This window comes from Ostrea edulis, chromosome 3 (assembly GCF_947568905.1).
Source record: "Ostrea edulis chromosome 3, xbOstEdul1.1, whole genome shotgun sequence".
Classification (NCBI taxonomy): domain Eukaryota; kingdom Metazoa; phylum Mollusca; class Bivalvia; order Ostreida; family Ostreidae; genus Ostrea; species Ostrea edulis.
In genome coordinates this window covers 46,096,464-46,168,552 of record NC_079166.1, presented here as the reverse complement: position 1 = coordinate 46,168,552, position 72,089 = coordinate 46,096,464, and the positions used below count along the sequence as shown (strand labels likewise).

At 33.9% G+C, this 72,089-nt stretch overlaps 3 protein-coding genes and 1 pseudogene across 3 annotated transcripts in view; 3 read left to right on the top strand and 1 right to left on the bottom strand.

The window, feature by feature from the left end:
* Nucleotides 1-4,139, top strand: part of LOC130046452 (ryncolin-1-like) — a 21,312-nt gene extending 17,173 nt beyond the window's left edge. The window contains exons 6-7 of the mRNA XM_056157945.1: nucleotides 1,669-1,833; nucleotides 3,812-4,139. Of these exons, the coding sequence (XP_056013920.1) occupies nucleotides 1,669-1,833; nucleotides 3,812-4,062 (416 nt within the window). The 3' untranslated portion in view covers nucleotides 4,063-4,139. The remainder of the gene's footprint in view (nucleotides 1-1,668; nucleotides 1,834-3,811) is intronic.
* Nucleotides 4,140-24,531: 20,392 nt separating this feature from the next.
* On the top strand, nucleotides 24,532-45,870 carry LOC130052577 (ryncolin-1-like). Its single transcript, XM_056157946.1, has 7 exons — nucleotides 24,532-24,604; nucleotides 34,953-35,061; nucleotides 35,217-35,345; nucleotides 35,698-35,825; nucleotides 40,553-40,649; nucleotides 43,401-43,565; nucleotides 45,541-45,870. Exons 2-7 carry the CDS (start codon nucleotides 34,974-34,976, stop codon nucleotides 45,789-45,791), a joined length of 858 nt encoding a protein of 285 aa, XP_056013921.1. The 5' UTR covers nucleotides 24,532-24,604; nucleotides 34,953-34,973; the 3' UTR covers nucleotides 45,792-45,870.
* Nucleotides 45,871-55,668: 9,798 nt separating this feature from the next.
* LOC125676471 (alcohol dehydrogenase [acceptor]-like) lies at nucleotides 55,669-57,909 on the bottom strand (annotated as a pseudogene).
* A 7,786-nt stretch (nucleotides 57,910-65,695) lies between these two features.
* LOC125677198 (ryncolin-1-like) overlaps nucleotides 65,696-72,089 on the top strand; it is a 22,677-nt gene continuing 16,283 nt past the window's right edge. Inside the window, exon 1 of the mRNA XM_048915201.2 lies at nucleotides 65,696-65,744. The gene's annotated coding sequence lies outside the window, so the exon portion shown is untranslated. The remainder of the gene's footprint in view (nucleotides 65,745-72,089) is intronic.

The following is a 72,089-nucleotide window of genomic DNA, read 5'->3' as shown; positions in this document are numbered from 1 at the left end:
GGAATGACGTTTATTGTGGATGTGCGCAAACGCACGAACAAATATTAGGCGAAACATCATTGGAAATGAAGATTTCGTTTACAGTATGTAGTCGTACTGAATGGAGAATTCCTGTTAATCATGAAATTGAACTCCCCTTCAATTGCTCAAAGTGGTTCTCTCTACCCTATTTTTCGTCTTGCTGTCTCTTATCACTGAATGTGTCCCGCCAACAGCCTGCGGGCAGTCCACGCTTTCACGTCGCCATGCAATTGTTTACTTTCGAAATTCCGTGTGCAACGTTACGTTCACTATCCAACTCGGAGAATACACGATTAAATAGGAAATTAGCTGGATTACTTTTTAATCCGATTGAATTAAATTGCATAATTTGCATAGCTTTATATAAAATATTTGATTTTTATTCCTACGAAAATATCCAAAGAATATGGCATATATAGCTTTAAAAAGAACAGGTACCCTTTACCACAATTATAGATACATGTATCATCCCAGAGGGGTTTTGGCACCAGGGTGCGGCAAACATATTTATATTGCATTATATCTTAAAAATACTCCCTACTTCTGGATATCAAGCAGTCAAACTGTTGGCATGATAATTATTAGCATTGAACCTTGTGTCAATTCTGTGAAATTCATAATCCCTGTGTTAATGTCATGTCATACGGTGGAGTCAAGTTGGTCATATATTGAAAATGCATTAAATTTTAGAAAATATTTTTCCTTAATTCTGATCATCAAGCAGTCAAGCTGTTGGTATGATTATAACGAGCAATGAGCTCCATACCAATACTGTGTAATTCATGACCTCAGGGTCTATGTCCTTGGATGGGGCTAAGTTTGTCATTTATTGAAAATGCATATCTTATATGTATCATTGAATGAACATTGGACTCTCTACTAACACTGTGACATTCATGACCACAGTGTTCCGTTACATTTACCAGGGTGGTGCTAAATTGGTCATATACATAATGTATTGCAAATGCAGTATAAAATCTTTTGTACTGCTGAACACCAAGTAAAACAAAAAACAAACCTGTATCATTATAACGAGCAATGGGAAATTTACTATCCCTGAGTTCAGGTCCATGGATGGGTCTTACCTGATCATGTCTTAAAAGTGCAATAAATATATTTATTCGTGGACATCAAACAAGCAGTGTTTGCATGATTACCCGTATGAGCAATGAGGTCTCTAAATCAATTTGTCCTTTTAGAACGTAAATAGGAAATTGCATTTCGCTGTGACGTGATAAAACTTACTCACCCATAAAAGAATTCCAAATCATCAAATGTGTATGACAGTATATCTAGCTCAAATATAAAAATGGAGAAGTATGACAAACACACCGGTAACACAATAGAGTAAATGATGTGTATACTCAGGTGACCGTTAAGGTACATGGAACTCTTGTTATGATGAACAAGTCTATGTATTTGTGAAAAAGTAAACCATATCTTTACGTAATATAGCTGGCTTTATTTTTCTTACATTTTTTATTTTACATTATTTACAACAATACGTATTCCGAACTAACTCGTGAATGTATTATGCTGATCCTACCTGAACAAAAATTGTTTTCTCTACTTAATACCTTCAAGTAATCTCATTGTAGTTCAAATTAAATCAAACCGCTAATTAAGGACATTTCAACTTATATTTAGGTAATGAATTCATCCACTTGTTAACCAATGGTAAAACACAGCAACTCCGTATTGATCTACAGAGATTCACTGGAGAAAAGGGGTATGCCAAATATTCCAAATTTATTGTTGGCGATGAGAATAGCAAGTATAAGTTGATGACGTCGGGCTACAGTGGCACGGCAAGTAAGTTTCTTATGCAGTCACGAATATTATAATAACAGTTAGCTCTTGAGAGAAATTGTTATAAAATGGGATACCAGTCTAAAGTCCTCAAACTTCTTTGAGGTCTTTGATGGAATGAAACGGGATATCATCCAATATAGATTATAAAACAACTGAAAATAAAAGTGAAACTCACGGGTCTTTCGAAAGAAGCCTTCATTCCAATATAAGGTCCCGCGTCACGTTAGACGTTGAAATGATAAAGAACTCTCCCGACTAAATGTTTTTGTTCGTTACTTATCTTACATCTAGAGTCTTTACAGCCCAGTAGCTAAGTATTTCGTTACTAGCTTGAAAATACGGATGTATATTTAATTGCTGTTACTAAATTTAGAAATTCATTTCAAAATAAAGGATTATCTCCCTCATGCATAGCTCTTATCCTTGGACGAATTTGGCTCCACTTTTTTGGCACGCTGTTTTTGGCTATATTTAGCTCTAAAACTTCATAGTTATTTCGGATTTCAAAGATTTCGGTTGAGCATGACTGAAGTGACATTATTTGTCGAAATGCGCATCTGATGCATCAAAATTGGTACCATATAAGTTTTACATCTACGAAAGCCCAGAGCTCATTCGAGATTCGAAATTCAAAATACGAAATTCGAAATTCAAAATACAAGATTCAAAATTCAAAATACGAGATTCGAATTTCGAAATTCAACATCCAAATTAGCCAATCAAAATGTAGGTCACAATAGATTAAAAGTTAGAGGATGCATATAAACTTAAAATATGACAGAAAGCTTATTCTTCTAATATGTTTACCATACAACGAAACATTTCTTTTAAAACTAGAAATCAAGCTTGCTATGAATAAGCTTAGATAAAACATAAAAAATATATATAAAGAGACAACATAGATTGAGGAGAAATATTTATTCATGGCTCGAATTTCCTTCATTGTTTACATAAAGACGCCTATAAAATTGATTGATTGATTGAGTGGGGTTTTACGCCGCCTATAAAAGATGGAGCGGGTGGGGAAAATATTTCTATAGGCACCTGAAGTATCGACACTACTACCAACACCCCCCTTTCTGATTTTTTTGCAGCGATAATTTCTCCGAAATGTGTGGATTCCTTGTCTATCCCATCCCTATTTCGATTTATATTTAATCGTTTCACGCTTTTTGCAAGCTTTATAAATTGACCTTCTACCCGTATAAGAGAACTACTATGTTTTGAATTTCCCCCAAAATCAAACTAAAATCAATTGTTGGAGGGCTTTCATCGGTTAATAGGCTTCATATACGATTTCATTTTAGGTATATTATGAGGTGTATTCGTCATTATTTGACCTGGTTACCGCACAATACAGAGTTAAATATGTGGCAGCTGAAACAAGTTTCCTGCCCCTCCCTTCCCGCTTTCTACGGACTTGTCTGCATATTAAGCATGCATCATAACTTTCATAGTTTTAAAAGAAATGTTGGTAAACATATTAGGAGAATAAGCTTTTTCTCATATCTTAAGTTTATATGCCTCTACCATCTATTGTGACCTAAATTTTGATTGGTTAATTTGGACGTTGAATTTCGAAATTCGAATCTCGTATTTTGAATTTCGAATCTCGAATGAGCCTTCTGGGCTTTCGTATACATCCCATTCCGGAATAGTCACCTACATAAATAATTCACCAGCTGTAGATGAAGATAGACAAGTTTTAAACTATAGATGGCGCTCAAAGTTGTAGTAATAAAGGTTCATATCCTGCCAACGCCCACCGTAGTAAGGACCCCAGTATCTAAGAAACGTCGTTAACATTAACTTTTATCGCAGGGTACTTGGCAAAGAAATAGTAAATACTTATTTTGAACATTTTGAGTTTAAACTGATACTAGGTTTCAACAACCTGAGCGCTAAGCTTAATTAAGTCTTTTTTATATTTCATTGCTAGCAAGAAACAGTGAAAAGTCTCTATTTTTTCTCATACCAGGAGACGGCTTGAAATATCACAATGGGATGAAATTTACGACAAAAGACCAAGATAATGACGCACATGGTGGAAATTATAACTGCGCAAAAGCCTGGCACGGCGCATGGTGGTACAGGAAGTGTCATCAGTCAAACTTAAACGGTCTCTACACCACTTCTGCAGTTGTCAATCCTAAACATCCTACTTGGTATCCTTGGAAAAGAAGACACGAAGCCTTGAAATCAACACTAATGATGATCAGACCAAGATGAAACAGAAAGGAGCATTTATGAAAGTGATGATTCATAATATATTCATTGCTTGAAAAAAATAAATGAACTGAGAAAAACATTAATTTTGTTTCTTTCTATACACTGAAGTGAACACCGATCTGGCGATATTTCAGCTAAAGCTTTCTTTATGATATAGGGTAGTTGTAATTAGTTGCATACAGATTGTACACTAAATTGAGAATACATGTTTTGTATATTATTCTACCAAGTCATTCACTTTTTGCTTACCTGAGCTGAAAGCGTCATATGAGACTTCAAAGAAATTCTCAAACATTGAATAAAGTAAATTCTCAAATTCACTGTAAGAAAACAATAAGTAGAAAACTAAAAAAAGACTTCCACCATTTATCATGCAGAAATAGTCAAACATCATTACTGAACACATTATCAAATTATGTTTTTTGTCATCATATATATATTACATGTATAACACTGTATCTGATGATGAGCACCACTAAAATCAAAACAGAGAAATAATCAGATATTCAATACAGCTTGTTGGTATAGTTCTGCGTCTTTCTTGCTAGTTTTCTTTTTATAAAACCTAGCAAAAATATGTGCATGTGAACACCCTGCAGCATTTAAAGTATTATTGACTGGTATACAATTTTCAGATGCCCTTGAAACTGAGGCTGATCTAACAATGCGATGCAAATTTAGTAATATCAGTTCCTGATTTTAACATCACCAATTTAATTCACCTACTTATAGTGTCTCTAGATACTGTTTTATGAGGCTTGACATAGCTTATAAATAGATCTGTACCTGTGCCTCTTAAATGTTTTGTGTGTCTAAATATTCTTTCAACATCAAAACAAAACGTAACCTTCTATCAGACAGGTAAGCAAAACGTTCTAATTGTCCACACAAATAACCTGGTCTACTTTGTTTCAACAAAGATTTAAAAATAAGTATATGATTTACTACCCTTGCACATATGATTTATACTTAACAGATGCAAAGACTGCGCACTAGTTAAACCAATGAACATAACTAATTTCAAAGTTAGTTCTTTAAGAGAAATAAATTTCACAGGAGACAATTTTAGCAAAAAAGTAAGCACTTCAGACATATCCCAAGTTTCACAGCATCTTGGTTTTCCTGGTCTTAAATTGAATACGTCTTATAAAAATCATGTAACTAGAGGGTGCGATCCAATAGGCACACCAGAATACTGAATCCCATATGATGATAGAGCAGATCTACCAGTATTAATTGAACTTTCAAATAGATATGTAAAAAAAATTCAATATTTCTTTTACAGTTGGTTGAATTGAATTAATTACCCTTTCACTACAGAAATATATTCATCTTCGGATAAATGTACCATATTGTTTCTTTGTTGAATATCTCCCGGAAGCAAGTAAGATTTTGTCTTGAAAAGCCTTCGTTTTCGAAATGTCTCCTGAGATATGAGATGCTACTAAACTCAACCAACTCATTCTCTCACCAGCGGGCGCGTTACGCAAGCTTCACATACACCTCTGTCAACGCTTGGAATCACGTGACAACATAATCACATGATATAAACAATAATTCTCGGTTTCCTTTCCGTTTTAAAAGTTCTGGTAACAGGTGATGACTGTTTTCACCATTTTCGTTATCTTCACCTTGCAGCAGGCTCTTTTCATAGCCCACTGGCACTTTGATAAATACATATTTACCATTTAGCTGTTTGTCTCTTTTATCGTATTTTTACAGCCTTTTACAGCCTTTCTTACTTTTGATTCCATGTTTACATTCAAATCTTCACCATGTGGATGTCCTACATTCATACGCTTATTACGAAGTAGTTCCAAATTTAGGATCAGAAAACGGCGATTTTAAACAATTTACAGTAAGCATCAATTTAATAGCACCAAAATCATTTCATAGTATGACTAAATATTTAGTCGAAAACATAAATACTGGATATTAGAAAATTTTACAAGATTTCTGTAAAAAGCCGTTGACAGAGGTGTAGTGCGAGGAGCGCACGAAACTCTGGGTAGAGAATGCAACCAACTGTCCTTGTAAGGGATTACGTTTTGTCGTTCCTTGAATGAACAATATTTTTTGTGTGAAAGAATCAACGGAAAATTTATTAAAAGTTCTAGTAGTCCTGCATACCAGATCTATGTTGGCAATAAAGGAACAATCATCAGACAGTCTGCATGATTCTATTTTATCTTCTGTACACATCTACTGATCAAAGAAAATAGTGGAAACAAATAACACTATTTATTTGACCATGACATACTAAATGCATCAATACAAACTGCATCTGGATTAGGTTTCCATGATGTATTCATATCTAACTGCTTATTTGACACAGAAGAAAAAACTCTATATCTGGTTCTCCAAATTTACGTACTAAAAATGAAATAACATCCATTCAATATTCTCATTAAACCTTCTAGATTCAATATCTGCCACATTTTCTTTCCCAGGTACATGTACTGTAGAAATCCAAATACCTCTATCACAACAAAACTGCCATAATCTGTTTACTCAAATCATTCATTTCCTCTGGTTTTATTTCTCCCATGTTGTTTAAATATGCTATTGCCGATGTATTATCAGAGCAAATTCTTAAATGCATATTTGTCAACAATTTGCAAAATGACTTTATGGCTAAACAAATTGCCCTTAATTCTAGATAATTAATATGATGCAACTTTTCTCCATTTCTTCATTTACCACCAATCTTTACATCATTTTTTACTGCCCCCCATCCTTCGGTAGATGCATCTGTTGTGAAAGATATGTCAGGACTACCCCTATTGATGATTCTCTTTTGTGACATAATATTTAAAATTCACTAATGTAACTTTTCTCTTATTTCTTTATTTACTTTCATCTGACCGTCAAAATTTCCTTTATGCATCTTCAAAGCCTTATATTTTTCTTTTTCTAACACTCAAATCAATCGCACTAAATGATGACACAAGTGATCCAATAAAATTAGCTAAACATCTCGTTACTTAATTTTTTAACAGTTTTCTTTTATCAAAATCTTTTTCTCTGATGGTAGGGTTACTGTCATATTAATACTGTCAATGATATTTCCAAGAAACACAATGGCATGACTAGGTTCAAACACTGATTTTTTGCTATTGATTACCAACCCTAGTTTTTCCATTAAAGATACTGTCTCCTTTACATTTGCAGTACATTTTTCCTTTGAATCACCAACCAAAAGAGAATCATCAATATATGCAGTACTCTGAAACCCAAATTGATGCAAAGTCGAAAAAACAGGTTTCATAATTTTTGTAAAGATTCATGTTGTACAGGAAATCCCCATTGGTAAACAAGTGTATTCATAAACATTTCCTTTCCAAACAAACCGTACACATTTTCTATCCTTTTCTCTAATAATCAGCATACTAGTATCTCAAATCAACTGGTGCCATTAAAGAATTAGGTCTTATCAATTTTAATGCTGTCTCAAATGTTTCCATTTTAAAATGATTGCAAGTAATACATTTTATGTGTGTCCAGGGGTCCGTGTTTGCCCAACTATCTATTTTGTATTGCTTATAGGAGTTATGAGATTGATCACTGTTCGTTATCTTCACCTTGCATTCAACGCTTTTGAATTCAGAATCACCCTTTGTTCAAGAGAATCTTTTTTGGGGTTCAGTAAAAAATTGTTGAAATAAATTCACCATCGCCATATTTAACTTCTCTAATAACCTTCATTTTCAATAAATTTTCAACTTCATTTACATACTTCTCTTGAACTGTATCAAACTTTTGTTGATAAGGTAATTTTGACTGAATAAGCATTTCACTAAACTAAATTGCACATTCTGTTATAATTTGCAAACTTCTCCCGTTATGAATTCACTCGATCTACCACCAAAAAAATCTTGAGAGCCAGAATCATTCAGATGTTTCTGTAATGTAAGACATTCAGATAACCCCATCTTCTCAGATTCATTTGTGTTCTTTTTCTGACTGCTGAGGCTTGTCTTGAAGTTTTTGAAGAACAATAGGTTTGGTATGATGAGGTACGTTTCCTTCTAGGAATAAATTCAGGTCATCTACCTCTATAAGCAGTACTTTATCGTGATGTGCCTCTACCTCTCATACAACGACCCCTAGAATTCCGTCCATAAGGTCGAATAATTTGTTTATCAATTTATTGATGTCCTGAATTTCTTTACACTTTTTGGCACATCATATCCATACAAACAATCGGTGTACGGTATAGATGAAGAACTCGAATGATGATATTCAAGATTCCAATCGCGTCGATGATTTTCCTTTCGCTTCACGTGTGTTGATTTGTTGTATTCAGCCAAACGTCCGGCAGCATCCAGGCCAAACTCAATACATTTCTGAATATCATCTTTGTTCTCTTCCGTTCTTTTCATCTTGTCTAAAGTGTCTAAAATTTTTACAACACAACATACTGCCTTGATCACAGAGTTCTGATGTTGATGTAAACAACTGTCATAAAATCTAGTACTTTGGCTAAGTAGACCCCAGATCAGTTGATTTACACGAGTTTTTGTTAAAGCATTACAATTTTCAGGTCTGTTAATGTTCTTCAGTAATTCCTGACATTTTTCATCCAATATCCCCTCTCGAAAAAGAAAATTCACCATTGTAACCAAATTCTCACCAACTTTTATCATCAACCGTTCCATTGACTGTGACATTTTTCGCCGCCGTTGCAAAAACACCATCAATATCACATTTTGCCTTCTTATTTGGCGGCTCCTCGGTATTACTTAACTTTGAGGCACTGGTATTATTATTCTTACCTGTATCATTAACTTCAGTTTCCTCTAAATGATAAAGGTAATCATCAGAATAATCTTCTGTATAATTGTACAATTGATCTAAAGATGCACGAAGCGTTCTTATGTCTTCTCTCTGACTCTTTTGTTCTTGTTGAATACTAATAAAAATGTTCATTATATCATCTATGCCTGGACGATTACCGGTCTCACCGGTACCAACTTTAGGCGACGATGAATGTACAACACTAGAATTTGTAGTGGAATTTGTTATGGCCGTGCCAATAACATCGTTATCAAACTCTGTAGTGGGGTTTGTGATGGCCGTGCCAATAACATCGTTATCAAACTCTGTAGTGGGATTTGTTATGGCCGTGCCAATAACATCGTTATCAAACTTTGTAGCTGATCTCTTACTAATCCCACTAGACTTCTTACCCGTTACCTTGCGTCCATCGTCTTTATTAGTCACCTTGCCTCATTTAACCATTGCGTCCGCCATATTTGCACGGGAATTTATCGCTTATATCAATAAGCAAAAACTAATTCGCTCATATTATGTAAACAACATAAATGGGAAGAAGAAATATTCTTCAAACCTAAAATTACTGCTACCTCGTAGAAATAACTTATCGCCAAGTAAGGTAGAGATGAACCACGTCCATTGGACAACACACTCATTTGGACATGCGCAACATGTATCTCATATGATCCCGGAAGTGGTATGATGTAAGATAATTTCTTCTCAAGAACCACTGGGTCAGAAAAGTGGACATTTACTTGAAAGCTTCCTGACATAGAGTATATTTTTTGTCAAACCATTGTCCTCAGGGTATCAAAGTTTTATATATATAGGAAAAATCTATATTTTGAACAATATTGAAGCTAAGGCTTTCATATTTTGTATATACATTTTTACAGTAAGACCTTTTCAGGTGTTGCAATGGTGTGGGATTTTGTGACCTTACTCTTGAAGTTTGACCTACTTTTAATCCAAGTATGATCTATTCAACATGTCCTGAAGTATTTAAGGTATATCTTTCATATCTTATACATACATTTCTTATGGCAAGACCTTTCATTTCATATCTTTAACCTTAAACTCGGAGTATGACCTACTTATAAGAATACAAAACCTATTAAGTTTATACGGAACCATTTTAGTAAAGGCTTTCATATTTTGCATATAGATTCCCTTTGGCAGGACCTTGTTATACTTTGGTATTTGATCTTGTACCCGCAACGTTATTCTTGACATGATAAACGATAGGACACGATATACGCACGAAAGGATAGAATACACGCACAATACGATAGGATACACGATAAACCTGATAAACGTAAAACACTATAAACGATCTTCACGATAAATGCAAAATCCGATAAACGATCTTACGATAGACCTGATAAAAACCAAAACACGATAAACGATCTTCATGATAAACGGAAAACCTGATAGAAATGCTGTAAATTTAGAAGAAACTCAGATAGAATGAAATTTCGATAGCAATATTTGCACATTACATTATGTAGATAATAATGTAATAAGATGATGATTTAATCAAATTATTATTGCCATTCACGGTGAAGGTACAGTGCCATATTTTATGCTCATCAGTCTTGTCCCGTTGACTTTGTTTACATTTGTTTCAGCGAGCCATTTTCAACGTGATCATCGTTTAAATCATGACTTTGTTTATTTGATCACTTATAAGGGTTTTTATAATTACCGAGTGAATCTCATCCATCTTTCTGTGGACTCTGTATGCCGTATTTCTGCTGTAAATCATTATTTACCGCTCTCAAACTTTCTCGTGTGCTGCCTGTATTGTCTCTGACTGCCTGCATTGTGTTCCGGTGCTTGATTTTAATATATTACTACTTATTGTGTATTATTTATATGTGAATCGTTGTAAGCAGATGTTGACCAACCTTTTTGTATGAATTTTATCCCGATAAAACCGCTTATCTGTCTTATTTTTTTTTCATGTAATCCAAGTCCTAAATTTTTGTATCTCACTTTCGTTTTCTTCGATATTCCTACGCGCATTATTCACAGGGCGCTTAAATTCGAAATGTTAGAAGTCTAATAAATACTACGATAGTGAACAATTTCAAAATATGAATTTTAGTTATCAATTATGGCTTTATTTAATTAATTACATCTGGACAAGGCTTTGTATATATCTTATATGGTTTTATTGTCATTAAAATTCACATGTCCGGAATTTATGATAGTCCTGTCTGGAATGTCCGTATCCGAACAATTATTTGATTGGATAACTTTTATCCGGACAATAAGGACAAACAGTGATTGGTTGGACAAGTCTATATAAGGAAGCTCAGTCTCAGTATCCATCATCTTCTCCTAGAGAACACATCTCATTAAGCAGAAAAATCAAGGTAGATAAAAAATGAACTTGGTAGTTGATGACGCTAATTTCTATAAGGACTTTATTCATCCGGACAGTCCGTATCATTATTCAGTCATGAATTTAGATTTGACTAAGTAGGAGATTATTATAGTTCTTATTAATATTTTAGTCTATTGAAGACTTTGTGTTACGAAGTTTAACTTGGGTGATTAGTTGTCCGGAACGTTTTACAGCGTTTAAGAATCACTTGTTTGGATTCTAGTTCATAAGAGTCAAGTTGTATAGATTAGATGTCAGAGTTTATGACCGCAGGAGTAGTAATTAAGTTACTGTTATATTCACTTTAGGTTTTAGCTGGTGATGTAGGAGTTAAAGACAGGTAGTAAAACAAAGGGGGGGGGGGGGTCAAGTCTTTTATATCACAGTTAAACTTTCGACTGTCCGGATCGACACTTTTAATATTTCCTTTTGATAAACTATTTAGAGTATCTAAAGTAAATAACCAAAACATAATTTCAGTCTGCATGTTTATTAAGCTGAGAGCGTTAATCCGCGCGGAGATACACGTTTTAGGATTTCTCAGCCTAGATGTCACGAGTCATTCCCCTTTGGTCATGCATTGTTGAAGGGTCAGCATCTCGGTCTATGTGTTGTTGTTTTATCCTGACATATTGTTATTTGGAGTTGTGAGCCATCCTGAATAAATTGTTGGTTGTTTTTAACTTGTATATGGTGTTTATTTCTTTCTTTCTTTGTGACAAGGAACCGCTCGACTTGTTACAATAATATTGATCTATATATATCTAGTTCGTCAATACAACCTCGCATTGGGTCAAATGCTATCTGACGTGTTTCATACCGTTTGTTAAGCCGTTCTTGGCACACTGATTTTGACTGCGGATAACTCCGTTTACCTGATCGGGATATGGGACTCACGGCGGGTGTGACCGGTCAACAGGGGATGCTTACTCCTCCTAGGCACCTAATCCCACCTCTGGTGTGTCCAGGGGTCCGTGTCTGCCCAACTATCTATTTTATATTGCTTGCAGGAGTTATGAGATTGATCACTGTTCGTTGTCTTCACCTTGCATTGAAGGATTTCAATATTCATTATATACCTAACACGTATATCCAAAAGAAATTTCTAATTGGAAGGTAATACATGTATGTGCATAAATACTGATCATATGTTTTTCTGTAATAAAATTTGTCGGAATGGCTCAAGTCCGTGTTGAACGACTATATTTTCGTCCTGAACGTCAATGTTTTTTTTTTTAGTAGATCCACTTACGAGATCTCGCGATAACAAGCATATTCACTAATTTTATGTAAATTTAGATGTTATAATTCTAAACTACCCACTGAGTGTCGAAGATGGAATTAATACCCCTAGAAGTCGACGTGTCTGTTATTTATGTGATTAAAACAAAGTAGGAGATGAATATCATTACATTTTTGAGTGTACACAAAATGATATAACAATTGCCAGAAAATCTTCATTGTCTGAAAATTTAAGAAAGAATCCATATATTATAAAATCCCACAAACTAATTACAACAAAACTGCGTAAAAGTTCATGTAAATTTCTATATGTTGACCTTACGTAGCTTTAATAATTTCATTAGGATAAAACTTGGTCTCGTAATAATGCTCATTTGTTGAATTAATCTTTCTCCCTTTATACATTTATGTACATTACTTGATTGCTTTCTCGCACGACGGAACAGGCAAGGAATTATGCACGTTGTACATGATCTTTAATAAAAAACACATTTATTAGACATGCCCAAGCACGAACACATTTGCACCTTTTTAAAACTTTTCTAAATGTGTTAAATTCAATGTCACTGAGAATGTTTTCTGTCAAAACACGGGTGATACACAAAACTTGCTACAAAGACGCGCACATATTTATGATCAGTAGTTGGTATATAAGTAGAATATGGGTGCGAGAAACGAATTGGATTGGTAGTTATCAAGAAGTTAAAAATGTTCAATTGTTAACTGAGTTTACTCAGGTGGCCTAAAAAGTTATACCCTGGACAAAAAGTTCAATTTTATCTAAACAGTAATCAAACTTTTGACATACGAGCTTCTCAAGTGTCTTTATTGGACCGGACAACATTTGTTGTACAATACTATAATGACCTATGGGTGATGCTCAACACCTATAGTGACATGAAACCTCGGTAACTGCCATCACCTATCGCAACACGGGACATCGGTAACTGTTATCACCTATAGTGACACGGGACCTCGGTATCTGACATCACCTATCGTGATACCGGACCTCGGTAACTGTCATCACCTATCGTGACACGGGACCTCGATGATAATAAGCACTTATTATTCAAAAGTTATTAGCAAGGTTAGTTTGAAAAATCAGGTCATACTCTAAGGTCAAGGACACAGGTTAAAAAATATTGGTTCTACGGAAAGGTCTTGTCACAAGGAATACTCATGTGAAATATCAAAGTTCTAGCACTTACTGTTCAAAAGTTATCAGCAAGGTTAAAGTTTCAGACAGAATTACAGAATGACAGGAGGGACAAAAACAATATCCCCCCCTCTTCGATCTCGGGGGCATACAAATTTCCCAGTGTCTTGTCATTCTAGTACATGTATGTAACAATTGACATCCACTTAACCTCCAAAGAAATCCAGTTCCTGATGTTTGGTATAATACATAATTTCGAGGGGAAATTTTTGACAATATTCTTCGTAACGTCTTTTTTCCCGATTGTCCAGCATATTTATATTTCATATGATTGACTTATAAGCATATCTGCACTGCTTTCATAACGTATCTGTAATTTTCCGGATATGTTTTACGCTATCGTTTTCAGTTATAATATCGGCTGCTTTCTCGTTGGGGCGTTTGTATTTCCTGATGGCACATTGTGCATGACTGAAGCGTCTACTACTCGAAGATTTTCTATTCCTTTCGCTCTGTAAAATTCAAAAGAGAATTACTGTAAATCTGCTGTATGTAATCCTAAGCTTCTATGATTTGTTATTATAGCTGTGTACTAGAGTTTGATATATTACCACAAGAATTACCATGAGCTCCATTCTATTGATCATTCCCATCTACCCCCGAACAATTACATTTATTATCTACATTCTAAACTACGTTTTCCATGCATAAAATTAACATAAACTCTTATGAATAATCAAATTTAGATTTCCAAAAATGCCACAGATAAATGGTCTTTAGTACAACGTCAACATTGATCTAAGTCACGCTGCTGATCAGGATATCGTTACACTTGAAATCAACTGATATACATATGTTAACGTCGATAGCAGCTAGAGATTCCAACAGAAAGCACCCGTAGTGCGCATGTTCTGGTAATGAGTTAAAACTTGGTACCAAATATTACGCATTCCGCGCGAGTTATGTTTCGTTGTACATAAACAAGTAACGGTGAATTGCTGGTCTCCATAACGTAAGTTAACTCATAAGGAATTTACTCTAAATAACTCCTAATTATTTTTTTTAAATATGTAAATGTACCTGAGTAGTGGATCAACAACAGCTGTGGGATCGTCAGGTGCCCCCATCCTACACATGGATGTTGGATGATACACGATGTACGTGTAATGTTTGATTCGACAGATCCAGTACTCGTCTGATGGGTATGGAAGACTGTTACAAGGTGGGAAATATTCTTCATACGGATCCATAGGTGAGGCACCGACAGATCGAAATGCTGTAGTGTTAGCTACCTTCATATACAGATCTAATCCTAGATATAAACCATGGCAATATGTTTCATACTAAAACATTTAATATATCAGTATTCAAAAGAAAAGACATACCCCAAAACAAGAAAACTAAATTGAACTGTGGGAATTCAACACTTACAGCAAAATTATGTAATGTTCAAGAATTATGTCTATTCTTACTTTGTACTGAGTGTTAAGAGAACTTGAGAGAATGATCAGGGATATCCAACGCTAACTTAAAGATGATTTGATCGTGGCTAATCTATGCTTACTTTAGGGGGATACATCCATAGGTATTCTATGTTTTCTTTAAAAGAATAAACCTATGAATACCCTATGCTAACTTTAGGAGGATATGACGATGGATATTCTATGCTTACTGCAAGAGGATTTTTCAATGGATGTTCTATGCTGACTTTGAAAGGATATACCTATGATGTCAATGTGCAAGACAAACAGAAATATCAAAATGTCATCATTAATGGGGGGGGGGGGGGGGGGGGGGGATTAAACAATGCATACTCAGATATATTTCATGTTTTGAAATTAACTATTTCGAATAGCAGTAAGAGTTTATATGGATAATGTTATTCATTAATTTTTGTTAGCCTTTTATTTTGTGCGAGGGTGTTTTCTTTTATCTAGGTCTGGACACATATATGAATCTTATCTTTTTTAAACCAATAAAAAGAAAATTATAGAATGTCAACTTGTCATCGAAGACTATCAAGTCCGGTCCATTGAACATGCCTATGATGTGAACTGCAAAGTAAGAGATTCTAGAGTAGTTTGCTACGATACCTTACGCGAGTATATACGGTAATTCATGAACATACAAAACACAACACGACCGTAACATTGCAACAGTCTCGCTATATATTCATAATATTTACATTTCCAATTTTTTACTTTCGCCTCATGAATGTGAATCTTTATGAATTATATAGTATAACTACTTAAATCACTGGGTATTCTATGACAGAAATGAAAATTATGAATAACGCGCTTCATGAAGTATGTTGACATTATGAATCGTGGTTCATACCCTTATAAATATAATTTCTTTTTATAATGGCATTTATTTCTTTACCTTTGACTAAAGTCTTTATATCATCGGGGTGATCCAAATAGTTTGAATCTATTAGCGGTGAAGCAAAAGGATCACTGCTCTGAAGACGAATGGTTCCTCTACTTTTGGGTTTGAGAAGCACATTTTCTGCGAGAAATATTCCTATACCTTTATTGAAACTATTTTCAAATCTTCTTTTGATGCCCTCTTTATTCTTTAAAAAGTAATTGCTATTATTTACTTATTTTCCAAAAATGGTGCGTGAAGGGGGAAAATCATAATGATATTTACAACTCAAAACAAGCATTGCTTCTCAAGCAAGCAAATAAATCAATATTCCTAGTGTGACAGTATTGTTTTGTTTCATACATGTATGTTAAGTTTTGACAAAATATATTTTTAACTGATACATGTATAAAAGAAACAAATGCATGCAGTTAAATGGCTTGCATATACTTTGATACTATTTCAAAATTTGTTTGTGAAAAAGTAATATATAACTTAATTAATTTCAGCTCGAGTAAATCAAACCTTGACCTACATAATTAACAATGATTCTTGATATTCATATACTTTGGCCGTGACCTTTCATTTTCCGAGGCATGAGACAAAAATGTACAACTACAGTCAATATCAAAGAAAGACGGCTATAAAAATATGGAATTTTTTTCTACGAACACAAATCACTTATATAACTAAAGAGAATCTTATCACAAAGAAAGATGTAAACAGATTTGTAGTTTATCATCTGTTCATGTATATATGTATCTCCTATATTGTATCTATTCCAGTGTGTATCTATCCTGTATGTACATGTACATAATGTAAAACTTATACGGTACCAATTTTGATGCACCAGATGCACATTTCGACAAATAATGTCTCTTCAGTGATGCTCAACCGAAATGTTTGAAATCCGAAATAACAATGAAGTTTTAGAGCTATTATAGCCAAAAACAGCGTGCCAAAAAAGTGGAGTCAAATTCGTCTAAGGATAAGAGCTATGCAAGAGGGAGATAATCCTTAATTTTGAAATGAATTAATAAATTTTATAACAGCAATTAAATATACATCCGTATTTTCAAGTTAGTAACGAAGTACTTAGCTACTGGGCTGTAGAGAACCTCGGGGACTAACAGTCCACCAGCAGAGGCCTCGACCCAGGGATCATAATGTAAAACTTATATGGTACCAATTTTGATGCACCAGATGCGCATTTCGACAAATAATGTCTCTTCAGTTATACTCAACCGAAATGTGTATCTTCTTCCTGTATATATATATATATATATATATATATATATATATATATATATATATATAGTTTATATATATTATATTGTGTATCAATCTCGGTGTGTATATATTCCTAATTGTATCAATTCTTCATGTATTCTGGTAAGAATCGATTCCTGATTGTATCAATTTTACATGTATTCTAGTAAGTATCTATTCCTGATTGTATAAAGTCTTCATGTATTCTAGTAAGCATTTATTCCAGATCCCAACAATCCAGCGTTTTATATACCCCAGATTGATATTATGCTAGTAAGTATTTCTACCACTTGCTTCAAACAAACTTCTTTCAAAGATATTTCTCTATCACAATGTTTCTTTACCACAGCATTTCTCTATGACAGTGTTTCTCTATCACAGTTTTAATCAATCACAGTCTTTATCTATCTAAATATTTATATATTAAGTCTTTAACTATCTCAGTGTTTCTCTATCACAATGTTTATCTATCACAGTGTTTCCCTATCATAGTGTTTGTCTATCACAGTGTTTCCCTATCAGAGTGTTTCCCTATCACAGTGTTTGTCTATCACAGTGTTTCCCTATCACAGTGTTTCCCTATCATAGTGTTTGTCTATCACATTGTTTCCCTATCACAGTGTTTCCCTATCACAGTGTTTGTCTATCAGAGTGTTTATCTATCACAGTGTTTCCCTATCATAGTGTTTGTATATCACAGTGTTTCCCTATCACAGTGTTTGTCTATCATAGTGTTTGTCTATCACAGTGTTTATCTATCACAGTGTTTCCCTATCACAGTGTTTCCCTATCACAATGTTTGTCTATCACAGTGTTTATCTATCACAGTGTTTTCCTATCATAGTGTTTGTCTATGACAGTGTTTCCCTATCACAGTGTTTGTCTATCATAGTGTTTGTCTATCACAGTGTTTATCCATCACAGTGTATCCCTATCACAGTGTTTGTCTATCACAGTATTTCCCTATCATAGTGTTTATCTATCACAGTGTTTCCCTATCACAGTATTTGTCTATCACAGTGTTTCCCTATCACAGTATTTGTCTATCACAGTGTTTCCCTATCACAGTGTTTGTCTATCATAGTGTTTGTCTATCACAGTGTTTATCCATCACAGTGTATCCCTATCACAGTGTTTGTCTATCACAGTATTTCCCTATCATAGTGTTTATATATCACAGTGTTTCCCTATCACAGTATTTGTCTATCACAGTGTTTCCCTATCACAGTATTTGTCTATCACAGTGTTTCCCTATCACAGTGTTTCCTTAGGAGTTATGAGATTGATCACTGTTCGTCATCTTCACCTTGCATACTGGTGCTGGTGTACAAAACATGCTATGAGCAGGTGCCCCTTTTTTTGCTATGAATATCTCCCATTTGGGATAATCCACACCACCCCCACATCATCACACTACCAAAGGAGGAGATTTAGACACTGCGCACAATCAAGAACCCTGTCTGCTCTTCATAAAAATCTACCTATAGTGACACCTATATGTTGTATATCAACATTTTCATTAAGTACTCAGCTACATTTGACATGTACCATAAAGTTATTATATACATTTTTACACATGTAATATCACTTCAAATATTGGGTCCTGGGTTTGCGAAATTCACAATTTTGGTACATCCTTTTCCACTTTTCCTAAATATGCATTTTCTTTTTATACTGTATCAGCAAACTTAAAGCAGGGTCATGAAATTTACAATTTCTGTAAAGGACTTCCTACTCCATCTAAATATCTATTTAAGTTTCAATTTAGTATCAATAGTATCAAAGAAGATATTATTTACATGTTTTATACATATACACTATATATACCAAGTTTGGCCCAACTTGGAGTCAGAACCTCTACCCCCGGGATCATGAAATTTACAGATTTAGTAGAGGGCTTTCCTGCTCTACATCACTATCCATTTAGTTTTTCTCCAAGATATGCGGTTGTATTGAAGATTTTTGAAAATTGATCAATATTTTTGGCAATGTGTGGGACACAAATTGCCAAAAATATTGATCAATTTTAAGGCCCCAGGGGTACAAGAGTCCTGGAATTTACAATTTATGTCACCTTTGTTTTCATACTAAATTTGAAAAAGAATTACAATGGTACCTAATCAAAACCGAGTTAAAAATGTTCAATTGTTAACGTACGACGAACGTAGCACAACAGACAACGACGGACGCAAACCAATTGTAATAGGTCACACGAGTTTACTCGGGCGACCTAAAAACAAAATGAAACATTATTTTTGTTTCATTATAATGACAATTTGCCTCAAAAGTAAAATTTGTAAAATACACACATTAAGGTTATCATCAAATACATTAAACGTTAAATATTTACTTGCATCTTTGGAAAACAAATGTTGGCAAATGGGAAAACCTTGAATGACCAGAATACACAACCCTGAAATTTTAAAATATTTTTTCAAAGCATATAGAGCACTCATTAAGATTAAAATATTCACCTTGACCAACATCAGATAAAAAAAAATTCAAATCGACATATTCAGACAGGGATTCTTAATTGTTAACCATTGTGTTGAACATTTCTCAAAACGATACGCTGTTTGGATAGTAACATAACAACATAGTCTGGTGTTGTCACTCTATATATAGCGTAATTTTGATATCGGTGTACCCTTTATCTAAGACAGTTGTAAAGGTAAATTTATACTCTTATCAATTTGATAACAAGTTTAATAAAAAAAGATTGTGGTAGAAACTAATATTTAGATGAATAATGTGTATATTGTAATTATAATAAAAATCATCTGAAAAATGTTTGATACGTCTTAGTTTAATTGGTCAATATATTTCATTGCAATTCATTAATATTACATTTAGCATTACCCCAGGCCTGGTATATGGGATAGTAAGTAAAATACAGGTTATGAATAATAAAGAAATACATTATGATTATAACCTGATTGTCCCAAAAATGTTTCAAAAACTTATTGATCGTTGTGCGAATAACTACCACAACCTCCACTGTGGTATCATCTGCTAACGAGGAACAATACTTGACACCGGTTATCATTATTCAAATCATTAAATGCTCTGAATTATATGCCTACGGTTTGTAAACTTAGTATTTCGGTGTATGAGAACTTGAAATAAAGCGACGTTTAAAATACCGATTTTGAAAAGACACACGGAAAGCTGTTGATTAAATAAATCCTAACGTGGCGCATACAATAGAGATGGAACTGAAGACGGCTGAATTTGTACAGAGCATCACGTTTATATACATGTCCTCGTCAAAGAATCATTATGAACGCAACCAGCTTTTATTATCAGAGATATCAAACACCAAAATCTAGAATATAGAAATTTATTATCAGCAACAATGCCAAAATGACAATAAATAAATTTTTCATCGTCGAAATACGCAAAAATTGCATTAATGAAATCTTACCAGATGAACCCTGGGATCAAATGTGAATTTATTAATGGACTCCTATGTAATAGTGATTTAACCTATACAGTAGCGATAATGATAATGATTTTTGCCATTATCATGGAAAACGATATAATTATATATTTGGTTTTTATTTATTTCACTTGGGCAGATTTTACACCATCTTGTGGCTGCAGACGATGGATAAAACACGTGAGATGAAGAGGGGAATAACTAACACATAACTAAGATATAACATGTATGAAGAATTACCTACAGGGTTTGTTTTCCCTGATAAACAGATTGATGTTCAAAATCATCCATTTTCCTTCTTTGTTTAGGTCTAATGACATTCAGTATTGTCATATGAATACTGCATGGAGTTAAGGGAAACATTGAAAAACGCTACCCTTGAAAAGTATTATCCACTATGGTTGAGAATATAAACATTGAAAAAAATCTGCTGGATTGATACGTTTGTTTACCACAGAGAGGAAGATGGGGGTGTTGCCTTTACAGCCCTTTTATCTAAAGACAAATTAAAACAGTGAGCGCTCACGTTATGGGAAAGTTTGATCGAGTGTTGACGAATTGGGGCAGGGCCTATCAACAGACATCTAGTGTTTTCACCGCCCTTATAACAATCTCCTCAGCATCTCCCGTAGCTTGATGAGTCAAACAAGTAATTTTGCCCAAGTAACTATTGCTAAGAATGACAAAAAGATTTCCGTTGTGTTTTCCAATTCCAAAACTTATCCACATGCTTGGAATACTCTACCGCTGCTGTTAAACAAGGGAGATAAATCAGGAGCAAGAAAAGTAATGGTAAAAAAGCAAAATTTCTTGACCATGGCTCTTATAATATCTTTTCTGGTTTTCTAATTAACAATCTATAAATCTATTTGAGCAGTGTGAATTCAACACAAAATGCACCCATTTATGTGTTGATTCATTGTATCCGTTGATTAAATAACAAGAGGTCCATGAGCCTAGAAATGCCCACCTGATAGTTAAGACAATGCACAAGGGCACAATGTGCAAACATGGCTTTCCTGTGGGTCTTATAACAAGATGATAACCGTATATGCAGATGGTAAAAAATATACTGGAATTTTCTCTAGAACGAGCTGTCATAGGCACAATACATGGTTCACACAAATTAAAGGACTAACAAGGTTAACATGTAAGTAAGAAAAAAGTTTTCACGTTCAATATGGAAATCACGCTGACACGCAACAACTTTTAATGAATCCTAGTATCTAAAACAAAGAAAATCTACAAATTGTGCTCTGTAATGGCACTTCAGAGCATTTCGATAAATGGGTGTATGTCTCATATACTGTTCACCTTACAAGAAAACAGCATACCGAAGCTTGTTTTCATTTAAAATGACAAAGCACAGATAAAAACAATGTGAATGAAATATGCCATTTATTAAAAGAAACAAATGGCAAAAATAAAGGTTCACAAATAAAACGGGGGAAATCAGCAAATATAAAATATTTTGTCATATCATTGCACAAGACATCAACACATCTGTCCTGAGTTGTCCCATAAATGATTTACACAAATAACAATACTACTGACTAGTTCAAAAGGGGAAACCAGGATAAATAAAATTTTGTCATATAGTTTGTTTAATTACCCAAGATATCAACACATCTGTCCCGATTTCCCCATGGATAACCCCCCCCCCCCCAAAAAAAAATTCCCAATACTACTGATTAGTTCAAACAGGAGGGAAATCAGCAGATATATAAAAAAATGTATAATTACACTGCAGGATTTCAACACACATGTCCTGATTTTCCTCAAAGATAATTATACAAATAACAATACTACAGACTAGTTCAAACACAAACTTGAAAAAATTGTTCTAAAGTGTAGAAAAGCAAAAAGATGACATTTCGGTACTTCGGAATACCCGTCTATATATCAATATTAGGATGTTGTTATCAAATACATGTATATGGATAACGAATGATATATAGATATACAGTATTGCATATCATTACTCAGATTCATGCATAAGTATTTTTTTCTGAATTGTATTTTCCGTTATGTTTCTCAATTCACAAATATAACAAATGAAACTCTATCTCATTCAAAAATTCTTATTTTTGGGCACTAGATAGAATAAACAATTTCAAAATGTCTTTAATTAGCCAGCGAACTGAACTTTCATGTTCGAAATTGAAATAAAATATTAACTGTTCATGATTGAGAATGTTATAATGTGGTAGCGTTAGATACCCTTTATCGGTAGAACACTAAACTGTCGTACCAGAGGTTTCGGGTTCAATGCTCAGCAGAAGAATATACTTGATTGTTATATTTTGTCCCTAACGTGGGTTCCAGGTGATCTCTGGCGGGTGTAAGTGATTGCCCCAAAACTTCGTCCCACAGGCACTGGCTCTGACACTCTAGAAGAGTCGGGACCTCTCTCTCTCTCTCTCTCTCTCTCTCTCGATCGATCGATCGAGGGACAATGTGGTAGTGCAATATACATATAATGACGTTCCTACTGGCTCTGGCTAGTATGTTAACCGTTTAGCTCGATTGGTAGAGCCAGAGGGGTTAGATTCTCAGCAGAGACAAAACAGTACATGTTACAGTAACATATTTCATCAAGTGAATATAGCGCACAATACATCTTATACTTATATAACATGTTTGCTATATGAGAAAAAATATGTGGGTGCATTCATAATATTCTCTTTCTACTATGCTCATGAATTATGCCAATCGAGATATGTTTCCATTCTATACACTGTATCTATTTTAAGATAAGCATTTAATATATTCCATATTATAATACATTTTTTCTACTTAATCAGTAAAAGACAGTAGAAAGAAGTCTCAATTCACATAACGAGCTTGTCCTATTTTATGTACAAATTGAAAGGGATTTGAAAATGTGTCCCTCGTCAAATAAATATTTCGCATGCCAAACTTTAGAGGGTATCCATGAAAAGAAACAACGCATTTTGCTTATATAGGAAATGAGTACCAATTCATTTCCCACATGACCATAGTACGAATCTTTGGCTCTATCACTTGTTAAATGGGTTGATTTGAGACGAATATCCGCCAACATTTGAAAGTTCATTCCAAGTGCTAATAAAAACTACAAAAGTATATATACAAGTACATGTTGTCCATTGCTTTTATAGGTCATATCGCTACTTTTGTTGTACAACATACAGCGATCTACAGTGAGTTACCCCCTTCTACCACGGTAATTTTCGCAGTCATTTCTCTATTTCTTGCTATGAATTCCCATCCCGTTAGTTAATACAGACTGTTATATTATTTCTGGCAATTCTAAACAATTTTAATCTTGAATGTGAATTTGTAAGATTTATCACATTTTCTACTTTATCATTGCATTCATATAGAAATGCAGTACCTAACGTTCTAATCCAATGATCAGCACTTGACTCAGTGCGTGACTCGATAATGTTTCTGTAATTTTGCATCAGATGTGGGATGTTATTTGATATTTGGGCATTCTAATCTATAACAATAAGCAATATTTTTACAATGCAGTTAATAAATTTCAATATCTCCTTTTGCTACTAATTGTTCTTTAGATATGTAACTCATTCTGATGACGGATAAATCAATTTAGATATTGATAACATCTATGGAATTTCAAACCAGATGGCGATACGGAAGAGTTTATAATATGTGGGTTTTCTGATCCATAACATGATGCATTGTTTTTAAAATGTAGTTTTATAAATTTGAATATTTGGGTTTTGAATGTTAACAATTGTTCTTTACAAATGTAACAGATACTGAAGTCGCATAGACAAAATCAAGTATCGATATTTGTAAGTAATTCCTCGCCAGATGTGGATACGAGATGGTATATAATATGTGGGGATTCTGATCTATTCTGAACCTTACTTTGTAGTACCCTGAAGCTGTGGTGGTAAGTACAACTGTAAATACACTATAGGATTCGTAAAAACAATATATTCAATACAATATTTTATGTGCGTACATAGAAACATTTCTTCGATATGTTTCAATTATGTTGACTTCTGAGTAAGAATGTCATATGTTCTCTAGCGAATATCAAATTCTACTGTAATTCCTTTAACTAACTTATGATCATATAGATTGGCTATATTGTGACACTTCAAAGTAATAATAATATCCTTTATCTATACAGGATTGCACAATTAGTTATATAAACTAGTTTATATTGTGGTCCTGTCTATAACATATATATACATCGAGAACATATATCACAACGCATGGAAATATCACAATTTATATACATACAGATAAGAACTAAATGAAAAGAGACAATAAACACACGAGTATCATTGAGGATCAAAATAATGTTTTAGTTAGGCTGATTTAAAAGATGTGGTAGTTGTGCATTTTCTTATACAATCTGGTAATGAGTTCCATGAAATTGCTGCTGAAATGATAAAAGATCTTCTAAACTATTCTGTTTTGGCTCTTGTAACATAAATAAAATTAGTAGAGCTCTGTCTTGTATTTCTTGTGTTTACCTCATTCACAAATCTAAAAACATGCAAATACTCTGGAGTCGTATGATGTAAAATTTTAAACATAAGAATAATATTTCGATAAATAAAATATTCAATCAAAGCCATCCATCTCAAATTTGATAGCATGCAAGAATTTGATATTGAATGAGATACCTTGATATGTAAAATTAACCTTGCTGCCCTCTTTTGTAATTTAAAAAGCCTATCAATATTTGTCTTGTTCTTTGTATCCTGCCATATTGTACAATAATAATTAAAATGAGGAAAAACAATAGTATTGTAAATTTTGAGTAGTGCCTCCTTTGACATAAAAGTACTCAATTTCCTTAAAACACCTAGTTTCTGACTAAGGTTTTTACATACGCATCTGTGTGATAAGACCACGTAAGACATTCATCGATGTAAACACCTAAACGTTTGGCACATTTAACATTTTCTATAAAAAAAATCACCAACATTAATGCAAAGGTTTCTACATTTCGATAATTTCTGTGACGTTCCTATTAAAATACATTGTGTTTTCTTTAAATTTATTGTCAATTTGTTCTTATGCATCCATTCCATAGAATTTATAAGATCATCCTATAATTTGTTTCCAATCACATCTAAAGATTTATCAGAAACATCTTACGTGGGATCATCTATATATATATTGACTGTAGAGTGTTTGAGACATGTTGGGTAGTCATTTACAAACAGAATAAAAAACATAGGACCCAATATAGAACCCTGAGGGACACCGATGATAACATCTTTTTCCTTTGAGATGGTCCCTTTCCATTTGACACATTGCGATCATATAGATAAGAATGAAACCATTTAAATGTTTTTTTCACAGATACCATAAGATAAAAGTTTGTGCATCAATACATCATGATTAACTGTATCAAATGCTTTGCTTAAATCAATAAAGAGTACACTTGTGAGTTTCCCTTTATCAATGTTCTCAAGCCATTTGTCAATGTTTTGGTCTGAAACCTGATTGATGCTCTGTTAAAAGACTATTTGCGATCAAATATTCGTAAAAAGTGTGAAAAACGTGTCTTTCCATAATTTTACTTATGATAGGTAAAACAGATACATGTACCGGTCTATAATTATTAACATGAAAATTATCCCCAGATTTGAAAAGCGGGGTAACTCTAGCTTTTTTCTATTCATTTACAACGTCACCCTCCTGTATAGAGAAATTCATGATGAAACACAATATGTCAGCTACAACATCAATACTCACTTTCAGTAATTTTACAAAACTTTCATCCATACCTGTAGCTTTTGAACTTGACATGCTTTTAAATTCTTTCTTTAAAAATTCTACATTTGGAATTGTAAATGAGCCTTTCGGCATTAGTTCAATTTTCGGGAGCTAATCATAAAAATTTGTCGCAAATATATGACCTATGCCACAAAAGAAATCATTGAAGGAATTTGAAATTTTATAGGAGTCTGAAATTACTTCGCCATCAATTTCTAGGTAGGATGCTGATGCGCCTGCATATTTAGATGGTAGAAATTGCTTTATTTTACAACGCGGTTCCTTGCTGATCGATATAAGGCCCAGTCCGATTCGTGGCGGGATCTTAGAGTCTTCCGATGGAGATAATCCCTTTGACGAATTTCAGATAGAACGTCGTCGTTAATCCATTTTTCGCAATCGGTCCTGATACGGCGCTCTTTGACTGGCATATGCTTGTCAACTATTTTCATAAAAGCTTCTTAAATGTTGACCACATTTGATTTACGTTGTTAAAAGATTAATTGTTATTCCATTCAACACCCCGCAGATCCCTGAGAAAATCATTTTCGTCAAATTTCTTCTGATCTCTGCATTTCTCATATATATGATCACTTTGTGTGTCACGCTTATTTTTCTTTCGGACGACATATACCAGGTGATGATCACTCAGACCTATTGGCACTACACCACATGAGCTGTAAACTTCAAGCACGTTTACGTAGTGTGATCGATGAGTGTGCTTGAATCTTTTGTTATTCGGGTAGGTTTAGTAATAGCTTGCTCTAAGCCAAAAGTTTCCATGGATTGTTTAAAATTTCATGTTTTCAGTTGGTCAAAATTGAAGTCACCCATTATTACACGTTTGTGACAACTATTCGTTATATCTTTGATATACTCCCCAAAATGTTCTAACCATTGGGTGTTTGAATCCGGTGGTCGATACACAACCCCAGTATTTATTGTCGGAGAGTTCATGAATCTAATATCCACAGTAAGCATTTCAAACATTTCACACTTGCATACGTTTTTAATTGCCCATTTCTCTTAAATGTACATTATGATCCCTTCACCATGTCTATTGCGATCTCTGCGTACAATGTAGTATCCATTTACCTGTGTTTCAGAATCCGTGATATTTGAATCTAGTTTACTTTCAGAGATTGCCAGAATATGGTAAATTCCATCTTTCAGTAAAGTTCTGATTTAGTCCAGTTTATTCATTAAATCATATAGATTCACATGTGCAAATTTTGTACCTTTAGGGCGATTAATATAACTTTCTTCCACTTTTTCGGTGTTGTAGAAGTTTTCATCTATGTCGTTGATACACGAATCACAAATGCATTCAATATTTTCATTGCTATTAAGCTTAACATCCGACGTGGTATTATTCACACAACCTGTACATGTGTAGGTAACAGTAGGTCCAGTATTTAATTGAATATCATTCGAAAGCAAGAGGCACAAAACCGTGAATAGCTGATTTGTACTCGCTTCGCCTCGATACTTGGATGAGGTTTTTTCTGTGTTTTGTACAGTCGAAATATCTACTTAAGTTTTTTTATAGCAAAGAATTTTTGTGTTAAAACAGGCCATTGAAAACCATCTCCAAAATTAAAACCACAGTCCATTTCCTGTACAATTAAAACAATTCTGAATTGCATGCAAGGTGAAGATAACGAACAGTGATCAATCTCATAACTCCTACAAGCAATACAAAATTCCAAAATATGAGGAGAAATGTTAACGCACCTCTTATCACGACGGTCATTTTTTCTGTAAAGTGATGTTGTCCTTCGGATATCAAGAGTCATTGGCAAATTAAGATTTGAAAATATTCATTGTTACCACAACCTCGTGCAATAGCCGGGAAGCCATAGTATTGATTGATATAAAAATTGGTCATTTTAAAGGTACCTAATTTCCGGATATTATGTTTTAGTAAACTTAATTTAAAAAGTGCATAAGAGAAACTGTGGGTGTATTTCAATAAACACATATAAAATATGGCGAAAAGGACTACTAATACTATTCCGGATACTTAAGTAAAGGAGGAAGCTTCACTATAAATGGGGAAGACTGGCTGTATAGTGAAACTTTCCCGGAAGAAGGCTCGCTATATAACCAGACTTCCGGGGTAAATATCACTATATAACCAATCTTCCGGGGGAAGGGTCTCACTATATAGTCATCCTTCCGGGGGAAGTCTCACTATGGGGGAAATCTCACTATATAACACCGCCATATGAATTAAGTGGTGATCACCAATTAATTCATCCTTCGGCCGCCAGTTAAATGACTATTAATTATATACCCTGGCATTTATCGGCTTCCGTACATTATTGAACACAAATACAAACATAAGACATGGTTTACTTCAAACAGTTTATTCCAAACAACGTTATTTTTACAAATAAAAAGTGAAGATAACGAACAGTGATCAATCTCAACTTATATAGGCAATACAAAATATAGAGTTGGGCAAACACGGACCCCTGGATACACGAAAGGTGGGATCAGATGCCCATGAGGAATAATCTTCTCCTATCGACCGGCCACACCCACCGTGTATATATTCATCAGGCAAACTGATGTTATCCGTAGTCGAAACCAGTGTGATAAAAACGGCCTAACAATCTATATGACACACGTCAGACAGCATTTGACCCAATGATAGGTTGTCTCGACATTATAACGACCATAGAATTTGCGAAATGCTGACTTTAAACAAGAGTGTTGAAACCCCTCCACCATGAACTTGATTGGCAGTAGCCTGCCTTGATTTAAAAACACAATATGTAAGTGATAATGGAATATTGCTACATAAATATGGGAAGTTGACGATGGAGAAGCTGTAATCATCCCGTTTATCATAAAATTGAGTTGTTAGTTTGCCGTTAATATCTACTTTCAATGAAATATCTAAGTATGAAGTAGAAATGGACGACTCTGTGGTGTCGTTTATTTCGAGTTCACAAGGATATATCGAATCGACACATGAATGAAAATTATCATTGGTAGATAAAACGTTGTTGATATATCTAAATGTTGCATTGAAAGCCACAGCAAGAATTTTTTTCTTCTCACGTAGAAGTTTTTGAATAAACTCTGCTTCATAAGAACATAAAACAGGCCAGCTAACAAAGGAGCACAATTGGTATCCATGGGATTTCCAACAGACTGTTGGAAGACCTGATCACCAAAGACTACGAAGATACTTAACACTGATTTTGACTACGGATAACTCCGTTTACCTGATCAGGATATAGGGCTCCCCGTGGATGTGACCGGTCGACGGGGGATGCTTATTCCTCCTAGGCACCTGATCCCACCTCTGATGTGTCCAGGGGTCCGTGTTTGTCCAACTATCTATATTGTATTGCTTATGGGAGTGATGAGATTGATAACTGTTCGTTATTTTCACCTATCATACTGTCAATGAGGAACTCCAGCAGTATATTTTTATATTCAATTTCAGAGTGCTTTTTCTTGGAATCATAGTGGTGTTTAACAAAGTAATTTTTTGGATGAGTGACCACTAGATATGAATATTTCAGTTTTCCATTTTTCTTGAAGAAGCAACTGTCTATGATGTCAAAAAGTCTAATTCTTAATTTATCGTGAGGAATGGTCGTGTAAAGTTTTCAAAAGTTATACGTTTTGATGTTGTTGATTTGAGAAAAGCTTTACGATTTCAAGTTTACTGAAAGTTCTTTAAAATTGTTTAGAATCCACATTTGATTTCCACCACTTATGGTATATGTAGTGGCAAAGTACGTTTGAAGTTTTGGGATAAAAACAATTCTACCTCTAACTTTGTTCTTAGTGCCATTTTGTTTATCTATGGAAACAAACATTTTGGTATCAAAACATTAATATATCGTAATAGATATTAGAGAAAATCAGAGCCGAAAAGTAGATTTTTATTACTCGCCGAAAAATGTCAAAGTCCAAATTTTGACAGTTTTTTAGGAATAATTTTTTTAATTTATATGCTTAAAAATCCAATTGCACCATTTTTTTTGGTCTCGTCGAGAAAAAGAAAATGGTATAGGTCGTTTTTCAAAAGGTGTATGATTATAACAATTATTGCTGAAAATGTTGTTGTTTTTAATCGAAAGGGCAAAATCATGTACTGAATCTTTATTTTTGGTCATATTTCAAATACCTATGTATGAATGTGTTTGCCTTTTCGAGACGAGGAGAGAAATATATAATCAGAATTTTGTACCTTGAATAATAAATATTTTGACCAAAACACTGATTTTTGATAACAAAGACGTAAACCAAAAGTGATCTTTAAGCCTAAATAGTTGATACCATTTTATTTCTCATTGAGACAAACAATTTAGTACAACAATTAGGATTTATTGCCATAATAATAAAAATAAGACAATTGGAGTCAAGAAAGAATGTCGATTAATCGGCGACAACTCTGTCATACCAATTTTTCAGTTTGTTGGGAAGAAAATCTTCATTATACATATTAGAAAAAAAAATGATTATATATTCTTTTTTGTCTTGACGACACGAATAATTTGATATAATATTCATCGCCTTAGTGGAGAATGTCAAACTCCAGGGTTAGAAAGTGTAACTTAATCGTTAGGCACCCCTATCACTGTGTCAACATAATACTGGATATCAACATAAGTTTAATAAAGGCAATTTTACCATTTTGAATTCATGTTATATTTTACAAAACATAAAATAGTGCATACTTTTCCGCAATCATTGACCAAAACAATCCTTTGCACATGCTCCAAGTCATCAACATCGGGGAAAGTGTGTACCATTTTATGATGGACTTAAAAAAATGTGTGAAAAAATTTGATACACACTGGACACCCACACAGTTTTTATTTTCAATATCATCAATTCCAAAGGGTCTTCAATCCCACTACACAGGTGCATGTACAAAATGTAGTGGGGTTAAAAATTGTAGTGGGATATAACGTGTATATTCATATTTTTGTAGTCGGATTGAACACACACACACACACACACACACACACACACTATACACACACACACACACACACACACACACATATATATATATATATATATATATATATATATATATATATCCAAAAAAGTAGAATTTTTATATTTTGATTTTGATTTTGATATTTTGGATCATCTAGTTGGACGAATAAGGCATGTCCTAAGTCGCTCCACTTTTAACATTGATTGACAAGCCTAAAGACCAAAAAAAAAAAACCCATGTAGTCTGCGTTGTAAATACGTTTGTAGATTAGTGTAGTTATAGTGCTAGATGTATTTTTATGTAGTTTTTGTTATTATTCTCTGTTGATCTTGGCCACATTATGTAATTCTTTTCGTTTGTCCTCAAGAAGGGACGGGTCGTCCCGAAAACTTGACAATCTGGTTGTTCGTTCGTGTCGTTGGTCATTTTGGTGTTTTGTATATTTGTTTGTATTTGACGTTCTATCCATGTTGTGGATCCGACACCTTTAGGTTTCGAGTGTTGTTGGAACTTTAGTGCTTTTATATATATATGACATATCAAATTTGCATGAATTTGATACGTATGAAATATACGTATAGAAGCAAATTCATCAATATTGGCATCTTAGGTGAAGGTGTGCAATATCAACATGCATTTCTTAACTGTTCAATATTAAACCCGTCATTAATGCATGAAGCAAACTGTTGTTTTAAATGGGGACATCATAATTAAGGTACAGTAGAACATTTTGTTTAAATAAATGAATATGATATCAAATACCGGCGCTCTCAGATTCGAAGGACCGTCGTTTACCATTTTCGCTTGTTTATGTCGTTACGGTAACGTCAAAATTGAACGCTCATACTCAGAATGTTTCGGACGCACACAATTTATGCAATGCAAAGTTAGCGTTCCATAACTTCTCAGGATATTGAATGCTAATATTCTCTACATTTTACGCAGATTTTATCATAGACTATTTATTAGCTAAATTACTATATATATATATATATATATATATATATATATATATATATATATAACTGCAATATTTTCATGCGAATACTGCACTATCATTATATAAAAATCGCAGAAAGTCGTTATAAATAATATAGAATATTATACCCAAAACACACGTGGAAATTGCATAATTTTCCCATGAATATCATTGAATAAATTTGCCTGATATACGATGTTTGATTTATGGTTTGATTATTGCACGATATCGGCATGATTTTCAAATGAAAATGAACACGTATGGAAATCATGTGAGCTGCTTCTCACTTTGTATGTCTCAGCAAAGATTTAAATGGATTGTATGAAGAAAGTTGCAAATGATTTGTATCAAAGAATAAGCAGAGACTGTGGTTTTTAAAAAAAGAAAAATGAAAGGACCAGCAAACATGTTAACGAAGCTATATCTTAGGTCTGATACGTGTCCTAGGTATGTCTTAGGACACCTTTTAGTCTTAAGTCAGGTTCTCGAAACTTTCCTGAATTTAGGCCTCGCCATAAGTTCATCCTAACTTTAGGACAGCATAACCCTTGTCCTAAGATCATCCATTTTTGTTTGTATAAACATGGCGACATCCATGATATTGAGGTAAAGAGCTCTCAGACACCATGAAGATATTTACAACCCGCTAAATTATTTAATTGTAAGTAAGAATGGAATTTCGTGGTTTTCATAGCCTCCCGGCGCTATTGGACAGGGATGCCTTCTTCGTTTTGTAACTAGTATAGGAAGGCCATTTCTTCCTAATCTGTGCTCTCTCTCTCTCTCTCTCTCTCTCTCTCTCTCTCTCTCTCTCTCTCTCTCTCTCTTCCTCGTGTGTGCATATAATATAATATACACGCATATATTTCCCAACAAATACCCTACCACGCCCACTTCTCGGTTACTACTAAACAAAGTACGCTAGAGTACCTTAGAGTACGTTGGTAAAATTTCCAAATCTAATGCAATTTAAGTGTTTATTTGTATGTATAACGCTTAAATATACATGATTATAAAATAATATTGCAATATTTGTCACAAGTACTTGCTATTTAATGATGTTTTGACTAGAAAACATTAAATTTATTTACGCATCTCGATCCCGATTCTTAGTATTTTGTTTGAAAAAAGTATTTGAGCGATGTAACATATTACACCAGTATTAAACCCAAATACCAATGATTTATTTTCAAGGAATTTACTGTTCGATTGACAATAAAAAGACTTAATACTTCAAACATAAGATAAAGGCGTAATCTTGGATATTTAAATGTAATGCCCTCGTATTAAATAATGTAAATATGTAGTTAAATTTGATCGAGATCGGGATCAAACGGTAAACTGCAACTTGAAATAATCCCCAAACTAATGAAAACAAACGCAATATATTCCAGATATACATTTATTAGGTTGAAATAAAATATAAACATCTACGAACAGCGGTAAAATTGCATTAAATTGTGAAATTGTACCAGCGTACTCTAAAGTACTCTAGCATACTCTGTTTAGTAGGACCACCTCTTCTCTGCTGTATATGTAAAGGTGTTAGAAAGTACATTAATACGATGCTTTATTTTCAACTTCATCAAGTATCACTTTAATTTTTATAGTTAAAAATAATGAGTTTCTCTTCTTACTCACGATAATACACTAATCTACACAATTCACAAATTGAATTCAGACTGCTTTGACTTCTGTCGGATTGTTCAATTATGTTATCAAAAACCTTGACATGAGTACATGCAAGTCAAGGTATATCGGTTCGATTTTTCAACTATCGCACACAAGTTTTGGTTTTGCATTCACAATAAAAAGACACAGTTTATAACATAGTAATGTATTAATGTATTTTGAATTCATGTTAAAAAAAAAGAAAAGAATATTCATATAAGTAAGTAATGCCTGTCTTTTCTCTAGCTGTATGTGTCTAGATTTTAATTGTTTACTCGGAAGTATGTCACGAATATCATATGTGTAAATGCATGTAAAGGAATAAGAATGTTCCTAAGTTGTTAGGACGTCCTAACGTATGATATTCCTAAGATATCGTCCAGATACATCCTAGGACACATAAGTTGATCTTAGGATGTTCCTAACGTTTTTCCTAAGTTATATCTTAAGACATGAGACATAGCTAAAGTTATATCTTAGGAAAATTTCATAAACATGCCTGCAGGTCCTGGTTTTTCACTAACCTTTGTAAGTACTTGTACAATTGTAAGCTGACTTGTTGGTTTCTTCTGGTAACGTCCTTATTCTCCTCTGCATAAACTGCATTATGAATTAGGTGGTTTATAATATTCTACCCATAACCCCCACATTGAAAGATTCTTCATCATAATTAGATAAAAACACGAGAGAAAAATGCACTGATAATTGATTAATTAACATATATATCCCTCACAAACTATGCGCATACCACACACGCATTTTCATTGCATGTTGTTATGCATATTGTCATGCAAAGTATCTATAGATTCACTTTAGTTCATAATCTGTAAAATTACACAACGCCCTACATCAATTGTTTTGTGTTATCATTCTTTTTAGCTGTTTTTCCATCATCACACGATGAAAATGATGTTTGGCACTGTAGGGGTTTGTGTAGTTTTACTCGCTGTGTGCTGCAATGGGTATGAGATAGATTCAAATATTCGAGGTAACTACATTTAAACTTATTTTGCATCTTATGAGATTTTATAAAGCACATTATTTAGATGACTGTTTTGGTAATGGAGTATGTATAGCGTTACTAGGTTTGTCGATGAATGATAATGTTCAGACATTGAAATTTGACATGGAATCTATTTTCAGCTAGGCTAAACAATTGCAAGTTGTTGAAAAGCGATGAATCCTTGTGGAGGCTTTTAAACGTCAAGTATGTCAAACCAGTGGGTGTCCTGTTTGATGTATTGTCTACATATGAATGGAGGGGATGTGATAGTAAGTGTAAGGGGACTTAACTCGAAACAAATTTACAAACAGTAAAAGTGACGGTATAATTAAGATGGAATACCACACCAGGAACAAAGCTTAATGGAAAGTGGAGGATATGTACAATAATAGTTTGATTCATGTAGTGAAAAAGACATTTCATTAGAAAGCAATGGGTGTGAGTAGGGGAATTAAAACCCCTGTAAGATTCGCACTCACAGTCAAAATATTGGTTGTGTTATCTATCTTTTTATTTGCGATCACAGTGTAACCTACTAAACTAAAGGGTATATATATATATATATATATATATATATATATATATATATATATAATAGATTTTTGTCTGCACATAATTTAGGTTGTGCAGATATTTTGAAAGCAGATCCAAGCAGAAAGGGACATGATGGCATTTACACTATCTACTCTAAGTCAAATATGAGGAAAAATGTTTTCTGTGACATGACGACTGAGGGAGGCGGATGGACAGTAAGTAGAATTTTTTTTTATGTTTCCAAACATTGTCAATAGCTAGCAAATAATGACTAAAGAGATGTACAATTGTCCATATGACCCGAAAGTGATCTCTTTTAACCAATATTCACGGCATTGTAACAATGTGAACAAATACGATGTCCGAGGGGTTTTCAAATCAATACTATAAATGGGAGGTAACTCCGACGTATTGATTTAACAGTTATGAAAGATGAGGGTGAAGTGAAGGAGTAACAGTCATATTCCTCCAGCAGAATTTTAAATAACATTTATGGTGATTACAATGTGATATGATTTTTCAAAATTTACAATTATGTTCAAAATGCAATAACTTGTGTGGTTGTTATGCAAGTACAAGTACTTACTTAATGGATGAAGAGGTGGGTTTGGCAAAGAGAGAATTCATTAAGTGAAGGTAATGAACAGTGATCAATCTCATACATAAATCTTACAAAAATGCATAATTGAAATTAGGGTGAGCACTGACTCATGGAAACAACACAGGTAGTATCAGGTGTCTAGGAGGAATAAGCATCACCCACTGACCGGTTACATCCGCCGTGAACTTTTTATCTTGATCAGGTAAACGTAGTACATGTACACTATAATCTATATTCTAAATCAATATGTTGAGTTGTTAGTTTATCGTTAATGACTGTGATCAATAAGATATGAAACAGCTATAGAAGACTCCGTGTTGTCTTATTTTGAGTTCACAGGGGTATATCGAATCGACATATGAATGGAAATAAATATGAAAACTGGTCAGCTGATAAAGGGTCACAATTCGTGTCCATCGAAATTCCAACAGATTGTTGAAAGACCTTCTCACCAAAGACCACTGTATACTGTCTTTTAAAAATCAAATTCAGGGTACTTGTTCGTAAAGTTAAAATGGTGTTTAACAAAGTAAATTTCTGGATAATTGATCATTTCTGAGTTCGCTTTTAGCCGCTTCGGCTCTCTATGATGTCAAAAGTCATAATCTTTAAGGCCACTTCTTCAAACAAACTTTAAAAAAAGATGAAAATGAATCCTTTTATATAAGTAAACTGAATAAATTTCAGTGCATGGAATTTAATTTTTGACTAAGATATCTCCATTTTGTTCAATACAAGTGGACAGCTTTGTAGAGTTTGATAGGGAGGGCCAAAATACGGCTGTATCACAATTTTTGAATATCTGTATAGAAAGTATATAAATTCCCAATATTATAAGAATCTAATATTTGTACTAATCAGAACCAGAATTAACCAAAAATATACGAACCCATGCATCCAATTTTTTGTTTGTAGCAAATGTCCCTAATTTATCATGAGGAATGTTAGGGTTAAATGTTAAAAAGTCGTATATTTTGATGTTGATGGGTTTTGGACAGTTTTGTGATTTCAAATTTACTAAAAAAAAATCTTTGGAATTTAGAGAATCCACATTTGATTTACACAACTTTTCGCATGTGTTGTGGCATAATATGTCTACAGTTTCTCCTTCGTAGCAGTTGATATTTTCGTGAGGGTTTGGTAGAACTTTACTGGATCCTGCTATGCATCGATGTCTTTAAGAGTTTTTGTGAAGTTTTGTAATTTATACATATTGTAATTCAAATTCATTCGTGTCGTTGTCTGGAATGTTAAATTATTTAAAACTGAAACGTGATTTTGAAGAATTTCGTCTTTTGAAACGTCACTTTGAGAATAAGTTGGATTACCAAATTGAGTTGTTATAATAATAAGCATATCAAACAAAGACAATATTGTTACCAGTTTTGTCAGCTGGAACCAGCACACATTCCTCTATTTAAAACTTCATCACTACTGCGGATATGTTTATGAAGCTATATTAAGAATAAGACGTATCCTAAGTATGTCTTAGGACATTTCTTAGTCTTAAATCAGTCCCTCAAAGCTTTCCTAAATGAAGGCATCGCCGTGTGTTCATCTTAACTTTTGGGCAGCATAACCCTTGTCTTTTGATCGTCCTAAGTTTGTATAAATTTTGATATTGATACAAAGAGCTCACATAAACCATGGAAGGATATTTAGAAACATTGACAACCCAATAGATTACTTAAATTTCTTCAGTTGAGCAATTTGTGTTTCTCTTCTTACTCATGATGATACACTAATCCACATGACTCACAAATCAAATTCAGACCAGTTTGACTTGTGTCGGAAAAACGATTGCTAAATTATTTATCTATGTCCTAGATGTGAGTACATGTAATTGGCAAGGCATATTGGTTCGATTTTTAAACTATTCTACAAAATCATTGCGGGACTCATTCTAATATAAATAAATCAATTAATATATGAAACATCCCTGCATGGGTTCAAGTATCACAATATTAGTTTATTTTTTTTATTGTATGTGAAGTAGTTAATAATTCTATAATTTCTTAGTTTATAAAATAATTCTACTAAATATAGGGTATCTGTATTAAGAATATTCATATGAATAAAGCATGTCTGGCTTTTCTCTAAGCGTATGTGTCTAGATTTTAATCATGTCACGAATATCATTTCTATAGGAATAAGAATGTTCCTAAGTAGTTAGGGCGCCCTAACTTAACATTTTCCTAAGATATCGTCGAAATACATCCTAAGACGTTGATCGTAGGATGTTCCTAACCCGTTTCACAAAGTTATATCTTAGGACATATCTTAGGACATATCTTAGGAAAGTTTCGTGAACATGCCTGCAAAGGTTACTAAAGAGGGTACGCATATTTTCTTTAACATATGTGCCTGGTCTAAACGTCAAGTATAACGAAGGAGTAATACCTTATCTCCCCATTAATGACAATGACCTCGAAAAGTATGATGATTCTTATATCATTAAGTAAAGATTTGAACGAAGAATTACTGTTAAAACATAACTCCCCCCACCCCCCGGTGATTGTAAAAGGAAAGAATTTATTTGCTGTTCTACAGGTCTATGGTTATATGGTAAAAGTATTATGTATTATATTTGTAGGAAATGTAGGGTGCAAACTTGTACTAGAAATATGATGGAATACAAGACTGAACCTAGTAATTTTTGTTACAATGAATGTTGCATATGTTGACAGCATACCGAACTGAATACTACCACAAATCTAAAAGTTCTTCGTAATGCATTCGATACCGTTTGGAAAGCAGAATACTTTTAAAGGAATAACTGAAACAGTTTTCTGTTGTTACAGACCCTGAAACGTGCTACTACACATTAAGAACGAACCGAACCGTTCCGTGCAAGAAACGAACCGTACCGTTCAAGAAACGTACAGTACCGTGCAAAAAACGAACCGTACCGTTCAAGAAACGTACCGTCCCGTTCAAGAAACGAACCGTATCGTTCAAAAAGCGTACCGTACCGTGCAGAAAGCGTGCAGGATAATATTATGCAAACCCCGCCCCCAAAAGCCCGAAAGCGTACCGTACCGTGCAGAAAGCGTGCAATTTATGTCACGTGACCCACTTTTTCAGCCACAGTATATTATTTTCACAATGGCGCCCGATGGGAAAGGAGGTCGTAGACTATCGCTGGCTATTCGAAGCATTATCCTCAAACATCACGAAGCTGATTTTCAGTGATCAAAAATAAAGTCAGGGAAATGAAAATCGGACTTCGCGTGATAAAGGATAGGAATATATATGTATTATCATCATTTTATTTGATTCAAAGACAAATGCAACAGATATCTAACATTATTAATTATGAATGACTGAATGCTGACAAAAAAGGACGTACAAACTTCACGTGCAGATATCCTGGATCTTTCATAATGCCGATGATAAATCACAATAAATGTGAAGTGCAGAAAATAATCATTGTGTCATTTGCGACTTTAGTGTATTCAAAACAAAATTCACTTCTTCTTAAAAACTTTTCCAATTTAGGCACTGTAATTTATATCCGGAAACTTAATACGCTTTGTTTTTACACTTACGCACGCCCATGTCGGGGAGCAGTTCATGTAACAACTTTTTATAAAATCGTAAATTAATAAATGTCTGATGAGAAATGAAAAACAAATTGAAACGTAATAACAACCATTAAGACTTAGACTTAAGCAAATTCTAAAAACTTTTATTCATAACTTTTATGTACGTTATCAATATGGAATTATTCCATCGAAGCAATCAAAAATAACGTCTCATTTCCCCATGTGCACATTCTAACACAACCACAAATCCTGCAGCCGATAATCAAAGAGCCGAATAAGACCGATCGAGTGAAAACAAACTATCGAAACGTACAATTTATACGAAGTCAAAGCGTTCAGGCCACGCCCACCTCATTAATAAAACGTGCAAACCGTTCACAAAGCGTGCAGCTATTTTTAGCAAATCGTACCGTGCAAGAAGCGAACCGTACCGTTCAAGAAGCGTACCGTACCGTGCAAGAAACGAATCGTACCGTTCAAGAAACGAACCGTACCGTTCAGAAAACGAACCGTACCGTTCATAAAGCGTACCGAACCGTACCGTGTAACTGGTGTAGTAGCACGTTTCAGGGTCTGTATATCACAAAGTGTGGGTCATTAAACCAATTAGAGCATCATACTATTTCATCTATATTGTATATACAAATTTAAATCTACAATTGAAAATATTCTTTGTTTAACACACAATTTATGAGTGCTTTTCCTAAAATCGATTTGCATGTGGTAAAACGTACATATTGGGATTATTGATGATGAGAATTCAATACAACCACTGCGTGACTGTTGTTTATTGTAGGTCATACAAAAACGGATAGATGGTTCCACTGACTTCTACAGAACATGGAAAGAGTACAAAAACGGCTTTGGGGATCCTTCCAAAAATTATTGGATAGGTGCTATGCATGTTTTTAGAGATTGTTAAACGCAATTTTCATGGAATACCAAATATAGGGAGCAATAATTACCTTTTAATGACAACGAATATCAACTGAATGCCAAGTAATCATTCTCGCAATAGAAAAGAAATTGCAGAATACTCACCTCTTATATTCGTACAATAGTAAATTTCACTTTTTAGTTGTTTTTTCTTCTTCAAATAACAAATAATTCTTCTTCTTTGTATTTATGTTACACTTGTTTTTAACATAATCGATGTAATAATTCATGTAGTAAAATTCTTAGTAATAGTGATATGTCTTAATTAAGTAAATGTTTAAACAATTTTAACTAACCAAAGGTCTCTTAGTTTCTCACACTAGATTCTTTCTGCAATAGATATAATTGTACGTTTCTCCATCTTCTTCAAATACATATCTTTAGATCACCCGTGAGTCACTCAAGTGACCTATTGGTAATGATCTGCGTCCGTCGTCGTCCGTCCTGTGATTTGTGTTAGCGATTGAACATTTTAAACTTTTTGATAACAACCCTTCCAATTCTTATCAAATGGTATGTAGCATTTTTTGAAGAAGAGGGACATAGATGGTTAATTTCAGGATTTTTGCACCCGAGAGGCCTGAGGGGAGAGACAAAAATTGCCAACAATTGACGAATTTTCAAAAATCTTCTCTGCAACCGCACATCTGTTTAGAATAAACCTAAATGCATAGTCATGTACAGAAAGAAGGCCCAGGAGCTACCAAAATTAAAGATTTCAAGTTCAGTGGGGTAGAGGTTCTGCCTTCAGTGCGGGATCACACCTAGCATATAGTGTTTATACGTAAAACATATGTATACCATCTTCTTTTAATGCTATTGATACTAAATGAGAACTAAATGGATATTTAAAGGTATATGTGCGGGATTAAAAGTATTTTGTTCTATGTTGAAAAGCAGACCGTGTATCTTATCAGTGTGATAAACTATGGAAAATAATATGATTTGACAATTTCGACAAATTATATACGGTTATTAAAGAAGTATTGTTGTACTTATTGTATGAGGAAAATGGTGATTTTCTAATGCACATTTATGAAGGAATGACGTTTATTGTGGATGTGCGCAAACGCACGAACAAATATTAGTCGAAACATCATTGGAAATGAAGATTTCGTTTACAGTATGTAGTCGTACTGAATGGAAAATTCCTGTTAATCATGAAATTGAACTCCCCTTCAATTGCTCAAAGTGGTTCTCTCTACCCTATTTTTCGTCTTGCTGTCTCTTATCACTGAATGTGTCCCGCCAACAGCCTGCGGGCAGTCCACGCTTTCACGTCGCCATGCAATTGTTTACTTTCGAAATTCCGTGTGCAACGTTACGTTCACTATCCAACTCGGAGAATACACGATTAAATAGGAAATTAGCTGGATTACTTTTTAATCCGATTGAATTAAATTGCATAATTTGCATAGCTTTATATAAAATATTTGATTTTTATTCCTACGAAAATATCCAAAGAATATGGCATATATAGCTTTAAAAAGAACAGGTACCCTTTACCACAATTATAGATACATGTATCATCCCAGAGGGGTTTTGGCACCAGGGTGCGGCAAAAATATTTATATTGCATTATATCTTAAAAATACTCCCTACTTCTGGATATCAAGCAGTCAAACTGTTGGCATGATAATTATTAGCATTGAACCTTGTGTCAATTCTGTGAAATTCATAATCCCTGTGTTAATGTCATGTCATACGGTGGAGTCAAGTTGGTCATATATTGAAAATGCATTAAATTTTAGAAAATATTTTTCCTTAATTCTGATCATCAAGCAGTCAAGCTGTTGGTATGATTATAACGAGCAATGAGCTCCATACCAATACTGTGTAATTCATGACCTCAGGGTCTATGTCCTTGGATGGGGCTAAGTTTGTCATTTATTGAAAATGCATATCTTATATGTATCATTGAATGAACATTGGACTCTCTACTAACACTGTGACATTCATGACCACAGTGTTCCGTTACATTTACCAGGGTGGTGCTAAATTGGTCATATACATAATGTATTGCAAATGCAGTATAAAATCTTTTGTACTGCTGAACACCAAGTAAAAGAAAAAACAAACCTGTATCATTATAACGAGCAATGGGAAATTTACTATCCCTGAGTTCAGGTCCATGGATGGGTCTTACCTGATCATGTCTTAAAAGTGCAATAAATATATTTATTCGTGGACATCAAACAAGCAGTGTTTGCATGATTACCCTTATGAGCAATGAGGTCTCTAAATCAATTTGTCCTTTTAGAACGTAAATAGGAAATTGCATTTCGCTGTGACGTGATAAAACTTACTCACCCATAAAAGAATTCCAAATCATCAAATGTGTATGACAGTATATCTAGCTCAAATATAAAAATGGAGAAGTATGACAAACACACCGGTAACACAATATAGTAAATGATGTGTATACTCAGGTGACCGTTAAGGTACATGGAACTCTTGTTATGATGAACAAGTCCATGTATTTGTGAAAAAGTAAACCATATCTTTACGTAATATAGCTGGCTTTATTTTTCTTACATTTTTTATTTTACATTATTTACAACAATACGTATTCCGAACTAACTCGTGAATGTATTATGCTGATCCTACCTGAACAAAAATTGTTTTCTCTACTTAATACCTTCAAGTAATCTCATTGTAGTTCAAATTAAATCAAACCGCTAATTAAGGACATTTCAACTTATATTTAGGTAATGAATTCATCCACTTGTTAACCAATGGTAAAACACAGCAACTCCGTATTGATCTACAGAGATTCACTGGAGAAAAGGGGTATGCTAAATATTCCAAATTTATTGTTGGCGATGAGAATAGCAAGTATAAGTTGATGACGTCGGGCTACAGTGGCACGGCAAGTAAGTTTCTTATGCAGTCACGAATATTATAATAACAGTTAGCTCTTGAGAGAAATTGTTATAAAATGGGATACCAGTCTAAAGTCCTCAAACTTCTTTGAGGTCTTTGATGGAATGAAACGGGATATCATCCAATATAGATTATAAAACAACTGAAAATAAAAGTGAAACTCACGGGTCTTTCGAAAGAAGCCTTCATTCCAATATAAGGTCCCGCGTCACGTTAGACGTTGAAATGATAAAGAACTCTCCCGACTAAATGTTTTTGTTCGTTACTTATCTTACATCTAGAGTCTTTACAGCCCAGTAGCTAAGTATTTCGTTACTAGCTTGAAAATACGGATGTATATTTAATTGCTGTTACTAAATTTAGAAATTCATTTCAAAATAAAGGATTATCTCCCTCATGCATAGCTCTTATCCTTGGACGAATTTGGCTCCACTTTTTTGGCACGCTGTTTTTGGCTATATTTAGCTCTAAAACTTCATAGTTATTTCGGATTTCAAAGATTTCGGTTGAGCATGACTGAAGTGACATTATTTGTCGAAATGCGCATCTGATGCATCAAAATTGGTACCATATAAGTTTTACATCTACGAAAGCCCAGAGCTCATTCGAGATTCGAAATTCAAAATACGAAATTCGAAATTCAAAATACAAGATTCAAAATTCAAAATACGAGATTCGAATTTCGAAATTCAACATCCAAATTAGCCAATCAAAATGTAGGTCACAATAGATTAAAAGTTAGAGGATGCATATAAACTTAAAATATGACAGAAAGCTTATTCTTCTAATATGTTTACCATACAACGAAACATTTCTTTTAAAACTAGAAATCAAGCTTGCTATGAATAAGCTTAGATAAAACATAAAAAAATATATATAAAGAGACAACATAGATTGAGGAGAAATATTTATTCATGGCTCGAATTTCCTTCATTGTTTACATAAAGACGCCTATAAAATTGATTGATTGAGTGGGGTTTTACGCCGCCTATAAAAGATGGAGCGGGTGGGGAAAATATTTCTATAGGCACCTGAAGTATCGACACTACTACCAACACCCCCCTTTCTGATTGTTTTGCAGCGATAATTTCTCCGAAATGTGTGGATTCCTTGTCTATCCCATCCCTATTTCGATTTATATTTAATCGTTTCACGCTTTTTGCAAGCTTTATAAATTGACCTTCTACCCGTATAAGAGAACTACTATGTTTTGAATTTCCCCCAAAATCAAACTAAAATCAATTGTTGGAGGGCTTTCATCGGTTAATAGGCTTCATATACGATTTCATTTTAGGTATATTATGAGGTGTATTCGTCATTATTTGACCTGGTTACCGCACAATACAGAGTTAAATATGTGGCAGCTGAAACAAGTTTCCTGCCCCTCCCTTCCCGCTTTCTACGGACTTGTCTGCATATTAAGCATGCATCATAACTTTCATAGTTTTAAAAGAAATGTTGGTAAACATATTAGGAGAATAAGCTTTTTCTCATATCTTAAGTTTATATGCCTCTACCATCTATTGTGACCTAAATTTTGATTGGTTAATTTGGACGTTGAATTTCGAAATTCGAATCTCGTATTTTGAATTTCGAATCTCGAATGAGCCTTCTGGGCTTTCGTATACATCCCATTCCGGAATAGTCACCTACATAAATAATTCACCAGCTGTAGATGAAGATAGACAAGTTTTAAACTATAGATGGCGCTCAAAGTTGTAGTAATAAAGGTTCATATCCTGCCAACGCCCACCGTAGTAAGGACCCCAGTATCTAAGAAACGTCGTTAACATTAACTTTTATCGCAGGGTACTTGGCAAAGAAATAGTAAATACTTATTTTGAACATTTTGAGTTTAAACTGATACTAGGTTTCAACAACCTGAGCGCTAAGCTTAATTAAGTCTTTTTTATATTTCATTGCTAGCAAGAAACAGTGAAAAGTCTCTATTTTTTCTCATACCAGGAGACGGCTTGAAATATCACAATGGGATGAAATTTACGACAAAAGACCAAGATAATGACGCACATGGTGGAAATTATAACTGCGCAAAAGCCTGGCACGGCGCATGGTGGTACAGGAAGTGTCATCAGTCAAACTTAAACGGTCTCTACACCACTTCTGCAGTTGTCAATCCTAAACATCCTACTTGGTATCCTTGGAAAAGAAGACACGAAGCCTTGAAATCAACACTAATGATGATCAGACCAAGATGAAACAGAAAGGAGCATTTATAAAAGTGATGATTCATAATACATTCATTGCTTGAAAAAAATAAATGAACTGAGAAAAACATTAATTTTGTTTCTTTCTATACACTGAAGTTAACACCGATCTGGCGATATTTCAGCTAAAGCTTTCTTTATGATATAGGGTAGTTGTAATTAGTTGCATACAGATTGTACACTAAATTGAGAATACATGTTTTGTATATTATTCTACCAAGTCATTCACTTTTTGCTTACCTGAGCTGAAAGCGTCATATGAGACTTCAAAGAAATTCTCAAACATTGAATAAAGTAAATTCTCAAATTCACTGTAAGAAAACAATAAGTAGAACACTAAAAAAAGACTTCCACCATTTATCATGCAGAAATAGTCAAACATCATCACTGAACACATTATCAAATTATGTTTTTTGTCATCATATATATTACATGTATAACACTGTATCTGAGATGAGCACCACTAAAATCAAAACAGAGAAATAATCAGATATTCAATACAGCTTGTTGGTATAGTTCTGCGTCTTTCTTGCTAGTTTTCTTTTTATAAAACCTAGCAAAAATATGTGCATGTGAACACCCTGCAGCATTTAAAGTATTATTGACTGGTATACAATTTTCAGATGCCCTTGAAACTGAGGCTGATCTAACAATGCGATGCAAATTTAGTAATATCAGTTCCTGATTTTAACATCACCAATTTAATTCACCTACTTATAGTGTCTCTAGATACTGTTTTATGAGGCTTGACATAGCTTATAAATAGATCTGTACCTGTGCCTCTTAAATGTTTTGTGTGTCTAAATATTCTTTCAACATCAAAACAAAACGTAACCTTCTATCAGACAGGTAAGCAAAACGTTCTAATTGTCCACACAAATAACCTGGTCTACTTTGTTTCAACAAAGATTTAAAAATAAGTATATGATTTACTACCCTTGCACATATGATTTATACTTAACAGATGCAAAGACTGCGCACTAGTTAAACCAATGAACATAACTAATTTCAAAGTTAGTTCTTTAAGAGAAAGAAATTTCACAGGAGACAATTTTAGCAAAAAAGTAAGCACTTCAGACATATCCCAAGTTTCACAGCATCTTGGTTTTCCTGGTCTTAAATTGAATACGTCTTATAAAAATCATGTAACTAGAGGGTGCGATCCAATAGGCACACCAGAATACTGAATCCCATATGATGATAGAGCAGATCTACCAGTATTAATTGAACTTTCAAATAGATATGTAAACAAAATTCAATATTTCTTTTACAGTTGGTTGAATTGAATTAATTACCCTTTCACTACAGAAATATATTCATCTTCGGATAAATGTACCATATTGTTTCTTTGTTGAATATCTCCCGGAAGCAAGTAAGATTTTGTCTTGAAAAGCCTTCGTTTTCGAAATGTCTCCTGAGATATGAGATGCTACTAAACTCAACCAACTCATTCTCTCACCAGCGGGCGCGTTACGCAAGCTTCACATACACCTCTGTCAACGCTTGGAATCACGTGACAATATAATCACATGATATAAACAATAATTCTCGGTTTCCTTTCCGTTTTAAAAGTTCTGGTAACAGGTGATGACTGTTTTCACCATTTTCGTTATCTTCACCTTGCAGCAGGCTCTTTTCATAGCCCACTGGCACTTTGATAAATACATATTTACCATTTAGCTGTTTGTCTCTTTTATCGTATTTTTACGGCCTTTTACAGCCTTTCTTACTTTTGATTCCATGTTTACATTCAAATCTTCACCATGTGGATGTCCTACATTCATACGCTTATTACGAAGTAGTTCCAAATTTAGGATCAGAAAACGGCGATTTTAAACAATTTACAGTAAGCATCAATTTAATAGCACCAAAATCATTTCATAGTATGACTAAATATTTAGTCGAAAACATAAATACTGGATATTAGAAAATTTTACAAGATTTCTGTAAAAAGCCGTTGACAGAGGTGTAGTGCGAGGAGCGCACGAAACTCTGGGTAGAGAATGCAACCAACTGTCCTTGTAAGGGATTACGTTTTGTCGTTCCTTGAATGAACAATATTTTTTGTGTGAAAGAATCAACGGAAAATTTATTAAAAGTTCTAGTAGTCCTGCATACCAGATCTATGTTGGCAATAAAGGAACAATCATCAGACAGTCTGCATGATTCTATTTTATCTTCTGTACACATCTACTGATCAAAGAAAATAGTGGAAACAAATAACACTATTTATTTGACCATGACATACTAAATGCATCAATACAAACTGCATCTGGATTAGGTTTCCATGATGTATTCATATCTAACTGCTTATTTGACACAGAAGAAAAAACTCTATATCTGGTTCTCCAAATTTACGTACTAAAAATGAAATAACATCCATTCAATATTCTCATTAAACCTTCTAGATTCAATATCTGCCACATTTTCTTTCCCAGGTACATGTACTGTAGAAATCCAAATACCTCTATCACAACAAAACTGCCATAATCTGTTTACTCAAATCATTCATTTCCTCTGGTTTTATTTCTCCCATGTTGTTTAAATATGCTATTGCCGATGTATTATCAGAGCAAATTCTTAAATGCATATTTGTCAACAATTTGCAAAATGACTTTATGGCTAAACAAATTGCCCTTAATTCTAGATAATTAATATGATGCAACTTTTCTCCATTTCTTCATTTACCACCAATCTTTACATCATTTTTTACTGCCCCCCATCCTTCGGTAGATGCATCTGTTGTGAAAGATATGTCAGGACTACCCCTATTGATGATTCTCTTTTGTGACATAATATTTAAAATTCACTAATGTAACTTTTCTCTTATTTCTTTATTTACTTTCATCTGACCGTCAAAATTTCCTTTATGCATCTTCAAAGCCTTATATTTTTCTTTTTCCAACACTCAAATCAATCGCACTAAATGATGACACAAGTGATCCAATGAAATTAGCTAAACATCTCGTTACTTAATTTTTTAACAGTTTTCTTTTATCAAAATCTTTTTCGCTGTCATATTAATACTGTCAATGATATTTCCAAGAAACACAATGGCATGACTAGGTTCAAACACTGATTTTTTGTTATTGATTACCAACCCTAGTTTTTCCATTAAAGATACTGTCTCCTTTACATTTGCAGTACATTTTTCCTTTGAATCACCAACCAAAAGAGAATCATCAATATATGCAGTACTCTGAAACCCAAATTGATGCAAAGTCGAAAAAACAGGTTTCATAATTTTTGTAAAGATTCATGTTGTACAGGAAATCCCCATTGGTAAACAAGTGTATTCATAAACATTTCCTTTCCAAACAAACCGTACACATTTTCTATCCTTTTCTCTAATAATCAGCATACTAGTATCTCAAATCAACTGGTGCCATTAAAGAATTAGGTCTTATCAATTTTAATGCTGTCTCAAATGTTTCCATTTTAAAATGATTGCAAGTAATACATTTTATGTGTGTCCAGGGGTCCGTGTTTGCCCAACTATCTATTTTGTATTGCTTATAGGAGTTATGAGATTGATCACTGTTCGTTATCTTCACCTTGCATTCAACGCTTTTGAATTCAGAATCACCCTTTGTTCAAGAGAATCTTTTTTGGGGTTCAGTAAAAAATTGTTGAAATAAATTCACCATCACCATATTTAACTTCTCTAATAACCTTCATTTTCAATAAATTTTCAACTTCATTTACATACTTCTCTTGAACTGTATCAAACTTTTGTTGATAAGGTAATTTTGACTGAATAAGCATTTCACTAAACTCAATTGCACATTCTGTTATAATTTGCAAACTTCTCCCGTTATGAATTCACTCGATCTACCACCAAAAAAATCTTGAGAGCCAGAATCATTCAGATGTTTCTGTAATGTAAGACATTCAGATAACCCCATCTTCTCAGATTCATTTGTGTTCTTTTTCTGACTGCTGAGGCTTGTCTTGAAGTTTTTTGAAGAACAATAGGTTTGGTATGATGAGGTACGTTTCCTTCTAGGAATAAATTCAGGTCATCTACCTCTATAAGCAGTACTTTATCGTGATGTGCCTCTACCTCTCATACAACGACCCCTAGAATTCCGTCCATAAGGTCGAATAATTTGTTTATCAATTTATTGATGTCCTGAATTTCTTTACACTTTTTGGCACATCATATCCATACAAACAATCGGTGTACGGTATAGATGAAGAACTCGAATGATGATATTCAAGATTCCAATCGCGTCGATGATTTTCCTTTCGCTTCACGTGTGTTGATTTGTTGTATTCAGCCAAACGTCCGGCAGCATCCAAGCCAAACTCAATACATTTCTGAATATCATCTTTGTTCTCTTCCGTTCTTTTCATCTTGTCTAAAGTGTCTAAAATTTTTACAACACAACATACTGCCTTGATCACAGAGTTCTGATGTTGATGTAAACAACTGTCATAAAATCTAGTACTTTGGCTAAGTAGACCCCAGATCAGTTGATTTACACGAGTTTTTGTGAAAGCATTACAATTTTCAGGTCTGTTAATGTTCTTCAGTAATTCCTGACATTTTTCATCCAATATCCCCTCTCGAAAAAGAAAATTCACCATTGTAACCAAATTCTCACCAACTTTTATCATCAACCGTTCCATTGACTGTGACATTTTTCGCCGCCGTTGCAAAAACACCATCAATATCACATTTTGCCTTCTTATTTGGCGGCTCCTCGGTATTACTTAACTTTGAGGCACTGGTATTATTATTCTTACCTGTATCATTAACTTCAGTTTCCTCTAAATGATAAAGGTAATCATCAGAATAATCTTCTGTATAATTGTACAATTGATCTAAAGATGCACGAAGCGTTCTTATGTCTTCTCTCTGACTCTTTTGTTCTTGTTGAATACTAATAAAAATGTTCATTATATCATCTATGCCTGGACGATTACCGGTCTCACCGGTACCAACTTTAGGCGACGATGAATGTACAACACTAGAATTTGTAGTGGAATTTGTTATGGCCGTGCCAATAACATCGTTATCAAACTCTGTAGTGGGGTTTGTGATGGCCGTGCCAATAACATCGTTATCAAACTCTGTAGTGGGATTTGTGATGGCCGTGCCAATAACATCGTTATCAAACTCTGTAGTGGGATTTGTGATGGCCGTGCCAATAACATCGTTATCAAACTCTGTAGTGGGGTTTGTGATGGCCGTGCCAATAACATCGTTATCAAACTCTGTAGTGGGATTTGTTATGGCCGTGCCAATAACATCGTTATCAAACTTTGTAGCTGATCTCTTACTAATCCCACTAGACTTCTTACCCGTTACCTTGCGTCCATCGTCTTTATTAGTCACCTTGCCTCATTTAACCATTGCGTCCGCCATATTTGCACGGGAATTTATCGCTTATATCAATAAGCAAAAACTAATTCGCTCATATTATGTAAACAACATAAATGGGAAGAAGAAATATTCTTCAAACCTAAAATTACTGCTACCTCGTAGAAATAACTTATCGCCAAGTAAGGTAGAGATGAACCACGTCCATTGGACAACACACTCATTTGGACATGCGCAACATGTATCTCATATGATCCCGGAAGTGGTATGATGTAAGATAATTTCTTCTCAAGAACCACTGGGTCAGAAAAGTGGACATTTACTTGAAAGCTTCCTGACATAGAGTATATTTTTTGTCAAACCATTGTCCTCAGGGTATCAAAGTTTTATATATATAGGAAAAATCTATATTTTGAACAATATTGAAGCTAAGGCTTTCATATTTTGTATATACATTTTTACAGTAAGACCTTTTCAGGTGTTGCAATGGTGTGGGATTTTGTGACCTTGCTCTTGAAGTTTGACCTACTTTTAATCCAAGTATGATCTATTCAACATGTCCTGAAGTATTTAAGGTATATCTTTCATATCTTATACATATATTTCTTATGGCAAGACCTTTCATTTCATATCTTTAACCTTAAACTCGGAGTATGACCTACTTATAAGAATACAAAACCTATTAAGTTGATACGGAACCATTTTAGTAAAGGCTTTCATATTTTGCATATAGATTCTCTTTGGCAGGACCTTGTTATACTTTGGTATTTGATCTTGTACCCTCAACGTTATTCTTGACATGATAAACGATAGGACACGATATACGCACGAAAGGATAGAATACACGCACAATACGATAGGATACACGATAAACCTGATAAACGTAAAACACTATAAACGATCTTCACGATAAATGCAAAATCCGATAAACGATCTTACGATAGACCTGATAAAAACCAAAACACGATAAACGATCTTCATGATAAACGGAAAACCTGATAGAAATGCTGTAAATTTAGAAGAAACTCAGATAGAATGAAATTTCGATAGCAATATTTGCACATTACATTATGTAGATAATAATGTAATAAGATGATGATTTAATCAAATTATTATTGCCATTCACGGTGAAGGTACAGTGCCATATTTTATGCTCATCAGTCTTGTCCCGTTGACTTTGTTTACATTTGTTTCAGCGAGCCATTTTCAACGTGATCATCGTTTAAATCATGACTTTGTTTATTTGATCACTTATAAGGGTTTTTATAATTACCGAGTGAATCTCATCCATCTTTCTGTGGACTCTGTATGCCGTATTTCTGCTGTAAATCATTATTTACCGCTCTCAAACTTTCTCGTGTGCTGCCTGTATTGTCTCTGACTGCCTGCATTGTGTTCCGGTGCTTGATTTTAATATATTACTACTTATTGTGTATTATTTATATATGAATCGTTGTAAGCAGATGTTGACCAACCTTTTTGTATGAATTTTATCCCGATAAAACCGCTTATCTGTCTTATTTTTTTTCATGTAATCCAAGTCCTAAATTTTTGTATCTCACTTTCGTTTTCTTCGATATTCCTACGCGCATTATTCACAGGGCGCTTAAATTCGAAATGTTAGAAGTCTAATAAATACTACGATAGTGAACAATTTCAAAATATGAATTTTAGTTATCAATTATGGCTTTATTTAATTAATTACATCTGGACAAGGCTTTGTATATATCTTATATGGTTTTATTGTCATTAAAATTCACATGTCCGGAATTTATGATAGTCCTGTCTGGAATGTCCGTATCCGAACAATTATTTGATTGGATAACTTTTATCCGGACAATAAGGACAAACAGTGATTGGTTGGACAAGTCTATATAAGGAAGCTCAGTCTCAGTATCCATCATCTTCTCCTAGAGAACACATCTCATTAAGCAGAGAAATCAAGGTAGATAAAAAATGAACTTGGTAGTTGATGACGCTAATTTCTATAAGGACTTTATTCATCCGGACAGTCCGTATCATTATTCAGTCATGAATTTAGATTTGACTAAGTAGGAGATTATTATAGTTCTTATTAATATTTTAGTCTATTGAAGACTTTGTGTTACGAAGTTTAACTTGGGTGATTAGTTGTCCGGAACGTTTTACAGCGTTTAAGAATCACTTGTTTGGATTCTAGTTCATAAGAGTCAAGTTGTATAGATTAGATGTCAGAGTTTATGACCGCAGGAGTAGTAATTAAGTTACTGTTATATTCACTTTAGGTTTTAGCTGGTGATGTAGGAGTTAAAGACAGGTAGTAAAACAAAGGGGGGGGGGGGTCAAGTCTTTTATATCACAGTTAAACTTTCGACTGTCCGGATCGACACTTTTAATATTTCCTTTTGATAAACTATTTAGAGTATCTATAGTAAATAACCAAAACATAATTTCAGTCTGCATGTTTATTAAGCTGAGAGCGTTAATCCGCGCGGAGATACACGTTTTAGGATTTCTCAGCCTAGATGTCACGAGTCATTCCCCTTTGGTCATGCATTGTTGAAGGGTCAGCATCTCGGTCTATGTGTTGTTGTTTTATCCTGACATATTGTTATTTGGAGTTGCGAGCCATCCTGAATAAATTGTTGGTTGTTTTTAACTTGTATATGGTGTTTATTTCTTTCTTTCTTTGTGACAAGGAACCGCTCGACTTGTTACAATAATATTGATCTATATATATCTAGTTCGTCAATACAACCTCGCATTGGGTCAAATGCTATCTGACGTGTTTCATACCGTTTGTTAAGCCGTTCTTGGCACACTGATTTTGACTGCGGATAACTCCGTTTACCTGATCGGGATATGGGACTCACGGCGGGTGTGACCGGTCAACAGGGGATGCTTACTCCTCCTAGGCACCTAATCCCACCTCTGGTGTGTCCAGGGGTCCGTGTCTGCCCAACTATCTATTTTGTATTGCTTGCAGGAGTTATGAGATTGATCACTGTTCGTTGTCTTCACCTTGCATTGAAGGATTTCAATATTCATTATATACCTAACACGTATATCCAAAAGAAATTTCTAATTGGAAGGTAATACATGTATGTGCATAAATACTGATCATATATTTTTCTGTAATAAAATTTGTCGGAATGGCTCAAGTGCGTGTTGAACGACTATATTTTCGTCCTGAACGTCAATGTTTTTTTTTAGTAGATCCACTTACGAGATCCCGCGATAACAAGCATATTCACTAATTTTATGTAAATTTAGATGTTGTAATTTTAAACTACCCACTGAGTGTCGAAGATGGAATTAATACCCCTAGAAGTCGACGTGTCTGTTATTTATGTAATCAAAACAAAGTAGGAGATGAATATCATTACATTTTTGAGTGTACACAACATGATATAACAATTGCCAGAAAATCTTCATTGTCTGAAAATTTAAGAAAGAATCCATATATTATAAAATCCCACAAACTAATTACAACAAAACTACGTAAAAGTTCATGTAAATTTCTATATGTTGACCTTACGTAGCTTTAATAATTTCATTAGGATAAAACTTGGTCTCGTAATAATGCTCATTTGTTGAATTAATCTTTCTCCCTTTATACATTTATGTACATTACTTGATTGCTTTCTCGCACGACGGAACAGGCAAGGAATTATGCACGTTGTACATGATATTTAATAAAAAACACATTTATTAGACATGCCCAAGCACGAACACATTTGCACCTTTTTAAAACTTTTCTAAATGTGTTAAATTCAATGTCACTGAGAATGTTTTCTGTCAAAACACGGGTGATACACAAAACTTGCTACAAAGACGCGCACAGATTTATGATCAGTAGTTGGTATATAAGTAGAATATGGGTGCGAGAAACGAATTGGATTGGTAGTTATCAAGAAGTTAAAAATGTTCAATTGATAACTGAGTTTACTCAGGTGGCCTAAAAAGTTATACCCTGGACAAAAAGTTCAATTTTATCTTAACAGTAATCAAACTTTTGACATACGAGCTTCTCAAGTGTCTTTATTGGACCGGACAACATTTGTTGTACAATACTATAATGACCTATGGGTGATGCTCAACAAGACAGGAGGGAGTTCTTTAACTGACATCACCTATAGTGACATGAAACCTCGGTAACTGCCATCACCTATCGCAACACGGGACATCGGTAACTGTTATCACCTATAGTGACACGGGACCTCGGTATCTGACATCACCTATCGTGATACCGGACCTCGGTAACTGTCATCACCTATCGTGACACGGGACCTCGATGATAATAAGCACTTATTATTCAAAAGTTATTAGCAAGGTTAAAGTTTCAGACAGAATTACAGAATGACAGGAGGGACAAAAACAATATCCCCCCCCCCCCTTCGATCTCGGGGGCATACAGATTTCTCAGTGTCTTGTCATTCTAGTACATGTATGTAACAATTGACATCCACTTAACCTCCAAAGAAATCCAGTTCCTGATGTTTGGTATAATACATAATTTCGAGGGGAAATTTTTGACAATATTCTTCGTAACGTCTATATACCCGATTGTCCAGCATATTTATATTTCATATGATTGACTTATAAGCATATCTGCACTGCTTTCATAACGTATCAGTAATTTTCCGGATATGTTTTACGCTATCGTTTTCAGTTATAATATCGGCTGCTTTCTCGTTGGGGCGTTTGTATTTCCTGATGGCACATTGCGCATGACTGAAGCGTCTACTACTCGAAGATTTTCTATTCCTTTCGCTCTGTGAAATTCAAAAGAGAATTACTGTAAATCTGCTGTATGTAATCCTAAGCTTCTATGATTTGTTATTATAGCTGTGTACTAGAGTTTGATATATTACCACAAGAATTACCATGATCTCCATTCTATTGATCATTCCCATCTACCCCCGAACAATTACATTTATTATCTACATTCTAAACTACGTTTTCCATGCATAAAATTAACATAAACTCTTATGAATAATCAAATTTAGATTTTCAAAAATGCCACAGATAAATGGTCTTTAGTACAACGTCAACATTGATCTAAGTCACGCTGCTGATCAGGATATCGTTACACTTGAAATCAACTGATATACATATGTTAACGTCGATAACAGCTAGAGATTCCAACAGAAAGCACCCGTAGTGCGCATGTTCTGGTAATGAGTTAAAACTTGGTACCAAATATTACGCATTCCGCGCGAGTTATGTTTCGTTGTACATAAACAAGTAACGGTGAATTGCTGGTCTCCATAACGTAAGTTAACTCATAAGGAATTTACTCTAAATAACTCCTAATTATTTTTTTTAAATATGTAAATGTACCTGAGTAGTGGATCAACAACAGCTGTGGGATCGTCAGGTGCCCCCATCCTACACGTGGATGTTGGATGATACACGATGTACGTGTAATGTTTGATTCGACAGATCCAGTACTCGTCTGATGGGTATGGAAGACTGTTACAAGGTGGGAAATATTCTTCATACGGATCCATAGGTGAGGCACCGACAGATCGAAATGCTGTAGTGTTAGCTACCTTCATATACAGATCTAATCCTAGATATAAACCATGGCAATATGTTTCATACTAAAACATTTAATATATCAGTATTCAAAAGAAAAGACATACCTCAAAACAAGAAAACAAAATTGAACTGTGGGAATTCAACACTTACAGCAAAATTATGTAATGTTCAAGAATTATGTCTATTCTTACTTTGTACTGAGTGTTAAAAGAACTTGAGAGAATGATCAGGGATATCCAACGCTAACTTAAAGATGATTTGATCGTGGCTAATCTATGCTTACTTTAGGGGGATACATCCATAGGTATTCTATGTTTTCTTTAAAAGAATAAACCTATGAATACCCTATGCTAACTTTAGGAGGATATGACGATGGATATTCTATGCTTACTGCAAGAGGATTTTTCAATGGATGTTCTATGCTGTCTTTGAAAGGATATACCTATGATGTCAATGTGCAAGACAAACAGAAATATCAAAATGTCATCATTAATGAGGGGGGGGGGGATTAAACAATGCATACTCAAATATATTTCATGTTTTGAAATTAACTATTTCGAATAGCAGTAAGAGTTTATATGGATAATGTTATTCATTAATTTTTGTTAGCCTTTTATTTTGTGCGAGGGTGTTTTCTTTTATCTAGGTCTGGACACATATATGAATCTTATCTTTTTTAAACCAATAAAAAGAAAATTATAGAATGTCAACTTGTCATCGAAGACTATCAAGTCCGGTCCATTGAACATGCCTATGCTGTGAACTGCAAAGTAAGATATTCTAGAGTAGTTTGCTACGATACCTTACGCGAGTATATACGGTAATTCATGAACATACAAAACACAACACGACATTGCAACAGTCTCGCTATATATTCATAATATTTACATTTCCAATTTTTTACTTTCGCCACATGAATGTGAATCTTTATGAATTATATAGTATAACTACTTAAATCACTGGGTATTCTATGACAGAAATGAAAATTATGAATAACGCGCTTCATGAAGTATGTTGACATTATGAATCGTGGTTCATACCCTTATAAATATAATTCTTTTTAAAATGGCATTTATTTCTTTACCTTTGACTAAAGTCTTTATATCATCGGGGTGATCCAAACAGTTTGGATCTATTAGCGGTGAAGCAAAAGGATCACTGCTCTGAAGACGAATGGTTCCTCTACTTTTGGGTTTGAGAAGCACATTTTCTGCGAGAAACATTCCTATACCTTTATTGAAACTATTTTCAAATCTTCTTTTGATGCCCTCTTTATTCTTTAAAAAGTAATTGCTATTATTTACTTATTTTCCAAAAATGGTGCGTGAAAGGGGAAAATCATAATGATATTTACAACTCAAAACAAGCATTGCTTCTCAAGCAAGCAAATAAATCAATATTCCTAGTGTGACAGTATTGTTTTGTTTCATACATGTATGTTAAGTTTTGACAAAATATATTTTTAACTGATATAAAAGAAACAAATGCATGCAGTTAAATGGCTTGCATATACTTTGATACTATTTCAAAATTTGTTTGTGAAAAAGTAATATATAACTTAATTAATTTCAGCTCGAGTAAATCAAACCTTGACCTACATAATTAACAATAATTCTTGATATTCATATACTTTGGCCGTGACCTTTCATTTTCCGAGGCATGAGACAAAAATGTACAACTATAGTCAATATCAAAGAAAGAAGGCTATAAAAATATGGAATTTTTTTCTACGAACACAAATCACTTATATAACTAAAGAGAATCTTATCACAAAGAAAGATGTAAACAGATTTGTAGTTTATCATCTGTTCATGTATATATATATATATATATATATAAATATATATATCTCCTATATTGTATCTATTCCAGTGTGTATCTATCCTGTATGTACATGTACATAATGTAAAACTTATACGGTACTAATTTTGATGCACCAGATGCGCATTTTGACAAATAATGTCTCTTCAGTCATGCTCAACCGAAATGTTTGAAATCCGAAATAACAATGAAGTTTTAGAGCTATTATAGCCAAAAACAGCGTGCCAAAAAAGTGGAGTCAAATTCGTCTAAGGATAAGAGCTATGCAAGAGGGAGATAATCCTTAATTTTGAAATGAATTAATAAATTTTATAACAGCAATTAAATATACATCCGTATTTTCAAGTTAGTAACGAAGTACTTAGCTACTGGGCTGTAGAGAACCTCGGGGACTAACAGTCCACCAGCAGAGGCCTCGACCCAGGGATCATAATGTAAAACTTATATGGTACCAATTTTGATGCACCAGATGCGCATTTAGACAAATAATGTCTCTTCAGTGATACTCAACCCGAAATGTGTATCTTCTTCCTGTATATATATATATATATATATATATATATATATATATATATATATATAGTTTATATATATTATATTGTGTATCAATCTCGGTGTGTTTATATTCCTAATTGTATCAATTCTTCATGTATTCTGGTAAGTATCGATTCCTGATTGTATCAATTTTACATGTATTCTAGTAAGTATCTATTCCTGATTGTATAAAGTCTTCATATATTCTAGTAAGCAGTTATTCCAGATCCCAACAACCCAGCGTTTTATATACCCCAGATTGATATTATACTAGTAAGTATTTCTACCACTTGCTTCAAACAAACTTCTTTCAAAGACATTTCTCTATCATAATGTTTCTTTACCACAGCGTTTCTCTATCACAGTGTTTCTCTATCACAGTTTTAATCAATCACAGTCTTTATCTATCTAAATATTTATATATCAAGTCTTTAACTATCTCAGTGTTTCTCTATCACAATGTTTATCTATCACAGTGTTTCCCTATCATAGTGTTTGTCTATCACAGTGTTTCCCTATCAGAGTGTTTCCCTATCACAGTGTTTGTCTATCACACTGTTTCCCTATCACAGTGTTTCCCTATCATAGTGTTTGTCTATCACAGTGTTTCCCTATCACAGTGTTTCCCTATCACAGTGTTTATCTATCAGAGTGTTTATCTATCACAGTGTTTCCCTATCATAGTGTTTGTATATCACAGTGTTTCCCTATCACAGTGTTTGTCTATCATAGTGTTTGTCTATCACAGTGTTTCCCTATCACAGTGTTTGTCTATCACAGTGTTTCCCTATCATAGTGTTTGTCTATCACAGTGTTTCCCTATCACAGTATTTGTCTATCACAGTGTTTCCCTATCACAGTGTTTCCCTAGGAGTTGTGAGATTGATCACTGTTCGTCATCTTCACCTTGCATACTGGTGCTGGTGTACAAAACATGCTATGAGCAGGTGCCCCTTTTTTTGCTATGAATATCTCCCATTTGGGATAATCCACACCACCCCCACATCATCACACTACCAAAGGAGGAGATTTAGACACTGCGCACAATCAAGAACCCTGTCTGCTCTTCATAAAAATCTACCTATAGTGACACCTATATGTTGTATATCAACATTTTCATTAAGTACTCAGCTACATTTGACATGTACCATAAAGTTATTATATACATTTTTACACATGTAATATCACTTCAAATATTGGGTCCTGGGTTTGCGAAATTCACAATTTTGGTACATCCTTTTCCACTTTTCCTAAATATGCATTTTCTTTTTATACTGTATCAGCAAACTTAAAGCAGTCTTTCATATGATAAAAACAATAATCACTATAATAATTTTGGTTTCACTCTAGAACTAAACCCTCACCTCCTTATGATCATGAAATTTACAATTTCTGTAAAGGACTTCCTACTCCATCTAAATATCTATTTAAGTTTCAATTTAGTATCAATAGTATCAAAGAAGATATTATTTACATGTTTTATACATATACACTATATATACCAAGTTTGGCCCCACCTTGGAGTCAGAACGATGAACGTAGCACAACAGACAACGACGGACGCAAACCAATTGTAATAGGTCACACGAGTTTACTCGGGCGACCTAAAAACAAAATGAAACATTATTTTTGTTTCATTATAATGACAATTTGCCTCAAAAGTAAAATTTGTAAAATGCACACATTAAGGATATCATCAAATACATTAAACGTTAAATATTTACTTGCCTCTTTGGAAAACAAATGTTGCCAAATGGGAAAACCTTGGATGACCAGAATACACAACCCTGAAATTTTAAAATATTTTTTCAAAGCATATAGAGCACTCATTAAGATTAAAATGTTCACCTTGACCAACATCAGATAAAAAAAAAATTCAAATCGACATATTCAGACAGGACTTCTTAATTGTTAACCATTGCGTTGAGCATTTCTCAAAACGATACGCTGTTTGGATAGTAACATATCAACATAGTCTGGTGTTGTCACTCTATATATAGCGTAATTTTGATATCGGTATACCCTTTATCATACTCTTATCAATTTGATAACAAGTTTAATAAAAAAGATTGTGGTAGAAACTAATATTTAGATGAATAATGTGTATATTTTAATTTATAATAAAAAGCATCTGAAAAATGTTTGATACATCTTAGTTTAATTGGTCAATATATTTCATTGCAATTCATTACTATTACATTTAGCATTATCCCAGGCCTGGTATATGGGATAGTAAGTAAAATACAGGTTATGAATAATAAAGAAATACATTATGATTATAACCTGATTGTCCCAAAAATGTTTCAAAAACTTATTGATCGTTATGCGAATAACTACCACAACCTCCATTGTGGTATCATCTGCTAACGAAGAACAATACTTGACACCGGTTATCATTATTCAAATCGTTAAATGCTCTGAATTATATGCCTACGGTTTGTAAACTTAGTATTTCGGTGTATGAGAACTTGAAATAAAGCGACGTTTAAAATACCGATTTTGAAAAGATCCACGGAAAGCTGTTGATTAAATAAATCCTAACGTGGCGCATACAATAGAGATGGAACTGAAGACGGCTGAATATGTATAGAGCATCACGTTTATATATATGTCCTCGTCAAAGAATCATTATGAACGCAACCAGCTTTTATTATCAGAGAAATCAAACACCAAAATCTAGAATATAGAAATTTATTATCAGCAACAATGCCAAAATGACAATAAATAAATTTTTCATCGTCGAAATAGGCAAAAGTTGCATTAATGAAATCTTACCAGATGAACCCTGGGATCAAATGTGAATTTATTAATGGACTCTTATGTAATAGTGATTTAACCTATACAGTAACGATAATGATAATGATTTTTGCCATTATCATGGAAAACGATATAATTATATATTTGGTTTTTATTTATTTCACTTGGGCAGATTTTACACCATCGTGTGGCTGCAGACGATGGATAAAACACGTGACATAAAGAGGGGAATAACTAACACATAACTAAGATATAACATGTATGAAGAATTACCTACAGGGTTTGTTTTCCCTGATAAACAGATTGGTGTTCAAAAATCATCCATTTTCCTTCTTTGTTTAGGTCTAATGACATTCAGTATTGTCATATGAATACTGCATGGAGTTAAGGGAAACATTGAAAAACGCTACCCTCGAAAAGTATTATCCACTATGGTTGAGAATATAAACATTGAAAAAAATCTGCTTAATTGATACGTTTGTTTTACCACAGAGAGGAAGATGGGGGTGTTGCCTTTACAGTCCTTTTATCTAAAGACAAATTAAAACAGTGAGCGCTCACGTTATGGGAAAGTTTGATCGAGTGTTGACGAATTGGGGCAGGGCCTATCAACAGACATCTAGTGTTTTCACCGCCCTTATAACAATCTCCTCAGCATCTCCCGTAGCTTGATGAGTCAAACAAGTAATTTTGCCCAAGTAACTATTGCTAAGAATGACAAAAAGATTTCCATTGTGTTTTCCAATTCCAAAACTTATCCACATGCTGGGAATACTCTACCGCTGCTGTTAAAGAAGGGAGATAAATCTGGAGCAAGAAAAGTAATGGTAAAAAAGCAAACTTTCTTGACCATGGCTCTTATAATATCTTTTCTGGTTTTCTAATTAACAATCTATAAATCTATTTGAGCAGTGTGAATTCAACACAAAATGCACCCATTTATGTGTTGATTCATTGTATCCGTTGATTAAATAACAAGAGGTCCATGAGCCTAGAAATGCCCACCTGATAATTAAGACAATGCACAAGGGCACAATGTGCAAACATGGCTTTCCATGTTCTTATAACAAGATGATAACCGTATATGCAGATGGTAAAAAAATTACCGGAACTTCCTCTAGAACGAGCTGTCATAGGCACAATACATGGTTCACACAAATTAAAGGACTAACAAGGTTAACATGTAAGTAAGAAAAAGTTTTCACGTTCAATATGGAAATCACGCTGACACACAACAACTTTTAATGAATCCTAGTATCTAAAACAAAGAAAATCTACAAATTGTGCTCTGTAATGGCACTTCAGAGCATTTCGATAAATGGGTTTATGTCTCATATACTGTTCACCTTACAAGAAAACAGCACACCGAAGATTGTTTTCATTTAAAATGACAAAGCACAGATAAAACAATGTGAATGAAATATGCCATTTATTAAAATAAACAAATGGCAAAAATAAAGGTTCACAAATAAAACGGGGGAAATCAGCAAATATAAAATATTTTGTCAGATCATTGCATAAGACATCAAGACATCTGTCCAGATTTGTCCCATAAATGATTTACACAAATAACTGTACTACTGACTAGCTCAAAAGGGGAAATCAGGAAATATAAAATTTTGTCATATAGTTAGTTTAATTACCTAAGATATCAACACATCTGTCCCGATTTCCCCATGGATAATCCCCCCCCCAAAAAAAAAAAAATTCCCAATACTACTGATTAGTTCAAACAGGAGGGAAATCAGCAGATATAAAAAAAAAATGTATAATTACACTGCAGGATTTCAACACACATGTCCTGATTTTCCTCAAAGATAATTATACAAATAACAATACTACAGACTAGTTCAAACACAAACTTGAAAAAATTGTTCTAAAGTGTAGAAAAGCAAAAAGATGACATTTCGGTACTTCGGAATACCCGTCTATATATCAATATTAGGATGTTGTTATCAAATACATGTATATGGATAACGAATGATATATAGATATACAGTATTGCATATCATTACTCAGATTCATGCATAAGTATTTTTTCTGAATTGTATTTTCCGTTATGTTTCTCAATTCACAAATATAACAAATGAAACTCTATCTCATTCAAAAATTCTTATTTTTGGGCACTAGATAGAATAAACAATTTCAAAATGTCTTTAATTAGCCAGCAAACTGAACTTTCATGTTCGAAATTGAAATAAAATATTAACTGTTCATGATTGAGAATGTTATAATGTGGTAGCGTTAGATACCCTTTATCGGTAGAACACTAAACTGTCGTACCAGAGGTTTCGGGTTCAATGCTCAGCAGAAGAATATACTTGACTGTTATATTTTGTCCCTAACGTGGGTTCCAGGTGATCTCTGGCGGGTGTAAGTGATTGCCCCAAAACTTCGTCCCACAGGCACTGGCTCTGACACTCTAGAAGAGTCGGGACCTCTCTCTCTCTCTCTCTCTCTCTCTCGATCGATCGATCGATCGATCGAGGGACAATGTGGTAGTGCAAGATACATATAATGACGTTCCTACTGGCTCTGGCTAGTATGTTAACCATTTAGCTCGATTGGTAGAGCCAGAGGGGTTAGATTCTCAGCATAGACAAAACAGTATATATTACAGTAACATATTTCATCAAGTGAATATAGCGCACAATACATCTTATACTTATATATCATGTTTGCTATATGAGAAAAAATATGTGGGTGCATTCATAATATTCTCTTTCTACTATGCTCATGAATTATGCCAATCGAGATATGTTTCCATTCTATACACTGTATCTATTTTAAGATAAGCATTTAATACATTCCATATTATAATACATTTTTTCTACTTAATCAGTAAAAGACAGCAGAAAGAAGTCTCAATTCACATAACGAGCTTGTCCTATTTTATGTACAAATTCAAAGGGATTTAAAAATGTGTCCCTCGTCAAATAAATATTTCGCATGCCAAACTTTAGAGGGTATCCATGAAAAAAAACAACGCATTTTGCTTATATAGGAAATGAGTACCAATTCATTTTCCACATAACCTTAGTACGAATCTTTGGCTCTATCACTTGTTAAATGGGTTGATTTGAGACGAATATCCGCCAACATTTGAAAGTTCATTCCAAGCGCTAATAAAAACTACAAAAGTATATATACAAGTACATGTAGTCCATTGCTTTTATAGGTCATATGTCTACTTTTGTTGTACAACATACAGCGATCTACAGTGAGTTACCCCCTTCTAACACGGTAATTTTCAGTCATTTCTCTATTTATTTATTTTTACCACGGTAATTTTCTCAATCATTTCTCTATTTCATGCTATGAATTCCCACCCCGTTAGTTAATACAGACGGTTATATTATTTCTAGCAATTCTAAACAATTTTAATCTTGAATGTGAATTTGTAAAATTTACCACATTTTCTACTTTATCATTGCATTCATATAGAAATGCAGTACCTAACGTTCTAATCCAATGATCAGCACTTGACTCAGTGCGTGACTCGATAATGTTTCTGTAATTTCGCATCAGATGTGGGATGTTATTTGATATTTGGGCATTCTAATCTATAACAATAAGCAATATTTTTACAATGCAGTTGATACATTTCAATATCTCCTTTTGCTACTAATTGTTCTTTAGATATGTAACTCATTCTGATGACGGATAAATCAATTCAGATATTGATAACATATATGGAATTTCAAACCAGATGGTGATGTGGAAGAGTTTATAATATGTGGGTGTTCTGATCCATAACATGATGCATTGTACTTAAAATGTAGTTTTATAAATTTGAATATTTGGGTTTTGAATGTTAACAATTGTTCTTTACAAATGTAACAGATACTGAAGTCGCATAGACAAAATCAAGTATCGATATTTGTAAGTAATTCCTCGCCAGATGTGGAGACGAGATGGTATATAATATATAGGGATTCTGATCTATTCTGAACCTTACTTTGTAGTACCCTGAAGCTGTGGTGGTAAGTACAACTGTAATTCCTTTAATTAACTTATGATCATATAGATTGGCTATATTGTGACACTTCAAAGTAATAATAATATCCTTTATTTATACAGGATTGCACAATTAGTTATATAAACTAGTTTACATTGTGGTCCTGTCTATAACATATATACATATCGAGAACATATATCACAACGCATGGAAATATCACAATTTATATACATACAGATAAGAACTAAATGAAAAGAGACAATAAACACACGAGTATCATTGAGAATCAATATAATGTTTTAGTTAGGCTGATTTAAAAGATGTGGTAGTTGTGCATTTTCTTATACAATCTGGCAATGAGTTCCATGAAATTGCTGCTGAAATGATAAAAGATCTTCAAAACTATTCTGTTTTGGCTCTTGTAACATAAATAAAATTAGTAGAGTTCTGTCTTGTATTTCTTGTGTTTACCTCATTCACAAATCTAAAAACATGCAAATACTCTGGAGTCATATGATGTAAAACTTTAAACATAAGAATAATTTTTCGATCAATAAAATATTCAATCAAAGGCATCCATCTCAAATTTGATAGCATGCAAGAATTTGATATTGAATGAGATACCTTGATATGTAAAATTATCCTTGCTGCCCTCTTTTGTAATTTAAAAAGCCTATCAATATTTGCCTTGTTCTTTGTTTCCTGCCATACTGTACAATAATAATTAAAATGAGGAAAAACAATAGTATTGTAAATTTTGAGTAGTGCCTCCTTTGACATAAAAGTACTCAATTTCCTTAAAACACCTAGTTTCTGACTAAGTTTTTTACATAACGCATCTCTGTGATAAGATCACGTAAGACATTCATCGATGTAAACACCTAAACGTTTGGCACATTTAAACATTTTCTATAAAAATTCACCAACATTAATGCAAAGATTTCTACATTTCGATAATTTTTGTGACGTTCCTATTAAAATACATTGTGTTTTCTTTAAATTTATTGTCAATTTGTTCTTATGCATCCATTCCATAGAATTTATAAGATCATTCATTAATTTGTTTCCAATCACATCTAAAGATTTATCAGAAACATCTTACGTGGTATCATCTGCATATATATTGACTGTAGAGTGTTTAAAACATGTTGGGTAGTCATTTACAAACAGAATAAAAAACATAGGACCCAATATAGAACCCTGAGGGACACCGATGATAACATCTTTTTCCTTTGAGATGGTCCCTTTCCATTTGACACATTGCGATCATATAGATAAGAATGAAACCATTTAAATGTTTTTTCACAGATACCATAAGATAAAAGTTTGTGCATCAATACATCATGATTAACTGTATCAAATGCTTTGCTTAAATCAATAAAGAGTACACTTGTGAGTTTCCCTTTATCAATGTTCTCAAGCCATTTGTCAATGTTTTGGTCTGAAACCTGATTGATGCTCTGTTAAAGGACTATTTGCGATCAAATATTCGTAAAAAGTGTGAAAAACGTGTCTTTCCATAATTTTACTTATGATAGGTAAAACAGATACATGTACCGGTCTATAATTATTAACATGAAAATTATCCCCAGATTTGAAAAGCGGGGTAACTCTAGCTTTTTTCTATTCATTTACAACGTCACCCTCCTGTATAGAGAAATTCATGATGAAACACAATATGTCAGCTACAACATCAATACTCACTTTCAGTAATTTTACAGAACTTTCATCCATACCTGTAGCTTTTGAACTTGACATGCTTTTAAATTCTTTCTTTAAAAATTCTACATTTGGAATTGTAAATGAGCCTTTCGGCATTAGTTCAATTTTCGGGAGCTAATCATAAAAATTTGTCGCAAATATATGACCTATGCCACAAAAGAAATCATTGAAGGCATTTGAAATTTTATGGGAGTCTGAAATTACTTCACCATCAATTTCTAGGTAGGATGCTGATGCGCCTGCATATTTAGATGGTAGAAATTAATCTTTTCCACATATCCTTAGGTTTGTCACTGCATTGATTTATCGCATTGTCAACAAATTCCCTTTTAACATCACCGATTATTTTTACAACGTGGTTCCTTGCTGATCGATATAAGGCCCAGTCCGATTCGTGGCGGGATCTTAGAGCCTTCCGATGGAGATAATCCCTTTGACGAATTTCAGATAGAACGTCGTCGTTAATCCATTTTTCGCAATCGGCCCGGATACGGCGCTCTTTGACTGGCATATGCTTGTCAACTATTTTCATAAAAAGCTTCTTAAATGTTGACCACATTTGATTTACGTTGTTAAAAGATTAATTGTTATTCCATTCAACACCCCGCAGATCCCTGAGAAAATCATTTTCGTCCAATTTCTTCTGATCTCTGCATTTCACATATATATGATCAGTTTGTGTGTCACGCTTATATTTCTTTCGGACGACATATATCAGGTGATGATCACTCAGACCTATTGGCACTACACAAGATGAGCTGTAAACTTCACGTAGATGTGATCGATGAGCGTGCTTGAATCTTCTGTTATTCGGGTGGGTTTCATAATAGTTTGCTCTAAGCCAAAAGTTTCCATGGATCGTTTAAAATTTAATGTTTTCAGTTGGTCAATATTGAAGTCACCCATTATTAAACGTTCGTGACCACTACTCGTTATATCTTCGATATACTCCTCAACATTTTCTAACCATTGGGTGTTTGAATCCGGTGGTCGATACACAACCCCAGTATTTATTGTCGGAGAGTTCATTAATTTAATATCCACAGTAAGCATTTCAAACATTTTACACTTGCATACGTTTTTAATTGCCCATTTCTCTTTAATGTACATTAGGACCCCTCCATCATGTCTATTGCGATCTCTGCGTACAATGTGGTATCCGTTTACCTGTACTTCAGAATCCGTGATATTTGAATCTAGTTTACTTTCAGAGATTGCCAGAATATCGTAAATCCCATCTTTCAATAAAATTCTGATTTAGTCCAGTTTATTCATTAAATCATAGATTCACATGTGCAAATTTTGTACCTTTAGAGAGATTAATATCACTTTCTTCTATTTTTTTCGGTGTTGGAGACGTTTTCATCTATGTCGTTGATACACGAATCACAAATGCATTCAATATTTTTATTGATATTAAACTTAACATTCGACGTGGTATTATTCGCACAACCTATACATGTGTAGGTAACAGTAGGTCCAGGATTTAATTGAATATCATTCGAAAGCAAGAGGCACAAAACCGTGAATAGCTGAATTGTTCTCACTTCACCTCGATACTTGGATGAGCTTTTTGTACAGTCGAAATATCTACTTTTAAAGATCTCTTTTTCATAGCAAAGAATTTTGGGTGTTAAAACAAGTCATTGAAAACCATCTCCATAATTAAACCACAGTCCAATTCCTGTATAATTAAAACAGTTCTGAATTGCATAAAAATCCAAAATATGAGGAGAGATGTTAACGCACCTCTTATCACGACGGCCATTTTTTCTGCAAAGTGATGTTGTCCTTCGGATATCAAGAGTCATTGGCAAATTAAGATTTGAAAATATTCATTGTTACCACAACCTCGTGCAATAGCCGAGAAGCCATGGTATTGATTGATATAAAAATTGGTCACTTTAAAGGTACCTAATTTCCGGACATTATGTTTGAGTAAAGTTAATTTAAAAAGTGCATAAAAGAAACTGTGAGTGTATTTCAATAAACACATATAAAATATGGCGAAAAGGACTACTAATAGTATTCCGGATACTTAAGTAAAGGAGGAAGGTTCACTATAAATGGGGAAGACTGGCTGTATAGTGAGACTTTCCCGGAAGAAGGCTCACTATATAACCAGACTTCCGTGGTAAATATTACTATATAACCAATCGTCCGGGGAGAGGGATTCATTATATAGCCATCCTTCCGGGGGAAGTCTCACTATGGCGGAAATATCACTATATAACACCGCCATATGAATTAAGTGGCGACCACCATTAATTCATCCGGCGGCCGCCAGTTAAATGAATATTAATTATATACCCTTGCATCTATCGGTTTCCGTACATTATTGAACAAAAATACAAACATAAGACATGGTTTACTTCAAACATTTTATTCCAAACAACGTTATTTTTACAAATAAAAAGTGAAGATAACGAACAGAGATCAATCTCATAACTTATATAGGCAATACAAAATAGATAGTTGGGCAAACACGGACCCCTGGATACACGAAAGGTGGGATCAGATGCCCATGATGAATAATCTTCTCCTGTCGACCGGTCATACCCGCCTTGTTTATCTTGATCAGGCAAACTGAGTTATCCGTAGTCGAAACCAGTGTGCCAAAAACGTCCTAACAATCTATATGAAACACGTCAGACAGCATTTGACCCAATGATAGGTTGTATCGACATTACAACGACCATAGAATTTGCGAAATGCTGACTTTAAACGAGAGTGTTGAAACCCCTCCACCATGAACTTGATTGCCAGTAGCCTGCCTCGATTTAAAAACACAATATGTAAGTATATATATGGGAAGTTGACGATGGAGAAGCTGAAATCATCCCGTTTATCATAAAGTTGAGTTGTTAGTTTGCCGTTAATATCTACTTTCAATGAAATATCTAAGTATGAAGTAGAAATGAACGACTCTGTGGTGTCTTTTATTTCGAGTTCACAGGGATATATCGAATCGACATATGAATGAAAATTATCATTGTTAGATAAAACGTTGTTGATATATCTAAATGTTGCATTGAAAGCCACAGCAAGAAATTTTTTCTTCTCACGTAGAAGTTTTTGAATAAATTCTGCTTCATAAGAACATAAAACAGGCCAGCTAACAAAGGAGCACAATTCGTGTCCATAGGATTTCCAACAGACTGTTGGAAGACCTGATCACCAAAGACTACGAAGATACTTAACACTGGTTTGGACTACGGATAACTCCGTTTACCTGATCAGGATATAGGGCTCCCGGTGGGTGTGACCGGTCGACAGGGGATGCTTACTCCTCCTAGGCACCTGATCCCACCTCTGGTGTGTCCAGGGGTCCGTGTTTGTCCAACTATCTATATTGTATTGCTTATAGGAATTATGAGATTGATCACTGTTCGTTATTTTCACCTATCATACTGTCAATGAGGAACTCCAGCATATTTTTATATTCAATTTCAGAGTGCTTTTTCTTGGAATCAGAGTGGTGTTTAACAAAGTGATTTTTTGGATGACTGACCACTAGATATGAATATTTCAGTTTTCCATTTTTGTTGAAGAAGCAACTGTCTATGATGTCAAAAAGTCTCATTCTTAATTTATCGTGAGGAATGATCGTGTAAAGTGTTCAAAAGTTATACGTTTTGATGTTGTTGATTTGAGAAAAGCTTTGCGACTTCAAGTTTACTGAAAGTTCTTTAAAATTGTTTAGAACCCACATTTGATTTACACCACTGATGGTATATGTAGTGGCAAAGTACGTTTGAAGTTTTGGGATAAAAACAATTCTACTTAGAGCTTTGTTCTTAGTGCCATTTTGTTTATCTATGGAGACAAACATTTTGGTATAAAAACATTAATATATCGTAATAGATATTAAGAAAATCAGAGCCGAAAAGTAGTTTTTTATTACTCGCCGAAAAATGTCAAAGTTCAAATTTTGACAGTTTTTTAGGAACAATTTTTTTTTATCTATATGCTTAAAAATCCAATTGCACCATTTTTTTTACATCAGAATTTTTTACCTTGAATAATAAATATTTTGGTCAAAACACTGATTTTTGATAACAAAAACGTAAACAAAAAGTGATTTTTGAGCCTAAATAGTTGATACCATTTTATTTGTCTCATTGAGACAAACAATTTAGTACAACAAAAAGGATTTATTGCCATAATAATAAAAATAAGACAATTGGAGTCAAGAAAGAATGTCGATTAATCGGCGACAACTCTGTCATACCAATTTTTCAGTTCGTGGGGAAGAAAATCTTCATTATACATATTAGATAAAAATATGATTATATATTCTTTTTTGTCTTGATGAGACGAATAATTTGATATAATATTCATCGCCTTAGTGGAGAATGTCAAACCCCAGGGTTAGAAAGTGTACTTTGTAACTTAATCGTTAGGCACCACTATCATTGTGTCAACATAATAATGGATATCAACATAAGTTTAATAAAGGCAATCTTACCATTTTGAATTCATGTTATATTTTACAAAACATAAAATAATGCATACTTTTCCACAATCATTGATCAAAACAATCCTTTGCGCATGCTCCAAGTCATCAACATCGGGCAAAGTGTGTACCATGTCATGATGGACTTAAAAAAATGTGTGAAAAAATTTGATACATACTGGACACCCACAC

Bases quoted from the DNA above. Each gene is read 5' to 3' on its own strand.
- LOC130052577 (XM_056157946.1), top strand. From the start codon at position 34,974: ATGAAAATGATGTTTGGCACTGTAGGGGTTTGTGTAGTTTTACTCGCT. The intron at 35,826-40,552 runs GTAAGTAGAATT...TGTTTATTGTAG, and splicing joins CTGAGGGAGGCGGATGGACA to GTCATACAAAAACGGATAGA. The intron at 43,566-45,540 runs GTAAGTTTCTTA...TTCTCATACCAG, and splicing joins GGGCTACAGTGGCACGGCAA to GAGACGGCTTGAAATATCAC.